This window comes from Malania oleifera, chromosome 2 (assembly GCF_029873635.1).
Source record: "Malania oleifera isolate guangnan ecotype guangnan chromosome 2, ASM2987363v1, whole genome shotgun sequence".
In the NCBI taxonomy this organism is placed as follows: domain Eukaryota; kingdom Viridiplantae; phylum Streptophyta; class Magnoliopsida; order Santalales; family Ximeniaceae; genus Malania; species Malania oleifera.
This window is the reverse complement of record NC_080418.1, coordinates 41,111,424-41,183,512: the sequence shown is the minus strand read 5'-3', so window position 1 is coordinate 41,183,512 and position 72,089 is coordinate 41,111,424. Positions and strand designations below refer to the sequence as shown.

General features: G+C 34.7%; 1 protein-coding gene and 1 pseudogene across 5 annotated transcripts; one reads left to right on the top strand and one right to left on the bottom strand.

Annotated features, from left to right (window-relative positions):
* Nucleotides 1-36,489: 36,489 nt before the first annotated feature.
* LOC131149528 (uncharacterized) lies at nt 36,490-42,122 on the top strand. Of its 5 annotated transcripts, none has more exons than XM_058100055.1 (4): nt 36,490-37,366; nt 37,469-37,510; nt 41,163-41,296; nt 41,382-42,122. In XM_058100055.1, the coding sequence occupies exons 1-3, from the start codon at nt 36,658-36,660 to the stop codon at nt 41,228-41,230; spliced, it is 819 nt and encodes a 272-aa protein (XP_057956038.1). In that variant the 5' UTR covers nt 36,490-36,657; the 3' UTR covers nt 41,231-41,296; nt 41,382-42,122. The 5 variants fall into 5 exon arrangements, with proteins under 5 accessions (XP_057956038.1, XP_057956040.1, XP_057956041.1 ...); XM_058100057.1 differs by having other exon boundaries at nt 39,637-41,296; XM_058100058.1 differs by lacking the exons at nt 41,163-41,296; nt 41,382-42,122 and adding exons at nt 39,641-39,865; nt 39,973-40,218.
* A 136-nt stretch (nt 42,123-42,258) lies between these two features.
* LOC131148148 (fructose-bisphosphate aldolase, cytoplasmic isozyme 2-like) lies at nt 42,259-46,146 on the bottom strand (annotated as a pseudogene).
* Nucleotides 46,147-72,089: the final 25,943 nt, after the last annotated feature.

The window sequence follows — 72,089 nt, the reverse complement described above, 5'->3', positions numbered from 1 at the left end:
GTGAAGTTCGAAGACAAAGACAAGGTGTTGATGTTTCTGAATTCCTACTTGCTTCTTCTACGTATGAAAATTTGGTTACAACTCTAATGTGGGGAAAAAAATTCTTGAATTGGAGGAGATCACAAGTGCTCTTTTATTTTTTTCATCAAATGAAGAAAGCTAACATTGAGAATCTACAAAGTGAAGGACTTGTGATGAAGGGTAACCAGGAACATGGGAGAAGCAAGTTTTGGAGCAGATCGAGTAATAATATATCTCGGTCAAATTCCAAGGAAAGGACATACAATGTTTTAAGTGCGAGAAAAAAGAGCATATAAAACAAGATTGTCTAGAGAAAAATGAAGGAAATGGAGAAAATAAATAGAATTCATCAAAATCTCTGAATGTAGTGAAAGAAGGATGAACATAATGTAAGACACCACAACAGATTGGTGTGGTAGAAGGGATGAATAGAATAATAGCTGAAAGAGCTCACTGTCTTAGGTTGAATGCAGGGCTTGCAAAGATTTTTTGGGCAAAGGCAGTGAATATAGCATGTTTCTTAATTAACAAATTACCAAGCCCAGAACTAGATGGGAAGGTAGCAGAGGAGGTGTAGACAAGCAGCACAATAGACTACTGTGGTTTGAGAGTGTTTAGATGTCCAACCTACGTGCATGTTTCTAGTGAGGAAAGATCAAAACTTCATGTGAAATCTAGACAGTATATCTTTCTAGGATATCAGAAAGGGGTGAAAGGTTTCAAGTTGTGGGATCCAAAGGCAAATATGGTGGTGATCAGTAAAGATGTGGTTTTTGATGAGAAAGTCATGTTGCAGCATACTTAGGAAGAAGAGAAATAGGTGCCAAAAAACTATAGCAGCAATGAGCATATGGTGCAGGTGGAGTTAGAGACTCAAGGTAGAGATGACAATGTTCAGAACGCAAGGAGTTCTAGCTCAGAAGACTAGGAAAATCAAAGTATATCTACAAACATGCTCATACACACTATCAGGCCACCCCCAGGTATGGATTTTATGATTTAGTTTCTTATGCACTCTTTACTAGTTACAGGGATCCTACTACTTTTCAAGAGGCGATGCACAACCAAGAGGAAAGTAGATGGATGGGTGCTATGGTGGAGGAGATGGAGTCTTTGCATAAGAACTAGACATGGTAGTTGGTGGAACTTCCAAAAGGGAAGAGGGCGATAGGATGCGAATGGGTGTATAGGAAGAAAGAAGCAGTATCAGAAAAAGAAGGAAAAAAACTCAAGGCTCATTTGGTAGCAAAGAGTTACTTACAAAGGAAAGGGATTGAATATGATGAGATCTTTTTCCCTATGGTCAGACACACTTCCATCAGGGTAGTGTTGGGATTAGTAGCACATTTTGATATGCATTTCGAGTATATGAATGTAAAGACAACGTTTCTCCATGGTGATTTGGAGGATTTGATTTACATGATACAAACAGAAGGGTTCAGTGAGCCTGCACGGGAACACTTGGTCTGTAAATTAAGAAAATCCTTTTATGGGCTTAAGTAGTCTTCAAGGTAGTGGTACTAGCGATTTGACACCTACATGATCTGGATTGACTATAAGAGATATGAGCATGATTGCTGTGTTTATCTAAAGAGCCTTGATGATGGTTAATTCATATTTCTGTTGCTTTATATGGATGATATGTTGATTGTTGTAAAGAATATGAGTGAGGTCAACAATTTGAAAACCATATTGAGCGAAAAATTTGACATGAAGGATTTGGATGCAGTCAAGAAGATTTTTTAGATAAAGATTCGCAGGGATAAAGTTTCAAGAAGATTGTGGTTATCTTAATGTAGCTATGTTAAGAGGGTGTTGGAGAGGTTCAACATGAATAATGCAAAATCAATTAGAACACCTATGGTGAATCATTTTAGATTCCCTACTACACAGTGCTCGAAATCAGATGATTAAATTCAAGTCATGTCAAAGGTTCCATATCCTAGTGCAGTGGCGTTCTTGATGTATGCTACAATTTGTACAAGACTTGATATGGTACTAGTTGTTAGTGTGGTGAGCAAGTGTATATCAAATCTGGGATGACAACATTGGAATGTAGTCAAGTAGATTTTGATATACTTGAGGGGCACTACAGACTATGAAATCATGTTTAGTAGTCAACAACATGATCCTTCAGTTATTGGATATGTGGATGCAAACTTTGTAGAGGACTTGGATGGCAGGAGGTCTACCATAGGGTATGTATTCACTCTTGTGGGGGGACTTATTTTTTGGAGGTCCATGGTTTAGTCTCTAGTTGCACTATCTACTACTAAGTCAGAGTATATGGCAGTGGCTGAGACTGCCAAGGAAGCTTTGTGGCTTACAAGAATGGTTAAGGAGCTAGGTATTTAGTAAGGCGGAGTTCAACTACATTGTGATAGTTAGAGTGTCATTTATTTGGCAACGAACCAGGTGTATCATGCAAGAACCAAGCACATATAAGGTTTCACACAATCAGGGAATTGGTTTCTTCTAGTGAACTATTACTTGAAAAAGTTCACACTTCTGAGCATGCAGCAGACATGTTGACAAAACTTGTTACTACTGACAAGTTCAACCACTGCTTGGACTTGATTATCGTCTCTAGATGGTAGATGGGAAGCGTCCCAACCTATTTTCCAAGGTGGAGTTCCAAGTTATGTTTTCCTTTCTCTTAAGGGGTGAATATTTACCAAGGTAGAGATTGTTGTAGTATGTGGCTCATATAGGGTTAAACATATGTGCAAAGTAAGTAGACTAAAGAAAATAAGAGAGCTGGTCTGAAGAATAACCGTTGACTATTTTACTAGGTTCATCGATGGTTTCAGGCAGAAGCCAAATTAGAAAGAAAAGCATCAATGGTTTGATGTACGTACATCGGCGGTTTCCTTCAGTGAAGGAAAAGCGTCGACGTTTTTGTTTGGCACTCTTTTTGAAATTTGAACTAGGAAGATCAATTTGTATAGGAGTATTTGAGAAATTTTCTAATCCCTCTGTATGTGTAGGGTTAGCAAAAATACTATAGAGACTTGAAGAATTATTGCAATAAAATAATAAAAGGAAGGGTAGAAAAAACTCAGCAGGGTCTCGTCGACGAGCGCAGAGTGTTCGTCAACGAGCAGTCTTCTTGGGCATGTCGATGGGGGCACGTATCTCGTCGAGGAGAACTTACCAAGAGGGCTGATGTCAAGGCCTAAGATTCATCGACAAGTGTTATGGGTTCGTCGATGGACCTTCTTCTTGGACATGTAGACAAGGTGTCATGGCTCGTCGACGAGGCCACATGGTCAGCCACCTATATATAGCCGAAAATTCATTTTTAGCAAGAGAAATTCATTTTCATATTTTCTTTCTCTCTCTAGTTTGGTCCCCTGCCCTTTTCTCAACAATTTTCACTCCATTTCTCCCCGTTTCAACAATCAGCTCTGACGATGATCCAGGGGAGATTCTTTACAAGTCTGCCAGAGTAGAATGTTGGTCTGGGCAACTTAAGCACCATCCCAATTTCAAGGTAAGTAGATTATTTTGGTATTTATAGTATTGCCAGGTTCATCTGAGTCTAGATTTTGTGTTGTATGAAAATATACTGGTGTTTTGTGGAGTAAAATTAGGGTGTTATGATTTCAGGGTTAAGGTGTTTTTGGAACCCTGCATGCATGGGTTAAGGACCTCAGTGGTTATTTTTCTAGGAACCCACGTAAATTATAGTTTAGAAAATATAAATATGATGATTTTCTAGGAATTTGGTATTTTACTAGGGATTTGTATATATGTAATTACAAGATTTTGAGGTTGGAATTCCGAAGGAGTGAGGGTTGAATTGGAGGCAAGCCTCCCAGTCAGATAAGTAAAGGAAATATGCTATGTTAGGAATTTTATAATTTTTATCAGTAAATTATATGTTTTTCATATTACTATCCAGTATGAAAATTATTTATATATTAGAAAATATAGTTTTCTAGATATGAAATATTTATTTATTTAAGTTGTGTGGCATGATACATTATCATATTAGTACAGAAATTCTATAGTTTTTAGATTACTATGATTTACAGTATTCATGCAGAGATATGTTATATCAGATTATATAAAATTATGAATTACAATGTATATATAGATAGATATATTTCATAGAAAGATATGATACAGAGAGATAAATTTTATCGACAGATATTATATAGACAGATATATTTTATGGACAGATATTTTATAGCATGTACAAATTACCCTAATTTCCAAAATGTTAAAGCCATAATACTATGATATACAGTTTATACGGTTCATATATTACAGATGAGTTAATACAGTTATTACAACTCAAATATTACAGTATTTACAGAATAGTTTTCGATGTTATGGTTATTTTGGAATCATGATGAAACAGTAAGATATATATAGAAAATAGTATATACAGTATCAAACCCTGATGAATCAATTTATGTTCAGTCAACAGAGCATGGTACCGTTACTATTACAGATCAGAGTGCAACCACACATCTTAGATAGTGTGTGGACGGTTTCCATCAACCATGCCTGGAAGGATTGCAGGCTCCCCAAAATTCTGGGTTGAGGTGGCTAGTTTGACGAGGTAGATACCAGTATCGTGCCTAAGAGAGGTTACAGATTGGCCAAGCTGAGAATTGGTAGAGTTACAGTTGACTTACCGGGTAGGCCAACTAGAGTTAAGTCCCGCCTATGGGCCGCACAACCCTGTCATGAGGGGTTAAATCATGATGTATAGTTTTCCAAGGTATTTTCTCAATTATGTATATGTATACAGATTTACAGAATATCAGCAGACATATTACAATACTAGAAGTATGAATAAGTAGAAACTCAAATATTACAGATGTATTTTAAACTATAATAGATATGAAATGTATTGTATATTGTTTTATCAGCTTTCACTATTTTAGTTACTTATCAGTATAGTATTTGTGTAGCTCTGTTGCCACACACTAGTAATAGCATATTTCCTCTTACTGAGCATTGTCTCACCCCAGTGATTTAATATTTTTCAGGTGATCTAGTTAGGCGAGCGGATCAGGCTCGCAGATAGAGAGGGTGATTACACTACCCTGTTTGTAGGGTAAGTGTATACAGGAGATTGTATTTTTGAGTAGATGATACTGGGGTGATGTGTATATATGTATGTATGGTTTGGGAAGAATTACTGAATTCTGGTATTGTAAATGTGGATGTACAGTTTATGTGTTCCACTGCATAGGTGCGTACATGATCAGGGATTCCTTAGTGCTCACTTGGGGCCTGAGATGTTATAGTAGATAATACAAGGGTATAAGAGTAATATTAAGTTTAATTAAATGAAAAAAAAAAACCTGGTAATGAATTTCAGGTCATTACAGTTTGGTATCGGAGCCTAGGTTGCTAGGTTCCGTAAACTCTAGAGTACAAAAAAAAATAATACCCGAATATAGGAATGAAATTTTGAGAAGGATAGAATAAAATATCAGTGAGTTAATGTTGGGAAACTAAGATGAGAATTTGGGGTTCTGTTCTGCAGTCTGGAAGTAGGAAATTTGTGGTGGTTTCTTTGATTTTCCTAGGGTGACGATTTCAGGAAAACCATAGTAGACTATCGTCGATTTCTATTTCCATATCGTAGGGCTAGACCCTAAATTAGTGATAGGAGGTATGGGGTAATTTATGGGTATTTTAGTTAGAGTAGCGTTGTAAGGTTTAGATTCTCAGAATAATTTAGTATTATTGCAAGATGGACACAGGAGGTAGTAGTGCCCACACTAGCAGCGATGATGGAGTAAGGTCATTTGGCATGGGAGGTGGGAACTCAGATTCTGTATTACACAGCGTAGCTCAACAGGTTATGGCTAAAATTGTATGGAGTTCCAGGGAGCAAGGAGGTCCATCTACTAGGCAGGGGTGCACAATAGAAAAATTCATGAAGATGAACCCTCCAACATTTTTAGGAATAGCTAATCCTACAGTTGGAGAGAACTGGATGTAGGAGATAGAAAAGATACTGATCTTGCTCCACTACACCGATGAGCAGAGGGTCCTCTATGCCACGTATAAGTTGGCAGGAGAGGCCAAGAGATGGTGGACGGCCACAAAATTACTAGAGGAGTAGAGACCCGTCCCAGTTCCGATGACCTAGGCCCGATTTAGAGACATATTCTTTGATAGATAGTATCCTGCCATGGTCAGAGAGGCTAAAGTATAGGAATTTTTGAATTTGACCCAGGGATCGTTGACAGTTCAGCAATATGCGGCAAAATTTATTGAGCTGTCATGATTCACTCCATATATTGTACCAGATGAAGTTAAGAAAGCCAGAATGTTCGAGCGGGGTTTGAGATGAAATATATACAAGTAGGTGGCAGTACTAAAGATGCATGATTTCTCTGAGCTAGTTGATAGAGCTATAGTAGAAGAGGAGAGTGAGCAAATAGATGTAGGAGTGCCGAGCCAGAGGAAGAGATCCACGCCACCGAGTTTCTTGGCAGGTCCCAGCTGGGGCCCATAGAGAGGAAACTGATATGGAGGAGGCCAGAAATAGATAATGGGGCATAGCGGTGTTTAGGGTGGGCAGATTATTCCTATTTGTCTTAGATGTGGCCAGAGGCACCTAGGTGAATGTCAATTGGGAAAGAACGTCTGCTATCAGTGCGAGAGATTTGGCTATGTGGCATGATAATGTCGGGGACCACCGATCTATGCACCAGCTCCCAGATCGTATTGGGGTGGACGACAGTAGGCGCCCTGTGGAGGCCAGTAGAGGAACATTGCACCGGCGAGAGTCTATGCATTGACGCCTACTGAGACTTCTAGAGATGTAGTCATAGGTATACTTACTGTTTTACCATATAAAGTTGTTGTTTTGTTTGACACAGGTACCACCCATTCCTTTGTATGCGCGAGGTATGTTAAAGTAGCTGAGGTAAAAGCACAATTGTTAGATGTTGAGTTGTTGGAATCCACACCGACGGGATCTATTGTGAGGTGTAGGAAGGTACTTAGAAATTTTTTAGTCATCATTCCGGGGAAAGTACTACCATCTGATCTCGTGATATTAGATATACAGGGGTTTGATGTAATATTAGGTATGGATTAGCTGGAAGCCAATCACGCCAGCATAGATTGTCATTAAGAGAAGTGATTTTCAAACCCCGAGGTGAGCAAGAATACAAATTTGTGGGTTCACATGTGCATGCCTCGTCATAGCTAGTGTTAGCTATTTAGGCAAGGAGATTGATTTAGGATGGATTCCAAGGAGATGTAACTTACATAAAAGAACTACCGAAGGAAGAATTGAAACAAACTGATATTTTAGTGGTCAGAGAATTTCAAAATATTTTTCCAGAGGAATTACTTGACTTACCACCAGATCAAGAGATTGAATTCACCATGGATCTGTTACCAAGGTCGACACCAATATTTAAAGCACCGTATAGAATGGCTCCAACCAAACTAAAGGAATTAAAAGATCAGTTACAGGGGTTGCTGGATAAAGGGTTTATTAGGCCCAGTGTGTCACCTTGGGGAGCCCTAGTTATGTTTGTGAAAAATAAAGATGGGACCATAAGGATTTACATAGATTATAGAAAGATAAATAAACTAACAGTCAAGAATAAATGTCCTCTTCTTAGAATTGATGATTTATTTGACCAACTCCAAGGGACCCAAGTCTACTCTAAAATTGATCTTCGGTCAAGCTATCACTAGGTAAAAGTCAAGGCAGAGGATGTATCAAAGACAACATTTCGAACTAGGTACGGGCACTACGAGTTCTTGGTAATGCTGTTCGGAATGACAAATGCACTAGCGGTGTTCATGGATTTAATGAATCTAGTGTTCCATCAGTACTTAGACCTATTTGTTGTGGTGTTCATTGATGATATACTAGTCTACTCGAAGAGTTTTGTGGGGCACGAGGGTCATTTGAGACTAGTTTTGCAAGTACTGAGGGAAAAGAAAATGTATGCTAAATTTAAGAAATGTGAGTTTTGGTTGAGGCAGGTTACTTTCCTCAGGCATGTGGTCTCCGGGGACGGTATATCAGTTGTTCGAGTAAAATAGAGGCAGTAGTGAGTAGGGTGAGACTAGTGAATGTTCAGGAGGTTAGAAGCTTCCTAGGTCTGGAAGGGTACTACCGGCATTTCGTGGATGACTTCTTCAGATTATCAGGTCCACTGACATGACTCACGAGAAAGAACGTGAAATTTGATTAGACCGATGAGTGTGAGCAGAGCTTTCAGAAGTTGAAGCGATTGCTGGTCACTGCACCGGTATTGTCTATCCTATCAGGGGAAGACAGTTTTATGATATACAATGACACATCCCAAAAGAAACTCAGGTGCATGTTGATGCAGCATGGGAGAGTCATCGCCTATTCATCTAGACAACTTAAAAAGAATGAAAAGAACTGTTGGCCTAATAAAGCTTACTTATTTTGATGATAACAAATCATGATATGTTTAATGTGGTTCAAGTGAAAGTTTTTCAGGAAAAAGGCAAAGCTTAAAGGAAGTGACAAAGTTCAAGAGGATGATAAAGCTTATGGATTAAAAACAGATCTTGAAGAGCATGAGGATTAAAGATAACTTGATGAAAGCTCAAAGAAAAGATCGAAAACTCAAAGATGATGGAAGAACAAGATTGAAGATCAAAGGATTAAATCTTTAAGGATGTTTTGAATGTAAGTACTTCAAGTTAATTTCAAGTATAAACAGATTTTAAGCTCTTAAGAAGCTCGGAAATATATTTTTAAGAAAACTCTAAAGAATATTTTTAAAATCAATAAAAAGAAAGGTTTTTGAGAAAGAAAATTTTTTGAAAAATAGAAGGGTCAGGCGACTATCCTATTGTGGCAGGTGACTGCCAAATTAAGTGAAGAATTTTTCAAAGAGAAAGTAGAATGCCAGGCGATTGCCTGAACTTGCCAAACGCCTGGGTGGTCATGCCACGTGACTGCCCTGGTTCTGGCAGGCGACTGCTAGTATTCTGTATTGTGAGTTTGTTGTATGACAAGTGACTGCCAAGTCATGGCAGGCAACTGCCACTTGAACGTTGGCTTAAAAACTCTCAACGGGAAGATTTTTTAAATGAAGTTTTTGGACACTATTATTTTGAAAAACTTGGAAACTACTTCAAGAAAACTTTGGGGGCAAGGAATTACTTTTAAACATCTATAAATAGCCCTAAACTTCAAAGATTTTATACACCAAGAAATTTTCAGCGATCAAAGTTCTCAAAAAGGCTCTCAAACTCTCTTGTGTTCAACTACTGAATTGCTACTGATTCAAACTCCGAAGTAAAGCCTTCAAAGTCAGAATCTTTCAAATTTTGGAAGATACTTGGTGATCTATATTGAGTATTGAGTTTCAAATTCTTTTATATTTGAATTACTTTGAAGTATTATTGTGCTGAATGTTGTACTAACCTACTCTGCTGTGAGAGTGTTTTCTTGTACATAAACTCTTCTCTATCTTGGTTCTTATTCATAAACAATTTAGGGTTGTAAAATCATTGGACCAAATGTGGGAATATCGTTAGGAGAGGCGGGCTCTAGCCTAATGGAAGGAGTGATTGTAATTGGTACTGTTCCACCCATCAACGGAACTGAACTAGTGAATCCTTTGGTGGTTTGTCAAAGGCGAGGACGTAGGCTGGGTATAAGTCAAACCTTGTAAAATCTTGTGTCTCTCTTCTTCCTTACTTTTTACTTTTTCAGCAATACTTACAACCTACATGTATGTTTTAAACTGTTAATTCTGAGTGTGTAGTTGTTAAATAGACCGGAGGATAATTTGTTTTTGGCTCGATCAGCATTGATTGCGGAAACCGAAAGGGACTTACGTTGGTTGATCAACGTAAACTTATTAATCTGAAAGTTTGTTTAAAATCTAAATATAAAGAAGAATTGTGAGTTTGGAATAAACACAGGGCTTAGATAAATTCAACGTGCTTTACAATTCATTACAGGGCCACTGATACAAAAATCGAGTTTTTGATTATCTTGATTGGTTGTGGTTAAATTTTTTTATATATTTACTTGTTGTGATTGTTGATATAAAATAAAGAATTAAAATTGAAATAATTTTAAAATTCCAATTCACCCCCCTCCCCTCTTGGGAAGCTATCCTAATTTCAATTGGTATCAGAGCGGGGTTATAGAAAATCTTAATTAGTTGCTATAAAAAGATCTAAATGGCTCAATTAGGCGTAGCTCCCTTTGGAGAGGGAAAATCTTCAACTAGGCCTCGTATTTTTTGTGGACACAACTATACTTTCTGGAAAAAGAGAATGCTAATATTTCTCCAAACCATGAATTGGAAAGTTTGGGAGGTTGTCACGGATGGTGATATAATTCCTACCAAATTAGTAGATGGAAAACAGATCCCTAAGGAAAAGAAGGATATGGAAGACTTAGACCATAAGATGCTACAAGTTAATGCTAGTGCTATGAATGTATTATATTGTGCTTTAGATGCTAATGAATTTAATCGAGTAATGGCTTGCAAATCAACTAAGGAGATATGGGATAAGCTAGAAGTAACATATGAAGGAACAATGGACATTAGGGATAATAGGGTTGATATGTTACAAGCGAATATGAAGGGTTTAAAATGAACCCGAATGAATCCATGTCCAGCATGTATACTAGGTTCACTCATATAATAAATTCCCTAAATGTCTTAGGAAAAACTTACACGACTTACGAGATGATAAGAAAAATTCTAAGAGGCCTTCCCTCTGTGTGGGAACCAAAGGCTACTGCTATCACGGAAGGTAGAAATCTGAAAAACACATCCTTAGATGAGCTTATAGGTTCTCTTCTCACATACGAAATGACAATGAATGAAAAGAGCGGGAAAACCAAAGCCCAAGAAACAATAGCCTTCAAAGCCTCAAGAGAAAACTCTAGTAGTGAAGAGATAGATGAAGATAAAGCAGTCTTTATATCTAAAAAGCTAGCAAAAATTCTAAGAAGGAAAAATAAATTCAAAAGAAAATCCAAATCTGAATCAGATGAAGAAGAAGAAGAAGTTAGCAAGAAATCAAAGAATAAAACTCCTACGTGTTACAATTGCAACAAAGCTGGACATATTAAACCAGAATGTCCACTACTAAAGAAAGAATCTAAGAAGAAACAGAAAAAGGCCATGAAAGCCACTACTTGGGATAGTACAAGTAGTTCGGAGAATGAAATAAGTGACCAAGAGGTTGCCTACACGTGTTTTATGGCATGGGATAATTAAGAAAGCTCCTTAACTAAATCTTCAAATAATTCTTGTAGTGATGGATCAAGTGATGAGGTTCTGCCATCTTATGATGAACTTCAAAATGATTTATTCAAAGTACATAAGATGCTGATCAAAGCAAATAAACAAAATACTTCATTGAAGAATAAAAATGAATGTATAATGAAAGAATTAGAATCCCTTAGAAATGCTAAAAGAGAAAATGAAAGAGAAAAAGATTCAAGGATCAAGAAAATAGAACATAAGTATGAATCAGCAACGAAAGAAATAGAATCCAAAAGTCTTGTTGAAAAAGAAAACAACTTGAAAATCAAGAAACTAGAAAGCAAGAATGAACAAATGATAGAAGACTTTCGATCCCTATCCTCTACGGTATATGAGAAAGATATGTATATTTCTGGATTAGAGGATAGAATAAGAAAATTATCTCTAGAGCTAGAGAAATCATTAAAGAAGGTTGATAACAAGAAAGACATAGAGTTAAATGATCTTAAGAATCAAATCAAAGATAAGGATAAAAAATTTTACAACTTTACAAAAGGAAAGGAAAACCTTGATAAGATGATTGGCTCACAAACAATGTCATTAAACAAAGAAGGCATTGGTTTCAATGGAGTTGAAAATAAAATTAAAAAAAAAAAGTCTTTACATGGGTTATTTCTCAAAAGCCTCCAAAGATAATGCAAGCACATCCTTTAATGCTTACACCAACACCATATGCTATCAATGTAAGAAAAAGGGGCATATAAAGTTTGAATTTCCATTTAAGAGAAAGGGTGTGAAAATTAAACAAGTATGGAGAATTAAGGAATCATCCCTTGTTAAACCAATAGGACCCAAGAAAGTATGGGTAACAAGATGAAAGACTAGTTCATAAGTGAAGGACTCCATGGATTAAGTCATTCCCTTTAAAAAATTGAGAAAGTAACTTAATTCATGATCAAAAAACAAACTAGTTGAAATAGAAAAACTTAAAGATGAGTTTAAGACAAGTTTGAGAATGAATGACTATATGAGAAGCTATATGCTTACATGCCTATATGATATGCTACATGATATGCTTGACTTATATTGAAAATTTATGGCTCATTATGTTGAAAATTTGAGTATGAGATTATTGAGTATAAGCATGAATTTTGACATGAGATTAATTCTTGATCATGCATGCTATTGATGAATTACATGGATAGACTTACTGCTTTTTATATTGATATCCATGAACTATGAGAGATATAATGGTTATATTGGTATCCATGAGCAGTCTATAATGTGATAATGACTTTGGTATCTATAAAGTCTTTGGTATCCATGAATATTTTTGGTATCACATTTTAAAAAATTTAATTGGTATTACATTTTTTTTTTTTCAAAAAAGCTCATTCGGTATCAAAATCTAAAAGATCAATTGGTTTTTTAAGCATAACAAGAATAATTATATCTATGAGCATGGTATGACATTGATGATATGAGCATAATATTGATATTTGATACATAATGCGAATCAATGTTTTGAAATTTAAGATGATGAAAGCAAAATTGATAACAAAACTGAATGTATTGAATTCAGGGGGAGTGTTATATCATATTGCTTATATTATAATTATTTTCCTATTAATCAATTCAAAGAATTTTCAAATGGTATCATGAATTCAATTTTAAATCGGTATCATAAAATCAACAATTGAAATCTTGAATATTGTCTAAAGGAAAAAGTTGTTTGTAATGAAGTTACAACTTATATACTTGAATGTTATAACACACTATACATGCTATATTGAAAAATAACAAATTGACTATGTTCATATGTTTGATATGCATGTTTAATGATATGCTCAACATGTGATTTTACTTGAACTTAATCATTTTTTTTTCCTTTTTGATTGATGTCCAAAGGGTGAGATGTTTGAGAGAAGGGAGTGCAAAAATGTGTGATGCTAATATGATTTGTAAAATGGTTTGAAAAAATATGAATATGTATGGATGGGATGGATCATTTATGGATTATCTTGCATGGATCATATCTTGTATATACCTGTGAAAATGTATCATGTTTGTTGAAAGGGGGAGCAATGAGTATTAATTCTTATTATTTTTGCTCTCGATTTATCATCATCAAAAAGGGGGAGATTGTTGGCCTAATAAGGCTTACAATTCTTATTTTGATGATAACAAATCATGATATGTTTAATGTGGTTCAAGTGAAAGTTTTTTAGGAAAAAGGCAAAGCTTAAAGGAAGTGACAAAGCTCAAGAGGATGATAAAGCATATGGATTAAAAAGAGATCTTGAAGAGCATGATAAAGCTTATGGATTAAAAAGAGATCTTGAAGAGCATGAGGATTAAAGATAACTTGATGAAAGCTCAAAGAAAAGATCGAAAACTCAAAGATGATGGAAGAACAAGATTGAAGATCAAAGGATTAAATTTTTAAGGATGTTTTGAATGCAAGTACTTCAAGTTAATTTCAAGTATAAACTGATTTGAAGCTCTCAAGAAACTCAAAAATATATTTTTAAGAAAACTCTAAAGAATATTTTTAAAATCAATGATTTTGAAAAAGAAAAGTTTTTGAAAAATAGAAGGGCCAGGCAAATGTCCTATTGTGGCAGGCGACTGCCAAATTAAGTGAAGAATTTTTCAAAGAGACAGTAGCATGTCAAGCGACTGCTTGAACATGCCAGGCACCTGGGTGGTCATGCCAAGAGACTGCCTTGGTTTTGAAAGGCAACTGCCAGTGTTCTATGTTGTGAGTTTGTTCTATGACAGACAATTGTCAAGTTGTGGCAGGCGACTACCACTCGAACGTTGGCTTAAAAACTCTCAACGAGAAGATTTTTTAAATGAAGTTTTTGGACACTATTATTTTGAAAAACTTGGAAACTACTTCAAGGAAAATTTGGGGGTAAGGAATTACTTTTAAACATCTATAAATAGCCCTAAACTTCGAAGATTTTATACACAAGAAATTTTAGGGATTAAAGTTCTCAAAAAGGCTCTCAAACTCTCTTGTGTTCAACTACTGAATTGCCACTAATTCAAACTCTGAAGTAAAGCCTTCAAAGTCAGAATATTTCAAATTTTGAAAGATACTTGGTGATCTATATTAAGTATTGAGCTTCAAATTCTTTTATATTTGAATTACTTTGAAGTATTATTGTATTGAATGTTGTTCTAACTTACTCTGCTGTGAGAGTGTTTTCTTGTACACAAACTCTTCTCTATCTTGGTTCTTATTCATAGACGATTCAGGGTTGTAGAATCGTTGGACCAAACGAGGGAATATCGTTTGGAGAGGTGGGCTCTAGCCTAACGGAAGGAGTGAATGTAATTGGTATTGTTCCACCCGTCAAAGGAACTAAACTAGTGAATCCTTTGGTGGTTTGCCAAAGGTGAGGACATAGGCTGGGTATAAGCCGAACCTCGTAAAATCTTATGTCTCTCTTCTTCCTTACTCTTTACTTTTTCAACAATACTTACAACATGCATATATGTTTTAAATTGTTAATTTTGAGTGTATAGTTGTTAAATAAACCGGAGGATAATTTGTTTTTGGCTCGATTAGCATTGATTGCAGAAACCGAAAGGGACTACATTGGTTGATCAACCTAAACTTATTAATCTGAAAGTTTGTTTAAAAGCTAAACACAAAGAAGAATTGTGAGTTTGGAATAAACATAGGGCTAACATCAATTCAGCGTGCTTTACAATTCATTACAGAGCTATTGATACAAAAATCGAGTTTTTGATTATCTTGATTGGTTGTGGTTGAATTTTTTTTATATTTACTTGTTGTGATTGTTGATATAAAATAAAGAATTAAAATTGAAATGATTTTAAAATTTCAATTCACCCCCCCCCCCCTCTTGGGAAGCTATCCTAATTTCAAGAACTGCCTTATGCACGATCCAGAGTTAACTGCAATGGTGTATGCTTTGAGAATCTGGAAGCATTATCTTTATGGTGGGAAATGCGAGATCTTCACCGATCATAAAAGTTTAAAGTATTTCTTTGCCCAAAAAGATTTAAATATGTGGCAGAGAATACGGTTGGAGCTCATCAAGGATTATGATTATACCATTAGCTATCACTCGAGAAAAGCAAACGTGGTGGCTGATGCATCAAGCAAGAAAACAACAGGAGCGGTGGTTTCAGCAGTGGAGATTCAAAACCCTATCCAGATGGATTTGGAGAGGTTAGGTGTGGAGCTGATAGAGGGTGATCACCAGGAATCATTGCCAACTTGGTGGTATAACCTACCTTACAGAATAAAATTAAAACTGCACAGAAGAATGACGCAGAGTTGGCAGAGTTGATAGAGAAAGTGTGGAATGGATATGAAGAGGAGTTCAATATTCCAGAGGATGGAGCTCTAAAGTTCCATACCAAACTATACACTCATGTAGATGTTGAGATCTGGAGAACTATATTGGAGGAGGCTCATAGATCCCTGTACACAGTTCATCCTGGTAGTACTATAATGTATAAGGATCTTCGAGAGACTTTCTGGTGGAGCGGAATGAAGAGGGAGATAGCTGAATTCGTGTAATAGTGTTTAATATGCCAGCAGATAAAGGCTGAGCACCAGAGGCCGGCAGGACAGTTACAACCACTCGAAATCCCTGAGTGGAAGTGAGATCATATATCCATGGATTTCGTCACTGGGTTATCGCTGGCATTGTATGGTCAAAATACTATCTACGTTATTATTGACCGATTGACAAAAATAGCCCACTTTCTACCTATTAAAGTTAGCTACCCTATGTACAAACTGGCAGAGATCTACATTCAGGAGATAGTTCGACTCCATGGAGTGTCAGTATCCATTGTTCACCACAAAAAAAAAAAAAAACAGGCTTTTAGTGACGAAAGTATTAGCGACGATTTCAATTTCGTCATTAAAAGTTTGTATTAGTGACGGTTTTTAAGAACCGTCACTAATAGTGTAAGCATTAGTGACGGTTTTAGCAGTCGTCACTAATACTTTCGTCACTAAAAACTGCGCAGTAAATAATTTTCGCATGAAAATATTCTTGTAAAAATATTGACGATGATTCTAGGGTATTAGTGACAGTTTAAATTCGTCACTAAAATTCACTTATTAGTGACGATTAACAAACCGTCACTACTAAAATTTATTTAAGGGTATTAGTGAAGGTTTTGGAAAATTCGTCACTACTAAGGGTGTATTAGTGACGGTTTTGCCACCATCACTATTGGTCGTCCTATTAAAAAAATAAATAAAAAAAGTATTATTTCATACTATTAGAGAGGGTTTTTATTTTCGTAACTACAGGTTCCTTATTAGTGACGGTTTTCAGAACCATCACTAATAGTCTTTTATATTAAGAAAAAATAATTTTTGAGTACTAGTGATGATTTTGTATTTTCGTCACTAATGGGTTCTTATTAGTGACGGTTTTTAGAGCCGTCACTAAAATTTATTTATTTTAAAAAAATAAAAAAAATCAGAGTAGTAGTGTCGGTTTTGTATTTTCATCACTAATGGGTCCTTAGTAGTGACGGTTTTTAGAACCATCATCAATAGTCTTTTTTATTTAAAAAAAAAAATTTAAGTAGTAGTGATGGTTTTTTATTTTTGTCACTAATGGGTCCTTATTAGTGATAGTTTTCATAACTGTCACCAATAGTCTTTTTATTTTAAAAAAAATTAGAGCAGAGTAGTAGTGACAAATTTTTATTTTCGTCACCACTAGCCCTTTATTAGTGACGGTTTTTAAAACCGTCACTAATTGTCCTTTTAAATAGCTCAAAATCTAAAAATCCCCAAATTTTATAATCCCTCCTCCTTCCTGCCCCTCCCTCCTCCTCCCTCCTCACTCCTCACTCCTGCCCCTCCCTCCTCGCTCCTCAAGCCATCACCCACAGCAGAGAGCGTTTCCGCCTTTCGCCGCCGCCCACAGCGTCTCTACCCACAGCATCTACGCACAGCCGCCTCTCCTCTCTTTTCTTCCACAGTAAGCTGTTGCTGCTTCTTCTTCTTCTTGATTTGGTTTACACTAGGTTGATCGAGTTTATCGTTGCTAAAAAAGATGTGATTTTCCCCTTGATCCAAACTGCCAAGTGACTGGATCTGTTGAATCCAATTCAGCAGTTGGTCTGGTATAGATTTTATGCTATGGTTGTGTCCAATTTTTATGCCATGGTTGTAGAATATTGGACATGATTTTTCACACTGTTAATTCATGTTGGTTCTGGAGATTTTTGTCCACACGTAATTCAAAAAATTGATAAGCTCAAATTTGGAGCACTAACTTTTGGTACTTCAATTTTTTTTTTTTTTAAATTCTTTAAGTTTTATTCACTTTAAAAGTTTACCCATATTGAATTATACACACACAAACATGTGCACATTTGTGGCAATTCAACAATTTTTGGCTCATCCATATTGTGGAATATTTGCGAATTCAGTTTAAAAATGGTATATCATTTTTCTTTCTTTAGATTTCGTAATAGATAGTTGTATGATCACAGAAATTATACAACAGCTAATATTATAAATTGTTATCTGTAGCAACAAAAAATTTTATTTTGATAAAATATATTTATGACTTTATTGCATTTGGAGATGATTAGTGATTAAAAAAAAAAAAAAAATCACTCCTCTTTGATCCCGTCAATTGGTGAAAGGCCAAGACTTTTAACTATCTACTTTTGTTTGGTGTGATGTTGCTTATTCTTAGGACACTGGTCTTATAGTACCAAGAATTGGTATTAGATCTGGTGATCTCTCTTCTATTTTCATCATGGGAAGGATGGGTTTTTAGGGAATTTGGCACTTAGTGAAAATGTTAACGTTGTAGATTTTATCTAATGGTTTACACCTTAATGCCATAAGGCTTGTGCCTTGCCTAGTTATCACATGCTCCTTATGCAAAATTAATTATAGTCTTTTCATGTGTGCATCGAAGCTTAGACTTGTTCAAGAATGGTTACTATACATTCATGCCTCATCGTACATGTGCGACAAATCAATTATTAAAATTCAATTGATTATTAGTCATATTATGTAGACTAATTATCAATTGAACATGTTAATTATTTGTTTCATTTACGATTAGTGATGTTTGTATTTCAACCATTATTGAATTGTCCAATGTGGATAGTTTAGAAAGTTGTATTTACATTCTTGTCATTGTTCATACTTTGGTTATTGTCATTACAAATTTCGATCGCGTCTCTACTTGTGTTCTCTGGGTGCATAGTGGGGTGTGGTGACAATATGTTAGTGATGGAAAACTAGCAGGTGATGTGTACTTCCCCCATCTCGTGTACTTGGAGAGCCATAGGGAGATACTGCTGAAATTTATAATGAGTACGACGAAGGAATTTGAGCGATTGATCGCAATGTAATTGCAACATTCCTGAATGGGATAGGATCCGTACCCTTTAGATGGAAGGTGATTGATTATAGGATTCACAATGCATGTGTCATAAACATTCTGACAATGTAATCAACACCATTTACTTGAACATGTTATAGGGAATTAATGAACATGGACAAGAGTTGGATGAATGCTCGGGGAAGGTTTTTTCCAGAATACGTGAAAGGGGTAAATGATTTCATAAAGTTCGCGCATCCTCGTGCTGACGGTGCTAGTAGAATAAGGTGTCCTTGCAAGAAATGCCAAAACATAATATTCAAACACATTGATTTGGTTCATACACATTTATTAGACTTTGGAATGGAGAGAAGGTACACAACATACGTGTTCCATGATGAAGATTACACAGTTCAGAGCGATGATGATGACGATGAAGATGAGGGGGAAAATGTAGTAGGTGGTGATACACGTTCGGAAGGGTTAATCAAAATGTTAGGTGACTTACAAAGGGGGATAGCAGTGGACATGGAAGACGTCAGTTTGTCGCGTACTAGTGATGAATCTACTTCAGTAGGTACCATACCTTGTGATCCTAGTACGTTAAATCGACTTGGTAAACCATTTTCTAATCTCGTGAGGGATGCACAGGTGCCCCTATATCCAAATTGTACAAAGTTCTCAAAATTAGAGTTCCTGATAAAGTTGCTTCATGTAAGGACAATGCATGGGTTATCTCAGAGTGCATTCAACATGCATTTAAGCCTCATTAAGGCAGCACTGTCTGATGGTGAAACACTTCCAAAGTCCTTTTATGAAACAAAGACATACATGCATGAAATGGGCCTCGGTTACACGGGAATACATGCATGTAGGTATGATTGTGCACTCTTTTATGGTGAACATGAAAATGCGAATGAGTGTCCAGAATATGGTGAACTGAGGTATACAACTAATCAGAAGAAGGGTAAAAAGATCCCCCAAAACGTTTTGCGATATTTTCCATTAACACCACGATTGCAACGATTGTACATGTGTAGAAAGACTGCTGCAAATATGAGATGGCATTAAAAGAAACATCTTCAAGAGGAAAGCACCCTTAGCCATCTAGTGGACTCGGAAGCTTGGGCAGAGTTTGATAAAATGCATCTGTGGTTTGCTAGTGATCCTCGCAACATCAGACTTGGCCTTGCTTCAGATGGGTTCAATCCTTTCAGTAACATGAACAACCCGTATAGCATGTGGCCAGTTATGATGATGTCATACAATATGTCGCCATGGCGATGTATGAAAGAACCCTTCATTTATATGTCTCTGCTATTCTTGGAGAGTTGAATGAACTATGGGAAAAAGGAGTGGAGACATTTGATGTGGAAATTGGGACAACATTTCGGATGCATGTTGTACTTTTGTGGACAATTAATGATTTCCCTGCCTACAACAATCTGTCGGGCTGGAGCACAAAAGGTTACTTAGCATGCCCAGTGTGTAATAAGGATGCTGGGTCCTTATCCTTAAAGCATGGACACAAGTTATGTTATACGTGTCATCGTCATTTTTTACGACCTGGACATCCTTGGAGGACTCGTGGTGTCAGAAGCTTTAATGGAAAACCTGAACGAAGGTTGCAACCAAACCAACTAAGTGGGAAAGAGATATTAAACCAGCTCAGGTTTATTAGAGATATGAAATTTGGGAAATCACCTTACAGTAGAAAAAGGAAACGTGCTGAGTGGGAGTTAAATTAGACAAAGAGAAACATCTTCTTCGAGTTGTCATACTGGAAAGATCTTCCACTACACCATAACCTGGATGTCATGCACATTGAGAAGAACATTTGTGAGAATGTCATTTGTACATTGCTGGATATAAATAGGAAGACAAAGGACAACGCAAATGCTCATCGAGATATGGAAGATATAGGAATACGGCTTGAGTTGCATCTGATTCGTGATGGGGACGAACTTCTCATGCCATCAGCCTATTACACATTTTCAAAATATGAGAAGAATAATTTCTTTGAATGGTTGAAATCAATGAAGTTCCCTGATGGATATGCATCGAACATATCTCAATGCATTAGCACGAAGGAAAGGAAGATGTTAGGAATGAAAAGTCATGACTGTCACGTCCTTTTGCAATGAGTTCTGTCTGTTTTCCTTCGTGGACACTTGATCGAAGATGTTCGCTCGGTTCTAATTGAATTGGGGATCTCTTTTCAACAGTTGTGCTACAAGAAATTAAGCGTAAACGTACTTGAACGGTTAGCGAAGGATATTGTGATCATACTATGCAAGCTGGAGAAAATATTTCCACCAGCATTCTTCAATGTGATGGTCCACCTAGCCGTCCATTTACCAATGGAGGCCATAATTGGAGGACCGGTCCAATAACATTGGATGTATCCTATTGAGAGGTAAATTATAAAGTCCTACAATGTTCTCGTGATTTCCTTACTTCTTTTTTTTTGTGTGTACAAGTCACTAATGTTGTGTAAAATGCATAGATTTTTATCCACTTTGAAGGGGTATGTGTGCAATAAGGCACAACTAGAAGGTTCAATAATTGAGACATACATTGACAATGAATGTCTTGCATTTTGCTTAATGTATCTACATGATATTGAAACAAGGTTCACCCGTGAGGAGCGAAATGCAAATGTTCATGTTATTAATGTCGAAGATGAAGAACCAAGGAGCTCTATATTTCTAGGAAATGTTCAGTCATTCGGTGCATGGGTTTACGATTTCATTGATATAGACAACCTACGAAAGGCACATTTTTACTTCCTCAATAACTGTGATGAAATTATTCCATATATCGAGTACGTGGTTCAAAACTCCTTACTTTGCATTCTATTTACATATGCATATATACTTAGTTGACATTAACATGTACTATTGTTGCATATAGCGAACATAAATCTGAACTTTTGGCTCAAAATGAAAGGAATGTTGATGAAAGACATAAGAAGGAATTTTTCAATTGGTTTGGGTGCCGTGTAAGTAACAACTACTGCATGAGTTGGCTATAATGTACATTTTCAATACTGACGGTTTACTCATCTAAAGTCCTTTGTAATTAATAGATGAAAGTCATGTATTATAATAAAAAACCAATAGCAAGTAAAGATTTGTACTCGTTGGCATGTGGCCCCGATTAACAAGTTAACCGCTACAGCGGTTGCATTGTCAACGGCTTACGATTTCATACGAAGTGCCTCGAACTGCATAGAAGAACCCAAAATTATGGAGTTGCGGTGTTAGGCACAGAAGGAGATAAGGAAATTGACTATTTTGGTGTGTTGGATGACATTCTAGAGCTTCACTATGGAGCTAACAGACTTGTCCACATCTTCAAGTGTACCTAGTGGGACATTAGTAATAAAAAAAGTGGGATAAATATGGATGCCTACTTTACTACTGTCAATTTTAGTAAAACATGATATCAAAACGACCCTTTTGTGCTTGCGACATAGGCAAAACAAGTGTTATACCTTAAGGACACAAAATTAAATGGTGAATGGCATGTGGCCCAAAAATACCTCCTCGAAGTTTGTATGATATTACAGAAGTCGTAGATGGGGAGAATAGTGTTAGCGATGATGCTTTCGAAGAAGATTAGCCATCTGTTAGTGTAGCAACGCAATCTGCTATCAATGTTGCCAAGGAAGGAGCCGATCCTATACCATTAAATAGGGTTGGTGCCACGGAAAAACACGTACGAACTGCTGACATTAGAATTGAACCCTTTGTACACGTTGACTTCATCGACAGTGATGAAATTGATGGGGAAGATGAAACTATGGTTGAGCACTGCAGTGAAAAGGAAGACACTCTAGAAAGTGAGGATGATACTGATATTGAGGATGTATAGGGGGTAAGCATGTTATGTTGTCACCGTGTATTTAACATGTGAAAATAAGTGAAAATATATTTTCTATACATCCATCTAATATTCAATCTTCTTATATTTACTTGTGAATTATTTTGCAGACATGGCACCAAGAGGTCGTCATCGCTTACTTCAAACTAGGCTATCGACGACATCATCCCGCGAGGATGATGGATCATCCTCGAGAGCGACTGAGCACATCGGTGCTAATGCGGAACCATCTAAGCCCTGGAGACCCCAGCCCGACATGGATCCATTAGTTGGGGAACGAGCCTAGGGTGAGTTTCTGACCATAATGAGCAGTGTTGGTAAGGTTACGAGTATTTGATTTAGAATAATATATTTACTGTCATTTCACATGTATGATTATCTTATTGTTCTTTAACTCTTCTTTCAGCATCGACCTCTATAACGCAAACGAGTTCAAGTCGTGGTGCAGCGAAGAATGTTGCGCTAAAGAAGCACCTGGAGAGGACTGGGGGGTGGATTTGTATCAACATTCCTCTAGGCTTTACGGCCCTACTTGACAATTGGTGCACAGCCTGGTCACGGGAGCTTAGCATTATATGTCGCCAATATGCTCCAGTCACTTGCTTCACCTAGCCATAAGTGCCAGAGGCTCAGCGCTTATTTCTATATGAGTGCATCTTGGTAAGTAACCCTAAAACATTTCTTTCACTTTTAATATATTACCCAAAAGATTGTCTAACATTCAATATATATGTCATATGCAAGAAGAGTTTGATATGGACATTTTCACCACAGACCATGTCAAAAAGGCAGTGAACACACATTTGTGCTCTCAGTTTAAAACCTATCGCATCAAAATGTGCAACCATTTTAGGGAGATAGAAGATGAGGCAGAAGCACACCCATACGATAAGATCTCTCTAGAGGATTGGCGGGTGGTGTGTCGCCATTTTCACGACCCTAACTATCAGGTGATGTGTTTATATTAATTACAATAACTACTTTTTCATATTTATGTGAATAATAAAAAGTCATTACATCTATTTTGTAGGATATTTGTGAGAAAAAATGTTGTGAATCGTAGTAAACTAGATACGACGCATTGCGGTGGCTTAAAATTATTCATCAATCATCGAAAGGTAATTGCTACGAAACTATCTGACCATTACCTGACAAGTGTTACTTATATTGACACCGCTGAATTAATATTAAAGAACTTTTATATGATAATGTAGTGTGATCCCATCACTGGTGACCTGGAGTCGAGGCCAGATCTTTATCAGAGAACACATCAAAGGCCATCGGGGGAGTGGTGCCAGGGTGTGCAAAGGAAACATGTAAATCAAACAGAATATTTAGTTCATTATCTTATTCAAAACGTCATTTGTATTCTTATTTCTTCATTTTCATCATTTTCATGACTAAAAATAGGCAAATATGCTTGAGCTAAGGGATGCACCCATTGTAGAGGGCAGTCAGCCGATGATGGATAACAAGATCTACACTCATGTGCTTGGGCAACGAAGGTTGAATGGTCTTGGGAGTGGATACGTCACCCCAACATCATCATCTTCTTTTAGTGCAGCGTCTCGTGCTGAGATTGAACGAGAGCATCGAGCCGTCGAGGCTCGAGTGGAGGAGATGATTATCCGGATGCAAATGGTGGAAGGGGAGAACCAGAAATTGAAAGAAAAGATGTCAAATTGGGAAGCGGAGATGAAAGACATGAAGAATTGGAAGTGCAGATCGAACAAATGATGCGCCAATCCCGTCCAGATGATGCGGATGATTCCTCTCATTAGAAGGTATGTAAAAGGTAGTTTATCATCCCTCTTTTATGGTTGTATGAAACTCTTTGGAGACTCAACTAATTTACTGGAATAATGAATCTGTCATCTTCCTTTCTCTACTTAAATATCAAGATATTATCTCAAATAATAAGTTAAAACTCTCAAAATTTGAACCATGATAATTTAATCAAGAGAGACCAAAATAAATGAATTCTTTTAACATATAATAATTGCTAGGAATTAGTATTGGACCCAATCTTCATCATCACTAAAGCCAGGAGCCCCCATTCAAAGCCACTTTGGTATCAATTTATTCAACAATACATGGATTTAGTTCACTTATCTGCTTTTACGGAGTCCTGCATTTAAGCCAGATCAAACTTCTCTCATGTGTATCACCAACACTTGGAGTAGTTTCTTCCTCTCTAGCCTAGGTGAAGAAGACCATAACAAAAAGGACAATAAACAGAACTACCAGGAACAATATCATCATTATCTGACCCTTTGCACTAGCCTTCTTTATGACCATGGCTACCTTTTTCTGCAAGAGCCCAAAGGAAAAAGACATCCTCCTATTGTTAGCTAATAACTCCATTTAACACACCAAAAAAACTCACTACTTTGTTTTTTCTGCTAGAGTTAAGACTTCAAAAATATTTGTCTCACCTGAACAAAAATATCTTGACTTCTACTTCCACATGAAATGTTCAGTTATAATAACTTATTTTTCCACTTAACTTATTTGGCATCAATGCATATACAAAATGTGATGCCTCCGAATAAAGCAGATTATACCTTTCTTTCATCTTTATATGTAATCACTGTGAAGGTGTTGTGTCTTATAAATGGTGATAATACACATCGTGTTGATATTACTTTCTATTATTAATTAATAAATAGTGAAAATTTTGGTAATCACTTAAAGTTCATTCTACTTTCTGCTATAATAGAAAATACTCAAAATTGATTTGGGTTTGGAGAGTAATGCATTTTCTTATGTCATGGTGTCAAACACCCCTATAGATGTTGGCCTTATGAAGGGGTGTTTTTTGGTCTGTACTGTTGATGTCGCCTTCTGGTTGCAGCTATTTGTGATGCATGATTATTGTTGTGTTGCTGCCATTAACAATTATTATATCAGTTGCATTTAAAGGTTTTATTCGTTTACTAGCATTTAAAGTTTTATAGGTATTGGTTCCTACTTGAAAAAAAATTACAATTTTAAGCTTTTGGAAATTAATTTTTGGGATTTAAAATGCATTTGACAACCCCTGCAAAAGCTGAACTATTATTGCCAAGAATTAAAAAAGTCAAGAAGAGTATTTATTATTTGTCTAAGGGTATGTTTGTTTTGTATGATTGATTTATATGATTGATCGGATAGACTATAATTGGACTGAATGGATTTTAAACTTGTGATAGTTATTTTATCTTGTATATATTGGAGGAACATGATAAGCACATTATCCTAGCTAATGAATTTGGAGTTATTTTTCTTAGATTACTGTTATTTTGTAATTCCCTAGTACAAAAAATAAAAAAATAAAAAATAAAAAAAAACAAAACAAAACAAAACAAAAACAAAAACAAAAACAAAAACTTAAGAGTCACATCCCTTAGATTTGTTGCCCTCAATGTGTGTCAAGCTCCCTTAGCCAAATCTAGCCACTTAAAAATTCTACAGCAAATGCATCCTAAAGTATTAAAGCATCAATATCAAACTTGAAAAAAAAAAATGTTATATTAAACGCACCTTACAATCATCCAATCATGACAATTATTTGGGCTCAAGTTCAACAAGAGTACTATGTTGGATTCATACAATGTTAATGGGTGGTCACAGACCACCATGTGTCATTTTGAGGTGGTCAAATTGGGACCACCAGTTAGGTTGCTAACATGGTGGTTTGAGACCACCCAGTATTTTCCTATGAATGGCTATGTTTGACAATAGTGGCAAGTGCCTTGAGCACCCATTATAGTGCTTTCATTACTTTGCTAGGAAATGTTTGCCAACATGTATACCACTATACCTAGACCTTACAAAACACTTCACATAAAGCTCACTTTTCAAAAAAAAAAGTGAGAAATGGGTCTATAGCACTTTTTCTTCACGTCACTACCAAACCCACTTTGTTTTACAACTGATTTTTTTCTTGTATGTTACTCAGACTGTATTTTCAATTTTCTAAAGATTTGAACTCTGCAACAATTTGATTTCTTCTCTTTTTATTCTTTTTTTTCCCCTTTTACTCTTGCATGTTTTCTGTATTGCATGATTATCATTTGTTCCATATTCCCTAAAAGATCCTATGATTTAGAATATGCTTATTATTCTGCTGTAACATCTAATTTAGGATGCACTTGAGTTTAATTCCAATCCATGTCTATATTATGAAAATCTAGAACATGGGTATCTGACCATATTTAGCTAAGAATGAGCAAACCTTAGAGTAAATGGTTTAAGAAAATTTGCAGCTGAAGATGAGGTGATTTCTTGCCTCACTTTATAGTTAATTATCTCTTGCCTCAGTTTTCCTGTCTGATACTCTAGTAACTTCCCTTAGTTTGTTGTTTAAGATAGTAAAATAGATTTACTATGAAAAGGGATAACTACAAAGAAAGGTAGATAGGGCATCCTCCCTCAAAGGGAAAGAAAACTACAGAAGTACTGCCTTCAAGTCTCTTTGAGTATCAGAGAGCCAAAACCCAATCCCGAGGGAATGAACCCAGAAAGAAGCAAAAAAAAATCTTGCGCAGTTCAAAAAAATATTCCCTCTTTTACCCTTCCTAAAACCCCCCAAAATTCACCAATTCAAAATGACACATATTAGGCGAAGCTACCTAATCCTCACCATGACAAGGGAAAAAATGTTGCACATATACCTGGCCACCTAACAACGAATAATATTCTGAACATTAGTCTCGTTTGTGTTGTGGCACAGCATTCAAACCTTTGGATTGAGAGCTTTATAAGGTCTCCTTTGTTGTTGCAAGCCATTCGTATTAATCCTGTTAAGAACAAGAGTCCAAATGGAAGCCCAAATCTGATGCTCAACTTCGAAGAGTGGCATATTAATGTATGAGGTGGTGTGTCAGAAATGAGTCTATAAAATCCAATGGGTCACCAGGAGCCATATTTTTCTCTTTTTTTTAAATATATATTTTTTGATAAATATACCACTTTTTCTTCACATCACTGCCAAACCCACTTTGATTCTTCTTCTTGGGAAAAGCAAACTGGACTTTCTCTGATCAACTTGCATTTTTTGAAACACAAAAAACAAAAACAGTAGATTATATATATATAACACAAAAATGACTTTCCCTGTGGCCACATTCATTGCATTGGTAAAGTTATTGGGCTGTTGTTTTACACAAAAACAAAAGAATATAAATAAATAAATAAACAAGAAATACTTACAAGTAATGAAAATTTTGAAAACTCCTATGATTGGAAATCCATGAATCTGAGAAAAAGAACCAAATCCATAATATTGTCAAAATCCCGTATCCAACAAGTTTTTTTTTTTTAAATCAAAGTTAGAAATAGAATATTTACTCAATTCACTTTCTTTGATGATAATTGACAAGAGAATGAGCGAATCAAGTTGTTTTTCTTCTTATTGAGTCTCTTAATTTTAAATCCTTTTTTCTGTGTGGGTGGTTAAACAAAACTTGGGAATCAGTTGCATGTAGTATTAGATTGAGCTTGTCTTATATAGGAAAATTATATATTATGTCATAAGGTTCGAATTTCAATTGAATAGATTATTTAACTTCTAGACTACATGTTTAGATTGATATATCTTGCGAACTGCATGCTAGTAGTGGACATTATGACTGCATGCTTGATTGGAACACCAGCTGCATGACTACTACAGTGATGTGTATTGCTTGCTAGTAGATACTTTTAGGTTGTTGCATGTCTTAATATTAATGGCATTTGTATGATGCAAAAATATTGTGAATTGCATGCTTTTGTGACTTGCAGGTTTGGGAAATGTTCTATTTATAGACGGCATGTTACCAAAAATTTGTTAAAAATTTTAGGGCAAGGAAAGAAAGATTCAAAAGAGACCAATTTTGGACTATGTGATATAATTTTTCTTTGATTTCTGGCTTGCTTGGTGGTTATGCCAATTTTGGTTGGAGTCTGTTATTTATGTTTGAAGGTTTAAGTTTAATTTATGTGCAACAAAAAATTAATTGTTAATTGCCAAAAAAGGAGATTAAAAGTAATATAGGGCCCATCAGAATGGATGGAACACTAGAGGAAGTGGCATTGTTTCCCATGCAAGTCTGTAGAAACTTATTTCCCATTTTGCTTGTTTGTTCCTTCCTCCCACTCATTTTAGAGTAGCTAATGGCAATAGGGTTTGATTTTGGGAGGATGCTTAGCGTGGTTACAGTCGTTGGAGTAGATGATGCTTCATCTTCTTAAGATTTCCACTATTCACAATGCACATATCATTTCTTTCTTTTCTTTGAAGAGGAGCTCTCTTTCTTGGGATTTTTATTTTATAGTGAATCTCATACCAACTGTGCCTACTCTATGAAATATGTTGTTTATGGGATAATCCACTATATTTTGATATATGTGTTTTATGGGATGCATGAACACGTTACATTATTTAATATTTATTATATGAAGCTCCTGTGCACTCGCAAAATTCATTACTAGTTGGATTATTGTAAACTGTTTATTGTAAACATCTCTATGGAAAATGTCATATTTACAGGAGAAATACTGCCATTTTTTTTCAAAAAGAGTATACTAATTTTTTTAACTTTCTTAATTTATAGGGTTTGCAACTATGACAACATCAGGACGATATCATACACTATGGATGTAGTTTTTTACTTTTTTTTGTTCTCTGAACAGATGAAATGTATTTGAATTTGAATTTGTATAATGTATTTTTATTTAAATTTGAATTTGTATAATATATTTGTATTTGAATTTGAATTTGTATAATATATTTGTATTTAAATTTGAATTAGAATTTTGAATAATTTATGAATTTTATTGCAATTATGGTTTAATGTTATGTATAAGAAAATGTAATTTAATTGTAAATTTTTATAGGAATTAATAATTGGAAAAAAAATTAACTTCACTACTAATTGTCCAATTTAAGTATTAGTGACGGTTTCAAAATCGTCACTAATAGCCTTTTTAAAAAGTTTTAGTGAAAGTTCTCAAATTGTCACTAATACTATGACTTTAGTGACGGTTTTAAAATCGTCACTAAATCCATAATATTAGTGACGACTCTGTAGAGCAATAGTGACGGTTCTAAAACAGTCACTAATAATAGGGCATTAGTGATAGTTTTATAACCGTCACTAATAATAGAGCAATAGTGACGGTTTGTAAACCATCACTAATAATAGAGCATTAGTGATGATTTTAAAATCGTCACTAATAATAGAGCAATAGTGACGATTTTAAAACCGTCACTAATAATAGAACAATAGTGACGATTTTAAAACTGTCACTAATACTATGACTTTAGTGACGATTTTTGGTCGATCCGGTGTAGAATCTATAGTGACGGGCTTAGGTTTTTAGTGACGGTTTTAATCCGTCACTAATACTCTATTATTAGTGACGGTTTGAAAAATTCATCACTAATAAGTATTAGTAATGACAGATATAATGACTAATTGAAAACCGCCACTAATAACCTTATTTTTTGTAGTGGTTTCAGATAATGACCCACATTTTACATCATGGTTTTGGAAGAGCTTGCAGGAGGCTTTGAGGTCTCAGTTATCATTCAGCATGGCATATCATCCTCACACTGATGGGCAGACAAAAAGAATAATCCAGATACTTGAGGATATACTACGAGCACACATGCTAAATTTTGGGGGTAGCTGGACCCAATATATGCCGCTGGTTGAGTTTGCTTATAATAACACCTATCAAGGCAGCATTGGCATGGCACCTTACGAGGCTTTTTATGGTAGGATGTGTCATTCACTTTTGTATTCAGATGAAATAGGTGAGAGGCGAGCTTTGGGACCAAAGTTGGTGCAATAGGCATACGATAAAGTCCGATTAATTAAAGATAGAATCAGTGCAGCTCAAAGTTGGCAGAAAAGTTATGCTGATTCACGCAACTAACAATTGGAATTTGATGTTCAAGATCAGGTTTTTTTGAAACTAGCACCATTGAAGGGAGTTGTGAGACTTGGGAGGAAGGGTAAGTTGAGCTCTAGGTTTATTGGCCCATTCGAGATATTAGAGAGAGTGGGTCTAGTAGCCTACAGGCTAGCTTTACCACCAGCATTATCCATAATACACGACGTATTTCATGTCTCCATGTTAAGGAAATACGTCTCAGACCCTTCCTATGTGATCAGTTATGCAGAGATAAAGCTCAGAGATTCATTGTCATATGAGGAGACACTAGTGCAGATCTTAGACAAAAAGGAATAGGTATTGTGCACTAAGAATTTCATTAGTAAAAGTTTTGTGGAGAAATCATGTCATAGAAGAAGCTTTGTGGGAACTTGAGAAAGAGATTGAACATAAATACCCACACCTGTTTAGTGGGATACAATAATAGTCAGTATTGTTCAGATAATGACAGTTTTATTTTATTCAATATAGAGTGATGAATGTATAGTTGTATTTTAGATTATAGGATAAGATAGTGTTTTGGTTATGGGAGAATTTTCTTTTATGAGTATATTTGTAATCTCTCAGAACTGTTTATGTAAACATGGTATTCCTCTACCACAAGTAAAGGTAATCAATAAAATAAGTAACCCATTTTCCTTAAAGGATGGTGTTCAATATAGATAGCAAATTTCAAGGACAAAATTTTATAAGGAGAGGAGAATGTAGAGACCCAAAGAATTATTGCAATTAAATAATAAAAGGAATGAGAGAAAAGGAAATTTCAAAGGGGAACTTAGCAGGGTCTCGTTGACGAGCACAAAGCATTCATCGAAGAGATGTCTTCTTGGACACGTCAACGGGGGCACATGTCTCGTTGACGAGAACTTACCAAGAGGGTTGATTTCAAGGCTTGAGATTCATCGACGAGGGTTCTGTGTTCATCAACGAACCTCCTACTTGGACTCGTCGACGAGGTGTCATGGCTCGTCGATGAGGCCATATGGTCAGCCACCTATATATAGCCGAAAATTCATTTTCAGCAAGAGAAATTCATTTTCTTGTTTTCTTTCACTCTCTAGTTCGGTCCCCTCCCCTTCTCTCTACAGTTTTTGCTCCATTTCTCTCTGTTTCAAAGATCAGAAGCTATCACGATGATTTTGGGGAAATTCTCTACAAGTCTGCCGGACTAGATTGTCGGTTTGGGTAACTTGGGCACCATCCCAATTTTAGGGTAATTAAATTATTTTGATATTTCTAGTATTACCAGGTTCATCTGAGCCTAGATTTTGTATTTTATGAAAATATAATGGTGTTTTGTGGAGTAATATTAGGGTGTTATGATCTCAAGGTTAGGGTGTTTTTGGAACCCTGCAAGCATGGGTTGAGGACCTTAGTGGTTATTTTTCGAGGAACCTAAGTAAATTATAGTTTAGGAAATGTGAATATGATGATTTTCTGGGAATTCGGTGTTTTAGTGCGAAATTTGTATATATGTAATTACAGGATTTTGAGGTTGGAACACTGAGGGCATAAGGATTGAATTGGATGCAAGCCTCCCAGTCAGATAGGTAAGGGAAATATGCTATGTTAGGAATTTTAGAATGTTTATCAATAAATTATATGTTTTTCAAATTATTATCCAATATGCAAATTATTTGTATATTAGAAGATACAGTTTTCAGGATATGAAATATTTATTTATTTAAGTTGTGTGGCATGAGACATTATCAGATTAGTAAATAAATTCTATAATTTTCATATTACTATGATTTACAGTATTCATGCAGAGATATGTTATGTCAAATTATACAAAATTATGAATCACAGTGTATATACAGACAAATATATTTTACAGCCAAATATCATACAAACAAATATATTTTACAGACAGATATTATACAAGTAAATATATTTTATAGGCAGATATTTTATAGCATGTACAGATTATCATGATTTCCAAAATGTTAAAGTCATAACACTATTATAAACAATTTATACAGTTCATTTATTACAAATTAGTTATTACAGTTCTTACAGTCCAGATATTATAGTATTTTCAGAATATTTTTCGGTGTTATGGTTATTTTGGAATCATGATGAAATAGTAAGATATATATATATAGAAAATAGTATATACAGTGTCAGACCCTAATGAATCAATTTATATTCAGTCAGCAGAGCGCGGTACCGTTGTTATTACAGATCATAGTGCAACCACACATCTTAGATAATGTGTGGAAGGTTTCCGTCAACTGTGCCGGGAGGGATTGCAGGCACCCCTTAAGTCTGAGTTGAGATGGCCGGTTTGATGAGGTAGATACCAGTACTGCCCCTAGTAGGCTAACCAAAGTTAAGTCCTACCTACGGGCCACACAACCCTATCATGAGGGGTTAAATCATGACGTACAATTTTCTAGAGTATTTTCATAGTTATGTATATGTATACAAATTTACAGAATATCACCAGACATATTACAATACTAGAAGTATAAGTAGAAACTCAGATATTACGAATGTATTTTAAACTATAATAGATATGAAATGTACTGTATATTGTTTTATCAGCTTTCACTATTTCAGTTACTTATCAGTATAGTGTTTACGTAACTCTATTGTCACACACTAGTAATAACATATTTCCTCTTACTGAGTGTTGTCTCACCCCAGTGATTCAATATTTTTTAGGTGATCCAGTTAGGCGAGCGGATCAGGCTCGCAGATAGAGAGGGTGATTACACTACCCTATTTGTAGAGTAAGTGTATATAGGAAATTGTATTTTTGAGTAGATGATACATGAGTGATGTGTATATATGTATGTATGGTTTGGAAAGAATTACTGAATTCTTGTATTGTAAATGTGGATGTACAGTTTATGTGTTCCACTTCGTAGGTGAGTACATGATCAGGGATTCCTCAGTGCTCACTTGGGGCCTGAGATGTTATAGTAGATAATACAAAGGTATCGTAGTAATTTTAAGTTTAATTAAATAAAAAAATGGTAATGAATTTTTGGTCGTTACAAATACAGTATTGTAACCCTGATTTTTATTGATAATGAATTTCAGCTACCGCTTGCTCTCATGGACGTAAGCATTCTACCGAACCATGTTAAATCCTTGTGTGTCTTTTTATTGCTTTTATTATCTATGTGTTTCTGTATTGTTCATCGTAATTGTTGCACTTTACGATCGTCACCACACACATTCATTCGCACAACACACCTATTTAATAAATTAAATTTAAAAAAAATGGTCAACATAATATCTTAAAAACTAATTAAGCGACTCGAAGATCTAATTAATCCTCAAATTAATTGGTCTTTCTAATCTAATCACTTTAAATCAACTTATTGACATCATCATAACAAAAAAAGATATATTATTATTTAAACTTTTTAAAAATATACAAAAAAGAAAGATTACTAATAAATCATAAAAATACCTAATAATTATAATACTACGAAATGCTTATTTGATGTAATTCCCATGAAAAAAAAAAATAATGGCTAAACACATTTTGAAACAAATAAAATATAGTTCAATAATTTTAAATACAAGAACTTACCAAACATAGTGTTAAAAAAAAAGAAAAAAAATATTTAAAATTTATTATTTATAAATTAAAACTATAAAATGGGATATTAGTTCTTCTGTGTATAAAATATGAATGCTAAATGGATAAAAAAAACTAAAATTTATATTAATTAGTCGACTATTATTTGAGACAATTCGCCTGACTTTTCTTAATTTTGTTCAAGTTCTTATGTTTTTAAATATGATATTCAATCAAACCTAAAAAGCAAGTTGTTGACCTTTTGAGTCTCATCTCGTTTTGATAATAACAAAACACAAATATCTCATTTGTGCATTTAGTACTTAAGCGGGCTTATACTTTAAGCATGCACACATGGAAAAGGAAAAATGGAAGCCGTAAGGAACATAAAGCTCACATATCTTGGCCCATTCCATAGAAAATTCAAGAGCAAATGAGTGAAGACATAGTCTTACTCCAATTGTATTGTTTTAGATTATATTTGTATACACATGATCACATGATATAGTTGGAAGCTCAAAATGGCATATAGACTGACCTTAGGATGCATATTTTTCATGACATATTCATATGCATTAGCCTAGGTTGAATCGGGCTGATTAACAGGCAGCTCGTCGTCGATTCCCTTGGTCTTATTGACCAATGACTGAAGACCACTCGTCGCCGAACACTTTGCTTTTATCGATGAGAAAATACCGAGACCTCAAAAATCTCAGTTAGTGCCTTGTCGACGAATCCCCTGGTCGAATCGAAAAATGCATGAAGGTCACTCGGTGATGATTGTTTCCACTCGTCGACAAGTCTATGGCACAGATTGACGCTCCAGCGCTGAAATGGTCATATTTTTATCATTAAATATATTTTAAATGATCCAACAACCAGAAATCATTTAGGTGCCGAGATTACTTATAAATATCAACCTAAAACCCTAGTTGAACAACCTTTGAACCTTTTGCCAACGTTCTATCACATTCAGACATCTTTTGGTCATTCTCTCAGTTTATCAAAGAGCTTTCACGTATACATCTTGCAAACATCTTTTGGATTGAGATTTGTTAAAGCAAGTATTTGATTTGTGTTTTCAATGTATTTCTTCTCTCGTACTTTTTTATTTAATATTTTATTGAGAGAGCAAAAACCTTAGTTTCCCATATATTTATTTGAAAAATCTTTTGGGAAAAGTTCATTCTAGGACTTTAAATCTTTGAAGCATTCTTGATATTATTTGTATTCAAAGATTTTATATTCTTTTATTCGTGCCAAAAGTTATTTAAGAAAACCTTAGATCTCCAACACATACTATTTGAAAAATCAATTTTTGGAAACATATTGCATTGGGTGTAGATTTTTGAGAAAACTCATCATACACATTTTTATATACAAAGATAATATATTTTTCATTACTCAAATCATATTGAGATCAACACATATTCTCTCTTGAGCTTCAAGTTATATTGTGTGAGGGTGCTTAGGGCTTATTGTGCACATTAGCTTGTTAAGAAGCAAATGAGTGTATCCAAAAATTGTATTCATCTATTTATATTTGCGGTTCGGTGTGTGAGCCGTGGAGAGGAAGCTATGCCTCATGGAAGTAGCGGATTATTAGAAGGAAACTGTACCTCTTGTAAGCAGCGGATTAGGAGGAAATTGTGTCTCTTATAAGCAGCGGAATAAGAGGAAGTTGTGCTTCTTGTAAGCAGCAGGTTTGTAACGGGAAGCTCCTTCTAGGTTTAAGGAGCAGATTAGTGGAATCCTTGAGTTTTTTTGCCCAAGGTGAGGACGTAGGCCAAGTTTGGCCAAACCTCATTAAAAATTCGGTGTCTGCGCTATCTCTTTATCTCTTTTTATATTTCCGCACTTATATTCATATTATATCTGTTATACATATTTTAAATATTGGTATATATGAATATCCAAAATACGTGAAAATATTTGGGTAATACTGAATTAATTGAAATATCCACTGATTGAATCAATTAAGTTATATAATATTGGAATCGGTGTATATCCAAATTTGTGCCTGTATGGTTGGATTTTTAAATTAAGGATTAAGAAATCGAAATATTTTCAAATACCCAATTTACTCCCCATTTTGGGATTACACATAAATTAACACAAGTCACAATTTAACAAACCATCTTATTCAAATAAATTTTTTAAAATTATATTTTTATTTGTTAAAGATATATTTAGTTATTTAATTTTCATGAAATGTATATAACAAATATTTTATTATGATATAATTATTTAAATATTTTTTTGAATTATTTGTATTATTTATTCAATTTTCATATTTTTAAATTTTTTTAAAATAGTAATTTAACTATGTTGTCATGTTTATGCCAACTCATTGACTCCATTTAGTTTTTTGGCATTCAATTCACTCATAAATTTAATTTTTAAAATATATTATAATTAATTGATAAACTTTTCTAACTTAATTTATTAAATTAATATTATTTTCTTAATTCATCTTATTAAAATATTTATTTATTTTATTAAATTTAAATAGTTTAGGCACATTCCCCAATTAGGGTTGAAAAGAACCAGTCAGTAGATATAAAGTTAGGCAGATACTAAATATTCTTGACAGATTAAAAGCAGATTCCTTGACATTTTACCACCTGTTTTCTTCCTAGAAATCTCATTTTTACAAGCCGCTATCAAAGACAACACACTTTCTCCTTTCTTTTCAACTTTGGATCCAAACCAAACCAAAAGAAAAAGGAAAATGAAGACATACAGGAAACTCCATCTTCCTATCAACCTTATATTCACCATCTTCTTCACCATTTCTACAGCCCAACAGACGCTGCCAAACTTCTGTGGCAAAACAAGAACTCAAATGTCTTCTTCTACTCTTAACTCAATTGAATCATCAGTGTTGAAACGCATGATCCTCTGTAAATCACAGAAACCGTACCTTCGAACCTCGATTGGTCTTTTCCCAGTATCATCCATTAACTTTACCAGTAAACTCGTAACCATCTCTCATTCCTCTTGTTCTTCTTCAAATCACTTTGTGCCTCCTCCATTTCTATCAGCTGGTTTTCCCACCCAAAAACCCAACTCAATGCTTCTCTTCAACTGCTCAAACCAAAGACATTGGATTTTACCATTTGCCAGAAACTGCACTGGCAAGCATAGCTGTAGAGCTAATCCTGAAGTTTTGGTAGGATCCAATTCCTGCGTGATTGTTGATGATCCAGAGAACCTGGATAAGGGTTTTGATCCTAAAGCTCTGAGTTGTTCACACTACAGCAGAGTATTCAGAAGTTCTTCGGATGATGATGATGATGACAGCAGAGAAGATTTTGAGTTGGGAACAAGGATTTCCTTCGAGATTCCAGACCATATGCCAGAGATCTGTAATGAGTGCAGAAAGACCAATGGTCATTGTGGGGCCGCGTTGAGGTGCATTTGTGACCCAAAAGAGTGTAGTAAGCGCCCTTTTTTATTTTCTCAAATTTTGAATTTGTGGCTTTGATGTGTTTCTAGCAGTTCATCATGTTGACTAGCTGGCTTTTATGGTGTTATTGCAGACGACAAGGTATTCTCCACGGCTGGATCCATAAACCCTTTTGGTAATATCCTCTGTTCTTTGTTTTACTTCGTTGTTATTTTGGTTGTATTTTCTTGATGCAAGGAATTCAGAATTTTGGAGTTGTGTTGGATCAAAATTCAATTATGGGCATATATGTGAAACACTTATTTATTGTGAACTGTGTAATAAGGAAATACCCTATTTAAACGTGATCTGCTATTTTGAATTATAATGAGTTAGAATGTATCTGAAACCGTTGTGAACCTTTAATGTGTAGATACTTTAATGGTTATTATCGTTTATTATGATGGGTGAAAATGGAAATATAAATATATGTTCAACGGTTATATATATAGTAATTATTGTTCCCGAATCATATGGACGGTTCTATAATTTCACTTTTATCATCACATTGTCAAAAGAGAATACAAAGAATGCAGAAGGAATTTTCTGAACATTACATGTTGATCAGAAAGACCATCCGTACGGCTCAACACATCTTGGAATGTTATGGAAATAGGTATACTTCCGCATTCAGTTTAATGTTTTTGATGATATGACATAACTGATTATGTCATAATGATGATTCTCATCAATTAAAGAAATACTCTTTAAGTTCTTACAAGTGGTATTAGAGCAGTTTCATGTTGAATCATTGGGAAATAGTTTCTCAATTTTGGCTTGATTTGAATAAATTTTTGTTTTTTTTTTTTTGTTTTTAATCTGGAAATTCGAATCCAAATAATAATAATAATAATAATAATTTTTTTTAGAAATTTTGTTCTTTGCGGAATCGTGAGATATTTAGTTGCACTTTAAATTTAGTTATTATATTTTTGAGATAAAGATTTGGTTTGAATTTTTATTTTATATTTTAATAAATTCAAATCAAATTAAAATTATAGCCCAATAGTTTTTTAAAGAGAGGATGGTAAGGATAGAAGTTATAAAATAAATTCAAATATGGGTATTTTTATGGACATATATATTGAAACGAAGTTGATTAAAACAGCAAGTCGCCAAAGTGACAACTCCTGTGGCAATCAATTTTGCTTTAAAATATAAACGGCTTGTGTGCGTGTAACGTATGTAAAAATTGATCGGCCCAAAGAAAGATAATTTTTTTGACAGAATTGCACGTGCACCTGTGGTAATAAATGTATGATAATTTTTCGGTCTATTTAACATGTGAATAATAATTCAGCCCAAAGGAAAATTTATTATTCGACGTATTCAAGTTGTCACTTTTTCTAACCAAACTAAACACACTGCATTGTTGGACTATCAAACCATGTTTTTTTTTTTTTTGTATTTACGATGGGAATTTTCTTCATTACTTTATTTTTTGTAATATTGTAATGTTTATACATTTATTTTTATGTGTTGTTGAACTTCTAATTTTGTGAAGTACTTACAAAATAAAATATATCACTTACAAATTAATATATTTGTCCAAAGATAAAATATTAACGAAGTACACAATATCTTGAGATGAGAATTTCCTGTTTTTGAATTTAATTTTTGTTCAAGATTTATGTGAGCTTGTTTTAATTTTTATGGATGTTTGTTATTCTCTATTCAGCTATGACTCCTACTAATATTACATCCAACATCAATTCGATTCCTATGCTCAATGGCTCAAACTTTAAGTCATGAAAAGAAAACCTTTTTATTGTTCTCAGAGTCATGGATATTGACCTTGCGTTAATGGTTGCTCCTTCCCCCCTTATTACAGACAAAACTACCTCTGATAAGAAAATGGGTTTTGAAAGGTGGGAGAAATCAAATCGCATGTGTATGATGATCATGAAGAGAGCCATTCCAAAAGCATTTAGGGGCACTATGTCAGATAAAATAACTATAATTAAGGATTTCCTTACCGATATTGAAAAAATGTTTGTCAAGAATGAAAAGTATGAAATTAGTACACTCTTGACAAGCCTAATTTCAATGAGGTATAAGGGTAAAGGCAACATTAGGGAGTACATTTTAGAGTTGTCTCATCTTCCTTTTGAGTTGAAAGCACTTAAGCTTGAACTCTCTGAGGACTTGTTAGTGCATTTGGTGTTATTATTCCTTCTGGCACAGTCTAGCCAGTTTAAGGTGAGCTATAACTGTCAGAAAGAAACATGGTCTCTGAATGAGCTCATCTCACACTGTGTATAGGAAGAGTAAAGACTTAAGCAAGATAAGGCAGAGTGTGCTCACCTAGCCTTGACCTTCAAGGAAAAAGGGAAGAAGAGGAAAAAGGATAAGACTGCTGCAGATACATCACCTCAAAAGAAACAGCAAAAGAAACTTACCAAACAGGAAGGTACGTGTTGTTTCTTCTGTGGAGCTGAAGGACATAGGAAGAAGCAATGCACCAATTATCACGCCTGGCGTGCTAAGAAAGGTATGCTTTTTAATTTGGTTTGTTCTTAGGTTAATTTAATTTCGGTACCTAAACACACTAGGTGGATAGATTCTGGTGCAACCACTCACATCAATGTGTCTATGTAGGGTTGCCTGAATTGCCAAAAGCCAAATGATGCTGAAAGATACATCTATGTGGGCGATGGCAGGACCGTTCAAGTTGTGGCAATATGACTATTTAGATTATTGTTAAAAACTAGATTTTATTTGGATCTTGTTGAAACATTTATAGTACCATCTTTTAGATGGAACTTGATTTCTATTTTTGTTTTGGACAAGTCTAGTTATTGTTATTCATTTGGGAATGAAAATTTAGTTTGTTTCATGATTCAACATTGGTTGGTTCTGATTCTTTATCAGGTTGTGATAATCTTTATATGATAGATACAATTGTTTCATTTAATGAATCCCTACATTTAAGTACATGTGGTACCAAGAGAAAATTAACCGGGGAGAATTCAACTATGTTATGACACAAGAAATTAGGTCATATCTCCAAACGGTGAATAGAGAGACTTGTGTCAGATGAAATTCTAGACCCCTTAGATTTCACAGATTTTAATATTTGTGTAAATTGTATTAAAGGAAAACAAACCAATATGGAACAGAAGATCGAGTTGTTGCTAAGAGTGAAACAACCTGCTAAAGGGTCATGTAGGATGGTGCCTCCAGAGATAGCAGAGTTGGGGAAACAACTTGATGAGTTGGAAGTGGGATGTGTTTGCCCTTCTAAAGTATCGTTGGGAGCATTAGTGTTGTTTCAGAGAAAACATAAAGAGCATCTACGGAAGGTGTTCAACAAGTTGAGGGGAAACAATTTGTATGTGAAGAAAAGGGAGTTTCTCTTTGCTCAGCGGAGCAACAAATTCTTTGGTCATGTGGTGAACAAGATCATATTCGGAGGGGTATGGAGAAGGTAAAGATGATTCAAGAATGGAAGATCCCCACAACAGTGAAGGAGTTGCTTTCCTTTCTTGGTCTTACTAGCTATTACAGTAAGTTCGTTAAGGGGTATTCACGGAGAATGACTTCAACCTAGAAAGGTATTATTGGCCGCACATGTGAGATGATGTGGTTGATTATACCAGGACTTGTCTCACTTGCCAACAAGACAAGAGGGAGTGGAGGAAGTATGGTACGTTCATAACCGCACCAAAGTACTATTCGACAAAGGAGATGACACAATTGTTCTTTGTGATTTTTGTAAAACATTGGGGTGTTCCCCTAAGTTATTATTTGTGACCGAGACTTAATGTTCACTGACAACTTCTTGACAGAATTTTTCAGGATATTTAGGTCACATCTTAACATCCCTTCGAGTTCTCACCAACAAACAGACGGATAGATGAAGAAATTCAAAGAGCTACTAGAAGAGTGCTTGAGCCATTTTGTCAACGACAACCAAAATTAGGTACAACTACTTGATGTAGCTTCATTCTATGGCAATGCTCAAAGGAGCTCAATAACCAAAAAGAGCCCTTTTGAGCTTGTTACAGGTCAGCAGCTGTTGTTACCTTACACAGTGGGTGAGTCGTACAAACGAAAAGTTCCAAGGTGTACATCTTCACCAGAGAATGGAGACCAAATGTAGAGTTTTCCCAAGCCTATCTGGAGAAAGCTTCTAAGTAGATGAAGAAGTGGGCAGATCAAAGGAGAAGAATGCAGTTTCATATCAACTGTCTCAAGCCGTTCAATGCTGACACCAATGATCTGAGCAGAAGTCAGTCCAACAGAGCAAAGTTGAAGATAGTGCAACCTAACGAATGTGAAGTTGAAGAGATCCTTGTAGACAGAAAGTTCACATCCTCAAGGAAGAAGCGGCAGAAGTTCCTAGTGAAGTGGAAATGCGTTGATGACAAAGAAATCAGCTAGATTTCTACACAAGATATTCAACCGTTCGTGAACAAACTTGAAGTGTACCTACCGCTAAAAGTCTACGGGACGTCAACCGCATAAGCGGGGGAGTGTCACGAGCTAAGCTTGTTCAGGGAATTATGCTTGTCTGTGACCACTTGTCTCGTGGGATGGGTTTCCATAATGTAAATACTAATGTACAATTATTTTCTACTAGTGTCAGGATGATAATTATATAAAAACCTCTTTAAGGTAGGGTGAGTGTTCATCAGTCATTGTAAAACTCACTAACTATTGTCAACGTGTTTAGCCTACTTGCCTACCTCGCTAAACACACATTTTCAACGGATGTTTTGTTAATGAATTGCGTAGTTTCAATGTTTACTACTTGCGTGTTACTACTTTCATTATTGCTTACTGTTTCCGTTGCCATTTGATTGAATGCTAATGAAAGTATTTCATAAATGAATGTTGATAAACGATAGGCTGACTAGTTAAATAAGAGTGCTTTAGTTAGCGTCACACAACCCTTTCACAATAGTGTAAAAATAGCCGGACCATGACATTAGGTAAGACCATCAAGGCCTGGGTTGCAGTCTCATCATTAGTCACAGGGAGCTCAACAGTGCCCCTATCAACTTTGATTCCTGGGAGCACCCCACCTTCCCTGAGGATTTCAACTAAAGGTCTACTAGAGAGTTTTCTGATAAAGGGTTTCTGCAAATAGAATTATGCCCGCCTTCCCTGAGGATTTCAACAAAAGGTCTGCTAGAGGAAGTTTTCTAATAGAGGGTTTCCGCTAATAGAATTATGCTCGCCTGTTAGACTCGATATTCTCAACATTAATGCTAGCTAGACGCTTTCCAATTGTGCCAGTTGATTCTTCTGCTGCGAGAATTCCCTTTCCAGGGGTAGCAAGGTAGGCAGCATTAGCAATGAGTTCATCTACACAATGAAAACGATCATTGAGGTTCCATTTGTTTCAAGCGTAAGAAACTAAGGAAATGCATGAATTTTTTGTTAAATGAGGCTCAAATTGCAACCACGGTAGAAAAAATTTCCTTGGATATGCTAGTTAGCAATATTAAATGCAGCATAATTTTGATAGAAATTCATGGAAAAAGAATAAGTAACTGCAGTATATTCAGTTGGATTCCCATTCAGCACACACTGCAAGATAGAAAAAGAAAGCAAACAGGATCTTCAGTATTCACACAAAAATCACAGATGAGATGTGTTGCTGACTTGCTGTTGCAGCAATAGGTATGCACGATCATTAGTGTTTGAAACTGGTTATACTCGTAGGCTATTGTCGTTAAAAGTCATTCAGTAGTAGGATGTGGATAAGGGTCAGACTACATTTATAACGAGTGACTTCTCAGAAATCAAAGTAGCAATGTCATGAGATGGTCCTAGCTGCCCCCTCAAGAAAGTCAAAAGAAAGAAAGGAAAGGGAAGATAAAGGTTGAAGGGGACAGACAAGAGAAGGAAAGCGCACTTTCCTTTCCCTCTTGCTGTTTTGTTGAACAAAGGAAACTGAAAGGAAAGAAAATATTAATAAACTAGAAAGTTTATTCAATTAGATTAATGGACAAATCTATGTCCTCTTAAAAGGAGGGATGAGAAACCTTTTTCCTTCCACCATACCAATCAAATGAAAAAGGACTTTCTCCTATTATTTACGGCCTATTTGGAACTTCAAAAGTATGAAAAAAATGAAGGAAAAACAGAAAGAATTCCACTTTTTCATTTTTTTTTTTTTGAAAAACCGTAATCCAAACTCGTCCTTACTTTCTTTCTTTTTCCTTCCTTTCTCTTTCTTACCAAACATGCCTAAACTGAATTCGCAAAATAGATTATCCAAAATATCCAAATTCATTAAAATTCGGAATCCGCTTTTATCTGATAAGAATGTTTATCATTTGCCCAGCTTTATATCTTTTGACCTTTTTTTTTTTTTTAATCCATATTGGTTACCATGCAGATTTTGCTCCCTCAAGGACCTTTTTGTTTAATTTATTTTTTTGATAGTAGCCTTTGATTCGGTTTGGATCAAGAATTCTAGTTAAGGGAAAAAAAAGGGAAAGAAAATAAGAAAAAAAAAACTCATTTTTTATTATATTTTCTTTCTATATTAAATATTTTTAAAAATAAAAATTTATTTTAATTTGATTAAATATTCAAAAAAATAAAATGTAAATAATGTTTAGAATCATAATTTTATTATTTTGGAATAATTTTTGTTTTATTTCTTGCTTCCCTGACAAGCAAATATGAGAAGTAAATTTCTTTATTTATTTTTTTTGTTTCTTTTCCTAATGTTTTTAAAGTTCCAGATGGGACGAGAAATATTTGTAGATAACCACCACTTCAAAAATGTAATAAACCTATTGGAAGAAATCAAATTTCACATGCAAGGATGAAAAGTTCATCCTATTTATTACTATTATTTTTTTAATATTTTAATTTAGAAGTATTGACAATTCCATTTGTGAGTTTATCTCACATTAGAAATTTGAGTAAATGATAGTTGTTTATATATATAATTGAGTCCAAAATACAATAGGCTTAAATTTTTTTGATCAAGTTGATGTTCATTTATGTGTATCAAGCTCATCCATGGACTCTTCCGATACTAAAAAGTGGTATCAGAGCAGACAGTTTGTAGCTCTGGTTGAGCGACATCATAAAAATCGCGACGTGAAGCTAATTTTCCTCATTTGCTAACAGTTGGAAAATCAATGTATGATCGATGCCAATAAGGATCATCTAGGTCTGGGATAGATCCGAGTAGGGTTAAGACATGGGAGGTAGGATTGATTCAGAGGCACGTGGAGTGCAATTTGAGGCACATAAGACACTAGTGGTAAGATCCACTTGAGCAACTATTGAAAAATTGAGGTTACTCCCATAAGGGAGACGGTTTCCATTCAAGGGGGAGAGCAATTGGAACTCACAAGTGAGAGGGAAATTATTGAGAATTCCACTTATGAGTTTGTCCCACATTGAAAAATTTAAGTGAATGATGGGTGTTTATAAACATGTTTGAATTCAAGACTCAATAGGTTTAAACTTTTAGGTCAAGTTGGTGTTCACCCATATGTATCAAACCCGCCCATGGACTCCTCCTATGCCAACAAGGGAGAGGGAGTAGGGGAAGGTGGGAAAACTAAAAACTCGAGTCAATATCTTAGCAAACATCTTATAAATATTTAAATAGATGTTACATGTTATCAGATGTGAAATTTTTCTAAATATAAACAGTTTTTATTTTAAGCATACAAGATAAGTGTCAGTGTCCGACTCATATCAGGCAGACACTCGTGTCGCGATGAGGAGCCTTAGACTTTTATTTCAAATTTTGAAAGATTTTTATATTTAAAAAAAGATGTATTATCTGAATTAAGCAAACTTATAACTCCTTTTGATGACTAACCAAAAACAATTTGCATTGGTCAATATAGTTTCCAAAATCACGATCAGTTCAATTTTTATGTCAAGCAAAAAATTCAGCTTATTTAGCATTTTGGGGATCGAGTTGGATTAATTACAGTGCTTATCCCTTCTAGTATTCAAATGAAAAAAAAAAAAAATATTCTTTATCCACATCGACCTTATAAGATAATAAAAATTAATTGAACTCTTAACTCACTTTGTTTACAATTTAAGCTTCCTTTGAATAAAGGGCTTTACTCAACAAAAGAAATGAAAAAAAAAAAAAATTCAGTATTTTTTTTTTATTTCTTTCCCTGTATTAAATACTAATAAAAATAAAATTTTATCGTAATATCCTCAAAATGAAGATCAAAAAAATATTTTATTTTTTTTTCATTTTTATATAGTGAAAAAATAGATCACGAAAATAAGTTTGTTTTTGTCATTAATTTTTTTTTAATGTTGATTTCAGTTGTTTGTGAAAAAATTAAAAATTAAATTTATAATTTTTTGACAATTTGTTTTCATAATATTTTAGTATCCAAAATTAAATATTTTTAGATTAAATCATTTATTTTATCCATAATTTTTAATTAAAATTAAAATCAAATTATCATATTAGTTTATAATTAAACAAAAAAATGTCAATAAAATTTTAAAAATAAAACAAAAAATTAATTTCTTTTATGGGAAACAACGATTCAACGCAACCCCCACAGATACAGAGAGAGCATGCATCTTGAACTACAGGGATACAACAGAGCAGATGAACTCGAAGAAGAAGGTTCGTGGGTAACTACGAAATTGAAAAAATCAACGGAAACAACAAGTGAAGAACACCCCTTGGAATCCAAATCAGTCAAAGAAGACAGAGACCCACACGAAAATCTTGCAATGAAGAATTAAATAGGGTTCCAAGAGGAACGTACAGTAGGATACATAACCGTGATATTTCCCCGCGTAAGAAGACATAATCGATAGCGACGGCGATGGAAACAGGGGCCGCACCTGAGGGTACTGTAAACCCAAGGAAGCACGGGCACAGAGAGAGCAGAGAGTGACAGCGAGAGAGAGAGAGGGAGTGGCAGCTGGAAACACGGGTGCTGTCCCAGTGTCGTGGGCCTATTGGACCGCCACTGAGAGACTTCGGATAAGGCTGTGCTGACCGGGCTGACCCGTCGACATGGGCTCGCCTGTTGTTGGGGTGGGTGCCCTGCCCAGCCCAGACCAATTCATTAAATTGGCTTCTACCCAGCATGGCAGGCCTGAGCCCTTGTGCTTGTGGGTGGGCCTGGGCGGGCTGATATGCTTTGTAAACCGTTCTGCTCAAATTTAGGTGCTTAGTTTAGTCCCCATGGACGACTTCTTTTGTTGGACGGATTTCCAGCTCGTACTTACTCTAGATTTATATAAATGAGCAATTTCCACATATTTTGGAGACTTCTTTACTAAATAAGCCTAATTTATGATAGAAGACTTATATTATAAGAAAATAACTTAATTTTTATGATAGAAAACTATATTATAGATTAATGACTTTGTGCTTAAGTCATTCAAGTTAGAGAAAAGTTGAAAAATTGAGAGAAAATATTGAGGACTTCAAATTGTTTCATTTGTATTGTTATTCTTCCATTTGTACTGTATTTTATATTGTAAAATCATAAGAAAATATAAAACATAACAATAAAGGACCCAAATCAGGAAAAGGAGAACAAAAAGTAGACTGAATCTTAGCCTTGTGTCAGAGGCAGTCAACCGGCCCAAGTAGAGGCCAGAGGCAGTCGACCGGCTTTTGAAGGCAGTCGACTGGTCTGGTAAGTTTTGTCTGCGACGATCTACTTCTTGTCTCTAACAGCTAGTAAATGGTCAGCCGACCTAAAAGCCAAAAAGGCTCCAGCAGATGAAAAACGACTTGTTTTCATCCAAACTCTATATATATGCTCTCCTAAGCCTTACGAACATTAAAGTACCGACTTGTACTAAATAGTCAGGTGCTTTTTCTTTTATTGTTGACTTTTTGAGTCTAATCCCTATTTTGATGCTGACAAAACACTTAGAACTAATATGTGTGTCTAGTACTTGAACAGGTTATAATTCAGAACACACACATAGAAGAGAGTCACGGAAACCAGAAGGAACTCAAAACTCACATACATCTGGCGCATTCCATGAATTGAAGAGTAAAAGACAAGAAGACATTTGAATTGATTGTAATTGCATTTCACTTTTGTAGTTGGTCTGTAATAATGCATGGCATGCATGACGTGGATGAGAGATTAGATTGACCATAGACTGACAATAGGGAACTCAACACTTGTACCAAAAACCTTTTTTTCTTAACAACTAAAATCATACAAGGCTTTTGGAATTGCATTAGGGTCCAAAACAGGGCCAAAATTTATTTTACAAAAACTTATATAAAGAGCTCAAATTGACCATAGACTAGCGTTGGGTTTTTTAGGCTTAATTAAAAAGCTTTGATCGACTGACCTTGCACAATTTAATCACCTCGGTCAACCGAATACCCTTCAGGCCAGAAGTCAAATAGTTGACCAAACCTTGAGCGACTGACCTAAATTGAATGTATCTTTCACGGTTAACCGACTTTTAAACTTGACTTTTTCTACCTGCCCCGGCCAACCAAACTTTCAGTTCAAAAATACCCTCGGTCCACCAAATCTCACAAACCGGAAGATCCTTAAGGCCAAGCGACCGAACCTACGAAGGTTTGGAATATCACCTTGGCTTGGTCGACCGTCTTAAAGTCGACCAACCCTTTAAGACGGTCGACCGAACCTCTCGGGTTCAGATTATTTTAAGCACTTAAAATGTGTTTAATTTTTATTAAAAATTTTTAAAAATTCCTAATATGTCTTTAACGGTTAAATTTTCCCCTGAGTCTATATATACCCCCTTATAACTTAAAATTAAACATGAGATTAGAGAAAAAATCCTCCTAAAATATTTTTTGATTCTTATTCATTTTTAATACTCTCTTAAACTTTTATTTGAAAATTTTCTTTTGAAGAGCATATATCTTTTGGGCATTCATTTCTTTTTAGGCATAATACTCTCACTCCTCTTCATTTGTTGAAAATCGTTTTGAGAGTATTAGCTAGAGGTTCCCCCATATATTTTATTTGATAAATATTTTTAGGGTGAACTGATTATAGCTTGAAGATCTTAGCATACTTATTGCAAGATTCCAAAAAACTCATATTCTTATTTGCAAAATTCTTTTTGAGCATACCCTAGCTTTCTTAGGCAATAATTTTGAATGTCATTGTTGGAGGAAAGCTATTGGGATTTCAAGATCTTTGAAAGAGCATATATTTTCATAAAACATTTTTTTTTTATCAAAGATCATTATCTTCACTATCTCTCACATTATTTAATATCTATACCTTTGAGAGATATATCACATACTCACATTGAGCTTTAATTGCATATCATTCGTGATTGCATTCTTAGTGTGTTATTGTGTACACATCTGTTTATTATAGAAGCATCTCTTTGTACAAAATTATTTGAATATCTTTTGTATTCCCGACGTGTGATCATCGGAAGAGGATTGCATTGGCCTGTAACGTGCACCGGATAGTTCAAACCCGGTTAGGAGGACCTATTGCACCGTAAGACATAGTTGTAAAGGTTGGGGTTAGCCCTGTGAATGTGACTTGGGATATTCCCTCACCCAATAAGGAGAGGTGATTGTAATCAGTGCCGCTCCACCCATAAGTGGGTATTAGTGGTGAATCCTCTTACTTGTTAGCTTGGGGCGGGGACGTAGGCAGTATTCACTGAACCCCGATAACAAATATCGTGTTGTGTTAGACGTCGTAGCCCAGGAATAAGTACATGTGCCCCACAGCGGATATGTTGTATAGAGTCAGAGGGGGGGTGAATGACTCTTTTTCACGTATTTAAAAATTTTCTCTACAAAACAAAATATTTGGCAAGATTCAAGCAATTGTATCACAATATATGGAATTTAAATCATGCACAAGATAAACAATAAAGAGTAGGGAGAGAGAAGCTTAACACTGGGATTTAACGTAGTTTGGCCCCCAACCTACGTCCACGCCCTAGTACCAAGCTAAGGATTCCACAATCCACTATACACAATCTCCTTCACCGGTGGAGAAGCCTTACAACTTAGGAACAAATCCCTACCGTGCTCACCAAGAGCTTTCACTTTGGTTCACCAAGAACCTTCACTCAATGTGTTAACTTTTAGAGTCCGATCCCTATTTTGAGGCTGAAAAAGCACATGTTTCTTATGTATGTATTTAGCATGTGAATAGGTCCATTAATTTAACACACACATAAGGAAACGATGATGGAAGCTTGCAGGACTTAAAACCTATACGATCAAACGCATTCTATGAAGTTAAAAGAGCGAAAAGACGAAGAAGACATTTATTTCTTATTGTAATTGCATTTTTTTTATTATTTGATCTGTAGTAATGCATGCATTTGCATGATATAGTTATTTGCTCAGAAAGGATCATAGATTGAACATAGGGAGTCACTGGACCGTAGAGTGATCTTAGGGTTTGGTCGATCAATGTCGGATTTTTGGGGTTAACTCTCAATGACCATAGATTGACTTTAGGTCCCTAAATATCAAATGAAAAGTCCCCTATAACATAGAAATTACACTTATTTGAACTGGGGTGACTTCAAATGAAAATCATGACTTAAATGCACACTTTAAGTGTGTTCGGTCAACCGAATTCGAACCTACATAAAAGCCTCAGTCGATTGAACATACCAGGATCAACAGGTTGACTATTTGGTTTACCATTTTAAAATGAGCTTGCACTGCTTGGTTGACCAAGCTGACACGTGGGTGATTCCCAACAACTTGGTCAACCGAACCACTAACTAAAAACTAACCTGGTCGACCAAACCTCAGAATTTGGTCAACCAAACTTGCCTTGGTCGACCGAACCTCAGAGGGGTTCAAAATCACCTTAATACGGTTGACCAAAACCTCAGTTCAAAAATGTCACGGTTGACCGAACTTAGTGATATGTTTGACTAAACCTCAAATATGGTTGGCCAAAACTCTCGAGTTGGAATTTTTTAAAAGCGCTAAAACGTCATTAACTTTTAACTAAACTTTTCCAAAATACCGAGCATGTCCCCAATAGTCATAATTTTTAGAAAATCTATAAATATCCTCTCATAACGACAGATTAGTAACTTTGATTAACCCAAATTTTCTCTCTAATCCATTGTTAATCAAAGTTCCCACAAAATATTTTTTATTGTTAAAATCATTCTTTTGGGGTCAAATCTTTTATACAAATTTCTCCAACTCTCTTTCATGCATTTATTTCAAAATCATTTTTGAGGAGAGTATTTTCTTTAGGGAATTTTATTTGTTTTTACTCTCACATAGCTTTTATCTTTGAAAAACATTTTTGAGAGTATTTTCTTAGGTTTTCTCCTGGTTATTTCTTTGATAAATATTTTTGGGAGAAAATTATTTACAGTACAAATATCTTCTTGAACTTAAATTCCTAGATTCTTCAAATATTCTTTATTTGCAAAAATATTTTTAAGAGAATAATAATATTCATTTTTCATATATATTTTATTTGTGCAAAATTATTTATATACGCACCCTTTACTCTACTGAGCTTAACTCATATCATATTAGAGTGCATGTATTTGAACTTTTAATGTTGTACATCTCTACTTATTTTTAGAAGCATTTTTATATGTACAAAAATGGTTTATTGTACCGGTTGGGTTCATCTCATTAATTAAACTAGGGAGTCTCAGCTCTGTAAGTGAGACCGATTTGGTTCAGCCTGAAAATTAAACTGGGGAGTCTCAGCCCCATAAGTGAGACTGGTTTGGTTCAATCCAAAAATTGAACTGAGGTTTTCCTCGCCCCATAAGGAGGGGATTTAAACGACTTCTGCTCCACCCATTTAAGTGAGCAGGGATAATGTCATCCTTGAGGGAGTATGCCCAAGGAGGGGACATAGGCTGGTTTGGCTGAACCTCGAAAACAAATATCATGTGTTCCTCTCTTCTTATCTCATTTACTTTCCACATTGTAATTTTCATGTGTATGCTTGTCTATTTACAGTTATAATTATTTGCATGCACACATTCATTTAAATGAGATATGCTGCACGTGTATGTTCGCACTCATAGTTTTATTATTTATATACACGTTATTATGAATGAGATATGATTTTTGGTGAATCGGCGAAATGGTTAAAGTAGCCAAAAAATTTTTAAAACCCAATTCACCCCCCTCTTGGGATCACACCAATTCCAACACAATGGTTCACAAAGAACCAATTACAACGAAGATGATTTACAAAGAAACGCTCCTCAAATGAGCTAATATGAAATACAATCAAATCCTCACTTTTATCTCTTAAGAAATGATTCACACAAGATCAATTAGCAAGAGAGGATTAAGCACTTTTGTATGAAAGACTAATATGCAAGGTGCAAAGTGCTAGGTTTTGCAAATCAAAGATATAATTAACTAAGATGATAATAAAACCCTCAAAACCTTGTTAATACAAGTCTAATAGCTTGTATTTATAGCCTAAGTGCCAAAGGAGCTGTTAACTTGTCGTTGGGGGGAAAAAATTATATTTTATTTGGTGAACTAGCCATTTTCTGCCCGTTAGAGCAAATCTTCTCGTTGGACTCATCGACTGGTCCCCTGCTCTCGTCGACTAGTCACACACTGCCACTCATCGATGAATGCCCTGTTCTCGTAGATAAGTTTCCTAAATCAGAAAACATCATCAACTTAAAAGTTGTGAGATTTTTTCTTAGCTTTCCAGGAACACCAATATCGTCCTTTTTAGACTTTTCTAACAAAAGTTATTCTCCCAATACAAAAAGGTGTTCAGGAAAGGTGATCGGTGCATAATTGAGGTTTTAAACCCAACCAAAAAAGCCTTTTGAACACTTAAAACATTCTTGGACAAAATTACTTGAAACATATTGATTCTAATGAAGTTAAAAACTTGTCCAAGTGAGTTTCCCCTTAAATATAAGATATATTGTTTATGAAAACACGTTTGAAAGCTCATTTGATATCTTATATACTTAGAATGTCCTTTTACAAAAGTATGTTTGACTTTCTTTGAACCTTAGGACATTAACCACGCTTTGACAAAACCAGGACCAAGTATTTAATAGATTGTAAAACCAAGATGATGAAAACTTGTCCCATTGAAAACCACATTTGAGTTTAGGATTGTTTTAACAAACTCTTTGGTTTTAACTTTGAAAACTATGAATTGGATTTGTAACTTTTAGTCCAATCCTATAAACTCATGTATCCTAGTATGCATGTGCATTGCTCAATTTTTGGTTAGAGATCATGCAAAAAAAAAACGAAAGAGTTACAAAATGTTCCTACCGCACACACAACCCTTATTACAAATAATTCTACAATTAAGCTTCCGATTGTGCATGGGTCCTTCTGAGTACGTGTCCATTTGATCTTTCATTCTTAACGTCTACTTGGTCCGATCTTTGCCTTCAATCTAGTACTTTATGTATGAGTACCGGTGCTAAGCATGATCTGCAAAGATAGGAAAACACTAGGAACAATATATAGGTTAATATCATCAAAACACTTTAAACAATGGTGGTGAAGCCACTAATGCTAACATGTTGCGCTCTCTCTTCCTTATACTCTTTATTTTATGAAATTTATTTTCCGTACTTAAATTCCTACAGATGTATGCTTATATTTAAAATTATTTTAAATGTGTGCATGAATTAAATCCTGTGAATGATTGGGAAATACTGAGCTTACTATATCTTCTTTGAATATCTGCTCAGTTAAATTGTGTTGGTTTTGCAATTGCTTAGACAGATCCTAGGTTGTGAAATACTGAGTTGAGATTTGGATCAAACTTAGGAGAAATTTTTTTAGTACCCAATTCACTCCCCCCCCCCCCCTCTTGGGAATACACCAATTCCAACATTTATTCTCTCCTATTCTCTCTTTTCACTCTTTATTGCCAATTTTTGAAAGAAAACTCTTGAACTTTCATTTGTTTATTTCTTGAGAGTTCATTTTATGACTTTAACTTGTAAATCTTCCTTAAGAGGAATTTTCTTTTGTAAGCTTAGTTGGTTGTCTTGTCTCTTTAGAAAACAATGATTGTATTGTGGTTGCCTTATCTTCGCAGAAAACAAAGAGGGGGGGGGGGGTGTGTATTAGTTTCCTTGGTCTTCGTTAAAATAAGGAGAGTTAGCGGAACCTCAAGGTGGTTTGCTTTGGGAGAGTGGATGTAGGTTGGTTGTTAAACCACTATAAAAATATTTTTCAAATCTCTCTTCCCTTCTCTTTGATTAAATTTTCTTTTATATTTGTTTGAATTGCTCACTTGTTTTAATTGCTTTAAATTATGTATCAAACACTTCAATATTTTTTTTCATTAAACTCAATTCACCCCTCTCCTATTCGGTTGCCACTTAGGCCAACAATTGGTATCAGAGTAAGTTGACCCCTACCATTAATTGGGATATAGCATCAATGGAAACTCTCATTTATGAATTTGTTACCAAAGCAAGACTCTTAGCTCATTGATGCGGGTGCATCGGCGGAGACGATGGCTTGCTAGACTAATAGTTACCATTGTTGGGTGATATAAGTCAATAATGACTTAGAAAAAACAACAATTGGTATCAAAGTTAGCACTCTTCTTATAAATGTTTTTTTCTTAGATTTAACCGTCCTAGAATGGATCCATGGCAACACACTTTTTCATTTGGATTGAGGGATATTCCACCATTAGACTACCATTTTTAATGAAAACGATTATGATTTTTGGAAAACAAGGATATGAGTATATTCTTTCAAACTCTTGATTTTGAAATATGGGATATTATCCAAAATGGATATACCCTTCCAACAATGATGGAAAATAGTGTGAGAAAGCCTAAACCTAAAAGTATGTGAAATAAAAATGAAAGGATTTTGCACAAAATGAATGCCAAAGTAATGAACACCTTATTTTGTGTCTTAAATTGTAATAAATTTGATAAAATATCTACTTATCATACGGCTAAGAAAATATAGGAAACAAACATTCATGTTTGTTTTTCCTTTTCTCTGTTTTACAAGACTCTTAGAGTTTTTCCTTTATTTCCCTTTCAAAAAATAAAGGTGGCAACTCCAATTTTCAATTATTCATGTCTTGTAATTAGAGTTTTTTTATTTTCTTTTTGTTGTGAAAAACGAATGCACAGGGGAATAAATCGATCTCACAATGCAGCACTCAATGGTAAAATATACAAAACAACAATCACGCAGATTATAATGAAAGCAATAAAGCAATGACACAAAGAATTACATGGTTTGTCAATGCCTACATCCATGGGAGCAAACGGCAGTTTTTTTTCACTATTTTCTTGTCCAAAGACATGAATATTACATAGTTACAACATAAATCATGTATATATAAAGTTCCCGGAGGTTTTTCCTTCAAAACCCAACCTCTCCAATGTCCCAATGCAAAATTTGAAAACAAACACAGAGTTCCTGAACTAAATCATTGACAGTTTGCAAAGGTATCGTCGACAGTTTAATACCAAGAGCAAATAGTCGAAACAACAACACTAGAACCGTTGATTGTTTCTTGTCATCCTAACAAAACCTTTGATGGTTTGCTTCTGCAAATCACAGCTGTTGTTTTCTACAACGTTTTCTCATTGTACATGCGTTCCACTCAATATATAAGCCACATATTACAACAATCTCCACCTCGGCGAATATACGCCCCTTAGGAGAAAACTAAAAACATAAACTCGATGCTCCACCTTGACCTTGAGACATTAGATTGGGACCACCTCCCATTTAGCAACTAGAGACAAAAACCAAGTCCAAGCAACGCTTGAACTTGTCTGTGGCAGTTTCAGCTTCTGAAAAAAACCCCAACTCAGTTGTAGATATAACAATGAGAGATTAAACCCAAGACTTCCAACAACTAGGCTTTTCCACAATAGTAAACACATATCTTGCTATAAACCTTCTATCATCAAAGCGTCCTACATAATTCGCATCCACAAATCTCACAACTAACGGATCACTCTGTTACCTTCTGAAATACTCCATTGCACTAGCATAGGGAACCTTTGACATGTCTCGAACGTCACCGTTCGTCCTTGGGTATCGAGCAGTAGACAATTTACATTGATTCTCCAAAAAACCATCCTAAGACAACAAACAAAATCTCTCTGCAGTTCTGTCCACAAAACCACCCAAAGATAATCTCAGTCTCCTTGTAGCTTTGTCCTTGCTAATCACCAAACCAAGACTTTTCTTGGTTGTACACAAAATCTTTGTTTCAAAACCTTTTCTCAAAAGAGTTCCAAACTGATTAGCCTTAATCAAAACCTTCCCAACAAATAACATGTTATCCACAAAGAACAGAAACATCATCCACTTGCATCCTATCACCCTCTTCTCTCCTAGAGTTTCCACCAACTCCCACATCTGGTTCATATGCATTGCATTATGAACAATGTCATCTCTGCCCTAAATCTATAACTCCACCTGCATCACATGTTTATTGCTACTACAGTTTTCTGGCATCTATTTCTCTTTATCTACCTGAGTACGCTGCACCAAAGCTTTCTCACCAAAATCCATGTCTCCATTGATCACCACTTTGTTTGCCATTGGATCACCCAGCTTGAGCCCACCTTTCTTATACCTCATAAAGATGTACCATCCGTACATTACACTAAGCTTAGATTTCACCTCATTAGAAACGTGCACGGCTGGACATCCAAACACTTTCACACCCAAGTGGTCTACCGCATAACTTGTCTAAACCTTTTATGCAGCTCTCCCATCTAGTGATACCTTTGGTGACCGCTTAAATAAGAAAAACGCCATACTCATTGACTCTACCAAGAAGTTCCTTGCAAGCTTTGCATACAACTCAACATGCTGCTCACAAAACTCCTTAAACAGAACCAACGTACTTAATCCCAATGTTTGACCTGAGAATCTTTCTCTTGGTCTAGTTTTCCACCGTAGCCACAAGTTAAACCTAGAAAACATCTTTGACTTGTGCCACATGAAGTAGACCAAGACCTTTTGTGATAAACTCATTAAATACATATGTCCACGCCCGTGATGCTATTCTCATCGATCCCCAAACATCTGAATAAATTTAGTTATGAATACCCTCTGTATTGTGTGTGGTTGTTTTACACAAAACAATATTACCTGACTCATAATCTGCAGGTGCAGCTCCACCTACAACTCTAATATACCCCGCAGTACATAGATGTTTCTCGCAAACTTCTATCCCTTCATCACCATCAAGTCGCCTTCACACACCTTCATTATCCCACTTTAAAACTTTTAACTATACCCGTTACAATCTAAAGTGCCCAATGAAATTACATTCTTCCATATATCAGGTACATACCTTACATCGCATTAAGTTCTCACAACACCACCATACATTTTAATTCTGAAATTTCTTATTCCAATAATTTTGCATGATACATCATTTCCTATTAGAACATAACCAGAATTAATTGACCTGTAAATGTTAAACCAATTTCTATTTTGTGTCATGTGATATGAACATCCGAAATCTTAGATCCGAGAATCCGTGAGGCATTCTAACTCCGATGAAACATATAGCATATCACCATCACTACTCCCTGAGTTTCTTTCCACTACATTTGCAGATTTTGATGAATCATCTTGATTTTCAGCATTCCCCATTTTCCACTCCGGACACTCCAATTTTACATGCCTAATTTTCCTGCACTTAAAACACCTTATGTCCTTCTTTTTCCTGGACTACAACCAAGATCTGCTCCTAAACTTGCTTCTCCCACGTTCTTGGTTACTCTTCACAACAAGCCCTTCACGATGTGAAATTTCATTACTGGCCATCTTTCTTTGATGAAAACCCAGTAATGCACTTGTTACCTTTTCCAAATTTAGGGTTTCTTTGCCCCATGTTAGAGTAGAAACCAAATTTTCATACATGTGAGACGCATGTAGGGAATTCAATAGCATCAAGGTCTTGTCTTCCTCCTTGAACTTCACATCAACACACATCAAATCACTTACAACTTGATTGAATGCATTGATGTGTTCGTTCAAATTTGAACCCTCAACTATATTAAGTCAATACAATCTTTGCTTAAGAAACAATTTGTTCGATAAAGACTTAGATACTGGCTTTCCAGAATCTGTCAATTTGCTGTCGGAGAATCCTCATTCATGACGTAATACAACACGTCATCGGTGAAACAAAGTTAGAAAGTCGACACTGCCTTCGCTTCCAATTCATTCCAACTTATTTCATCCATGTTTTCTGATTGAACTCTGTATAAAGCCTTCACTGTACCTTGTTGAACTAACAAGTCCTTCATCATTCTCTACCATAAACCAAAGTTTTCCATTCCATCGAACTTAACAACATTGAACTTTGCAGAAGAAGTTCCAGAGACCATTACAACAATGCTCTGATACCAATTTATTGTGAAAAGCGAATACACAAAGGAATAAATTGATCTCACAATGCAACACTCAACAGTGAAATATATAGAATGACAATCACGCAAATTATAATAAAAATAATAATAAAAAATGACACGAAGAATTACATGGTTCGGCAATGCCTACATCCATAGGAGCAAACATTAGTGTTTTTCACTATCTTCTTGTTCAAAAACATGAATATTACATAGTTACAACGTAAACCATGTATATATAAAGTTCCCGGAGGTTTTCCCTCCAAACCCCAACCTCTCCAATTTCTCAATTCCAAATTAGAAAACAAACTCCGAGTTACCGAGCCAAACTATTGATGGTTTAAATTTGCAAAGATACCATTGATGGTTTAATGCCGAGGACAAACAGTCGAAGCAACAACACCAAAACCATCGACTGTTTCTTGTCATCCTGACAAAACCATCGACGGTTTGCTCCTGCAAACTTGCTGCAAACTACAGCTACTATTTTCTACCAATTTTTTCTCATTATACATGCATTCTACTCGATATATAAGTCACATATTACAAAACTTTTGATTTTCTTGTTTGACAATCTCCAAGCAACTCCCATTCATTGGCACCCTCAGATGGAATCCGATGTCGACACATATCACTTCTCTACTTTCGTGCTCTTAACTTTTTTTTCTCTCTCTCTCTCTCATAAAACGCATGCTATTTGTTGCCTTCCATCTTATCTATTTTATGCTAAGTTTATAGTATTTAGTTTCTTAACTCCATTGATGGAATTGCAATAGAGCTTCTAGCTTACAAATTACACATCACTGGTCCATTAGTTCTTTCTATGGACATCCCTCGCCAGCTACAATTCTATCACTAAATTCACCTTTCTCTTTTATGCCACCAAAAAATACATAATCTTCTTTAAAAAAGAAAAGAGAAAAAGGAAAACAAATGGCAGGATTCCATATGGGAAAGCTCAGTACTAATATCTTATTACTAGTATAGTGGATTAGTCTTGGTAACTAGGCAAGAATATTTTCAATGCCCAAAGCTATGAGTGGCAGACTTGACAAACCATGCTTAATTGGTGGGGTTTGTCAGATTGTGAGTGGGGAGAAATCAGCGGTGGGTCATCTTCCTCCTTTTGAAATTTCTAGCTACCTACTTGAGTATTGGAAATACATAGATGATTAGTCTTGTGATGATATGTATTAGTGAAGTGATTTGAATTTGAAGCTAACTAAATCCAAAAGCTACCTATCAAGGAGTAAAATATATATATATATATATATAGGAAACAAACATGAAGAGGAAGTTTGAAAAGATTAACCTCAGACCTCCTAATTTCCCCCCAACTAGGAAACAAAATGTGCATGAAAGGATACGCAGCAATCATTTTTTATATCAATCTACTCTAACTACTAGTTATATAGCACAAACTAAACGCAAAAACAATAAAGCTTTAACCGATGAATAGATGATATATTATCAAAAGATAAAGTGATATTAAATTTTTATTATTATATTAATATGGTTTGAGTTATTCTAGGTTAACCTAATAATGTTTCTAGCTCTTACAAAAAAAAAAAAAAAATTGACATCAAATTTTCAAAGAGCGAAGTGATCGTGAAATTTAAATAGTAGTTTCCACATGAGAAGTTATCCATTTCAAGAAACTGACCCACAAATGTATGAGAGCTACTTAATTAGTTCCATGATTCATTATATATGTAAAACTTAGTATTGTTTATCCTCTTAATCCGATAATTTCTTCTCAAACAACATTTAGAATTCATCTATCGCAGAGGTCCATACTAGGCCAAGTCAATATAACAGGAGGTAACCCATCTAATATTTCAAATCCTTCGTAGATTCAAACTTGAGACCTCTACCACGGAAAGCCAAATATTAACCATCGAAATATCTACTAGGCGACTACATCTATCTATACATGCATAAAGGGGGTGGGGTTATTCTACTTTAGTGTCGAGCTTTTAGCCCTTGCATATATATTGGTCAAATATATAAAGATAATTTTATATGTAAAATATTTATATATAATAAGTGATTAGCATATAGCTAATTGAAGTAACGCATAATTATTTTATAACTAGTTAACAATTATGTCATAGTTATTATTCTTTGGTGTCCATTTTGTAATATTCTAAAATATTCTTTAAATCATTAAATTTGTTTGCCTATATTATGTCCAACAACTTACAATAATTTATATTGTATTGATAAGTAAATGTTGGAGATTTAGGAAATGCATTTAATTAAGAAAAAAAATTAATAATTAATTATATAAAAAATATCAATGAAAATGTATTGGACACGCATTATGCGAGTCCAAATACTAGTATATATAATGGTCATTTCACTACTTTCATGTATAATTTTAATTTTCTTTTTTTTTTAACATCCTTGTAAAGGAGAAATTATATAGAGGACCTCCCCTTCCGCGTGTCCAATCAAATATAAAAGCTAATAGGAAGATAAGAAAAAATACTATTATCCTATAATAGTTATATTTAATACATAAACATATATGCATAACTAATTAATAATTAATTAATAACTACATGCACATACATGTCACGTGTTTGCTTTATATTTTTTAATATCTTAAAATACTACCGATTGATGTAGAAAATAATTAATTAAATAAAAAGACAAAAATAGAAAAATAAAGAATCATTTAATTTTTTGACCAAATTCCACATAATAACTTTTATCTTGAGCATTTAAAACCACCAAAGGTCCAAATGACTGTATAATCCAAAATGACATTTACTTAAGTTCAAAACATGAACAAAAAAAGTGAATGACACTTTAATTATCAGAATGCAAGTTCCCAAAAAAACACACTTCCCTGTGAAATCTTTCACCAGTAATCAATGGCACAAAACCAGGTACCGGCTCTGGTATTCACATAATAATTGCCAATTAAGAAGTTTAATTGAATCGAAGAATCCTGCATTGATCAAAGTACTATAATGATGATTGTCCAAATAGTCAAAATTTCCTACTCTTTCCCTCCATTTTTTCTCCACAAGCAAACAAACAAAAGCCATTCTTAATTAATTGATTAGATCTTTAACTTAATTTCAAACCTCTAATGTAATCTACCCATATAGCTTTCCTTATCCAATTAGAAAAATTAATTAATTGTTTTTCAATTGCAGATGGTAATTAGCTGAGCACTGGATGCGTGAGAAGGAAGGATATTAATATTAATGTGCACTGTGCAGTGCTGGAGAGTGAACTGAGTATCCAACTTGGTGGCTTTCCTTTTACATTTTCTTTTTTAACTGTCTCAAAAGAGGTGACAAGTGAGAATAAAGAGACCCAAGGCAGTAGGGCATATGCATATAACTTGCTTAGGTTATATATGGAGACAAACAAGAATTCCATGGCCCATTGTCTGCTGCCTCCCACCACGCCAAACCAAAAACAGCCTCAAGACTCGAGGCATGCAGGCATCACAGAGAGCACAGTGAGTTAATTTTTTTGAGAAGTGTAGAAACCTCACACTCACTCTGCAACGTACGCTTTTTAAAGCCCGGCATAATTTTCTCTTGTCTTCTTTTACTGTGCAACAATTATTCACGTACTGTGCATGTATTGGTGGATATATCACACACACACACACACACACATATATATATATATATATATATACATATAAAGAGAGAGAGAGAGAGAGAGAGAGAGAGAGATCTTTGTTGGCATGGTGCATTCGTAAGATTGTAGCTACTAATTGAAGCTCCATATATTTTCATCCTCCTTAGATACTGTTTTTCAGGGAGCTAGTCTCGTGCATTTGGCTTCTCTCTTGCATTTGGCTTTTTTTTTTAGGTGCATGTGTGTTTTAGCACGGGTTGATAAGCATTATTTTCATTCATTGGAAGGTGATATGTTATTTTTTAAAAATTGGTATAAATTTAAATTCAAATTCTAAAACACATACTCCTAACAAGTCATGCATGAATATGAGATTTAGAATGAGATTTAGAAAGAGAGTGAGAGAGGTTAATTGCTAGAAAGATGCACAAGTTACTCTAGCTATTTAGGCTTTGGAAAGAGAAATAGGAGTCAAGTAAATTTATCTTTGATTTATGAAAAATTAATTACAAAATAAAATATCTAAAATAAGAAAAAAAGCATAAAATATTTGATAAAATTTTTTTAAGGTTAGGAAAATGCGTAGAATAAATTTTAAAAAAATTTAAAGAAAAAAAAAACCGTATGATTAATTTTTCAAAAACAACATAATGGATCAGTCTTGAATATTTAGTTAATCTCTCTTCCTTTTTATTGTATAAATTCGTCGTGAGTATATATATGTATATGCTCTCATATAACTTCTCCATTAATTGGCTAACTCCTCCCCGTGATGAGTCCCCAGGAATGATTTACAGTATTAGTAATATCCTTTGATTTTGTCTAAAAGGCAATTGTTGAAATTGGTGTGATCTCGAGAGGGGGGAGGGGGTGAATTGAGTTTTAAAAACTTTTTGCCTAATTTGAACAAAGCACCGATTCACCACATATCATATCACATTTTCACGTGTGTATGTAAATTAATAAAATGATAAATGCAGATATGCATGTGGAATATATTTCATTTTAAATAGAGGTGTGCATGCAAAGCATACACATGTGAAAATTTAAGTGCAAAAATATAAATGAGACAGAGAGAGTGTGACACAAGATTTTTTATGGAGATTCAGTCAAACCAGTCAATGTCCTTGCCATGAGCATACCCCCCCAATGATTCCATTATCCATGCTCACTTAAATGGGCGGAGCAGAAGTCGTTTACAACCTTTCCTTACGGGGTAAGGTAAACCCCAAGTCACATTACAGGGCTGACCCCAACCTACACATCTTTCCTTACGGGGCGAGGAATACCCCAACTCAATTACCTGACTTAACCGAACTAGTCTCCCTTACGGGGCGGAGACTCCCCAGTTCAATTACGGGTTGAAGTCAACCGATCTTCCTTACGAGACAGAGACTCCCCAGTTCAATTAACGAGCTGAACCCAACCGGTCTGCTAAAAACATTTTTGTACAAATGATGCTTCTAAAAATACAAGCTAACATGTAGATATTGAAACTCTAAAAATATGCACTCTAATATGATATGAAAATGAGCTCAGTAGAGTAAGGGTGTATTTTTCAAAATAATTTTTGCAACCTTTGTATATGATATATGATAAAAATTTCAAAGGTTTAAACCCTATAAAAAATTTTTCCAAAAATATTTATCAAGAAAATAATCGGGAGAAACCAAAGTTATACTCTCAAAAATAATTTTCAAAAAATAAATAATAAGTGAGAGTATAAGCATGTAAAAGAAAAAAAAAGCCCAAAATACACTCTCTTCCAAAATGATTTTGATATAAATGAAGGGAAAGAAAGTTGGAGAGTTTTGTTTAAAAAAATTTTGCCCCAAACTTTTGCAATAAAAATGATTTGGGGGAACTCTGATTAACAAATGATTAAAGAGAACATTATAGCTAATGAAAGTTGCTAATCTAGGCTTATGAAAGGGTATTTATAGATTTTCAAGAAATACGACTGTTGGGGACATGCTCGGTATTTTTCAAATTATTTAATTAAAAATTAATTACGTTTAAGCCCTTAAACAATTCGGAACCCAAGAGGTTCGGTCAGCTGATCTTTAGCGTTGGTCAACCGAACACTCACAGCCAATTTGTTTTTAGAAATAGGTTCGGTTGGTTGTGGGCGATGTCCGGTTGGTTGAGCCAAGGCGATTTGCCAAACCTTTGTAGGCTCGATCGTCCAAACCTAAGGCCGATCTTCTGGTTCATAAGGGTCAATCGGCCAAGGTGTTTTTGAACCATAAGGTCGGTCGGCTGGGGACAGTAGAAAATTCAAAATTTTAGGTTTGGTTGACCATCGAAGGTATGTTTATTTTAGGTCGGTCACCTAAGGCATGGTCAACATTTTGACTTTTGGGCTACAGTGTGGTTGGTCTACCGAGGTGTTTATAACCTTAGTGGGTCGGTCGACCGAGGCTAGTTAAAACTAAATTTTGACCCTAATTTTTTACCTTAATTTATTTTGTAAACCTTTGTGTGATTTAGGCAATTTTGAAAAATGTTTTATGTGAATGATTAGATCCCTAAGGTCAATCTAAGGTCATTTAAGCAATCAATTCATATCATGCAGATGCATGCATTATTACAGACCAAAAATGAAAATTAAATGTAATACAAATAGAATAAATGTCTTTTTCTTCTTTCGCTCTTCAAGTCTTCATGGAACAGCCAAGATGATGTGAGCTCTAAGTCTTTTTTGTCTTCCATCTTCCTCTTTTGTGTGTGCATTCCGAATTATGAACCTATTCAAAATATTAGGCGCACACATGAGACACTTGTGTTTATCAACATCAAAACAAAGATCGGACTCAAAAATCCAACAATCTCTCCATTTTTAATGATGACAAACACATAAGAGAAAAATGGTTACAACCTAAAAAGGCTCCCCCTAACAATATGCATAGAAAACATAAACAGTAAAGCTCAAGCATATTCACGAAAGAAGACATTACAAATGATCATGCATTTAATTTTAGCATTAATGCACAGACTCACATATTTGCCCCTATGTTATTTGCCCTAAAAAAAACTTCCCTTTTTGGTCATTAACATTTTGGACTTAAAATTCTTCCCCTTTTGGCATCAGCAAAAAGGGTTAAGCTAAATAGAGAACAATTTTATCATTTAAAACAGGCTTAGAAAACTCCCCCTTTAAAAAAATGATTTTTCTTCAAAAAAATCTCCCCTTTTTAGTATAGATTATGGGCATAGAATTTATACACGAAAAAATATAGCTAGCCATATGAAATTAAAATGACATTTAAATGTGATCAGATCATAAATATCCTCAAACCATTGCAATTTTAATCACTTTATAAGACCCATAAAATATTTGAATTTAAAACATACGACATATGAAAGCAATGATAGGTTTGAGCATAGAAGTGGTCTAACTAGTTCGCATATATTTTCATGTAAGATCCATGGACTAGTTATACAACACCCTTAAAAATTTGAAAATTCATGACATACAATTTTTAACACAGAATAACACATGTCAGGAAGGTATTTAAGAACATAAGCAAGAGAAAGCATATGTCTCATTTTAAATTCATTTCTTGCCATAAATATATATATATATATATATATATATATATATATATATATATATATATCCCCTCATGATTTTCGATAAATACTGGGGGCAATACTTGTTGAAAAAGATTTTTCAACTTTAACATAAAAGTTCGAGCAAGCAATGTTTTTCTAGTTAATCAAATAAGCACAAAGTATTTCAATAAATACCCAGAAAAACCAACTATATAGATCCTAAAAATATTATAATAATTTTAAAAACAAGGATCATATGGCAGAACAAAAAGTTGTGACTAAGTAGTATATTTCAAATCAAGATATTCAATAAAATCATCTCGTTTAAGCACAAGCCACAATGAATTCAAAGACATCTATATAAGCTAAAAAGTTGGTGAACATAACAAGCTAGGAATGTATTTTTAGATGCTCCCCCTATCAATTTGAATATGTGCTTAGAAACTATTAATTACTTATACTGATATTAATTGAGAATATTCATTTAAAGATTAAACAATATAAGTATTATTTTCATTCTAAAATGAATTTTACTAGATATAAGTTAAACCATTTGAATTTCACCAGTAAATCCATTCCTAGAACATACATGTACCGGAAGTCTGATATTATGTCATGTGCAAGGTGTTCATGTGCCCCCAAGAACAAATCATATCAAATATTAATTCAATAGGTGAAGGATATGATGTTCGTGGATTTCAGACTTAAAAAGTAGAAACAATAATAATGCAAGTCCAGATTTAAAAAGTAGAAACAATAATAATGCAAGTCCAGACGTAAAAAGTAGAAACAATAATAATGCAAGTCCATGGGGCAATAAAGTTATTTTTCTTAAAAGTGAGGCTTAAGCTCCCCTGTATATTTGCGTGCACACATACTTGTAATTTAATTCAATGATGATAGACATTTAAAAATATTTCTCATATGTCCATCCTTTTAAAGGATTTAAACATGCAACAAATATTAGTCATTCAACATATATGTATGACATATTGCATTTCATTTTACTACATGATAGTCAATCAAGGCTATACTTCAAAGGTAATGCAATAGGGGATTAATTAAGAGGATGACACAACTCAAAATACGCAATGAGTCTGTACAATACGAAACCTCCCCCTAAGTCGTGCAATTGCTCATAGTTACATGGACTTTGAATATTATAACATGATGATTGACCATTTGGGTCCTTCATGAAGTTCATATCCCAAGGTTAGGACCGAATGGTGTCCATGAACTAAGTTTCTCCTAAGTCGATAAAATGTGTACATGTTTTCAGTTCAGCGCAAACAAATAGGATTTAACATGTATTAATCTATTTAATTATATAGCAACCTAGGAAATAACATGAAGACTGTGAATGTTTTTCCATTAAGAACATACCATTTATAATTCAACATGCACCAGTTAACTAATTAATTATTTTGCATGCATTATAAAAATAATCATAAAGTTTACCTAGCATGCATTTTATCATTATTTATTATAGTACATGGCTTTATTTTTGGGAAAAGTATGTTCTACCAAAATTTCGGCAGCATGCCATCTATAAATTGAACATTTTCCCATTTTTCCATGTACTTGAAACTTGATAGATTCACGCAAACAATTCAAAATAATCTGTATCATGTTGATACCATTCATTTCGAGCATGTGAGAACCTATAATATCTACCAGCATGCAAATCTCAATATATTGCATCAGTCATGCAGTTGGCATTCCAGTTCAAGCTTGCAATTCAATAGTTCAAGTAGCAGTTCAAATCAAATATAAACTATCCATCAAAAGATGTGATCATTTTGCAAGTAATGGATAGTGGCATTCAGCTCAAAGTAGAATATGCAAAAACAAATCATCCATAAAATATAATTAATTTTCAAGTAGAGGATGAATTGTTAGCATTTAAAGCAATGATTATGATTAACTATCCATCAAGAACTTTTTAAAGATTTCACAATTTATGGATAGTGATTACCAGTTCAAGAACAAATCATCCAATATGAAATAATATATTTTTGAAATTAAGCATATTGCAATAAAGAGCTTATTGGATGAGATTTTAAATTTTTTGCTCCCCCTTAGTTATGCAACCAAAGACTTATATATTCAATTAACAATATTTGGCATAACATAATATGCATGGGGATCAGCTTTGAAAATGTTTAGGCGTTTAAGTTCCAATATGAGTTTAGGGTTATACAATATATACAATATTAATTTCCTAAAACTCAATGCCATGTGATGGACAAATTTCTTTATATTAAAGATTTTTAGATTTAGGCACAAATGTAGCATTAGAAATTATTTCCACTAATATAACTCATAAAAAAATTCTAACATTTTATGAGTATTAATGAAATTCCATTTTTTAATCATCTCATAAGGTAGCATGCAATAATCACAGGATTCACATGATAAAAATAAACATGAAACATATAACATGTGAATCAAACATTAAATAAAGTGGAAGGAGAAAGATATATACCTTTCCATTTTACTCATTCTTAATCGTTTAAGCTCAGAGTGGCTTTCTCTTCTCTCTCTCTTTTTTTTTTAATACCTTTAATGGTTCCCAAATATTCCTTAGTATGACTACTAGACATAATCTTTTAAAGACATTAGTAGTTAAGACACAATATAAAGGTATGCATGGCACTCAAATGATATGCATTAAAACACTTGTCATGCTAATTCAATTCATTTTCAGATTTTGGAAAACATGCATTTTGAAATAATTTTTAATGGGATATGAAAAACTTTGACAGACCCTTTCTAAATCCTCCAAACAATTGATTTTACAAAAGAATTGTCAAATCTCAAATAATAAAATCTATACGATGAAAACAGTGGAGGAATTGCAAAGGGTTTACCCTCAAAATAGGGACACACCGAAAAATGAGCCGTTACAATTTCTACGCAAATGCGGTTAAACTTATTGTAACCAGACTCTGATACCAATTATTGGAATTGGTGTGATCCCAAGAGATGGGTGAAGCAGACTTTAAAATTTTTTTGACTAATTTAAACTAAGCGCTGATTCATCACATATCATATCTCATTTTCACGTGTATATGTAAATTAATAAAATGATAAATTTAGATATACATGTGGAATACATCTTATTTAAAATAGAGGTGTGCATGCAAATAATTGTCATGATAAATGAAAGCATACACATGCAGAAATTTAAGTGCAAAAATATAAATGAGATAGAGAGAGCGAGTAACATAAGATTTGTTATCGAGGTTCGGCCAAACCAACCTACGTCCCCTGTAAGAACCTGACCCAAGATATGTAGATTGACTAAATAGCGAAAGGGTAAAAGGTAAATTTTGCAGGCTTCATCGATGAAGCCATTGTTCTTGTCGACGAAGGCCCTCATACTCTTTGTCGCCGAAATTTAAAGCCTCATCGACAAAAAGATACGGAATGTATTGTAAAATATCGAAATAGGGTTCATCGCCGAAGGAGTTGGTTCGTCAACGAAATGTATGGATGATGTCGCCGTCTCGTCGACGAGGTTCGTCGGGTCAAAGGGGCTATAAATATCCTACATCATTGCTTAGGTGCTAAGAAACCTCAAATTCTCTCTCTCTCTCTCTCTCTCTCTCTCTCTCTCTCTCTCTCTCTCTCTCTCTTCGATTCTTCACTGTTCGTCACCTAATTCGACGATCTGACGTTACTACGTGGATTAGGGGAGGAATCTCATCGAGTATAGTGGATCGGAATTTCATTTCGAGGATTTTCAGGTTTTGACCCAAAAACAAGGTAAGGGTTTGATTTCAGTCTCATTTCTGAATATGTGTATTAGTAAGAATTATAGTGAAGTATAGTTCTTGGATGTTTAGGTTTTGGTGTCTCAGTTCGTAGTTTTGGAGCCGTAAAGTTCGTATTTTGGTATTTGGGGAAAGGTAAGGGAATTATGTTTATATTAGTTTATTTTTGAAATCGGGATCGGTAAACTTGTAGTTTACAATCGTATGTATGTTTTGGCTACTTATTTGGGAAAATCTATCAGGTGAAAATGCGGGATTTTTCGGTTATAGTTTTTGAGAAAATTGGGGGTTTGGGTATCATCTCTATTTTATTAGAAAAATTGTATATTGTATTAAAACTGTAGTATTGAAATGATCGTACCCATATTTGTATTAAACTGTATTCTTGAACTAAAAACAATATTATTCATAGTATACCAAATAAGTGTGGAATGAACTATTGTATGTAAAATGTTCCAGGTTTTGTAAAAACAGTTAAGGGCGGCTAATTACTGTACGCTGATGAGTATAGGGACATGAGTTCTAAAATTGTTCTAGATTTTGTAAATCAGCTAGGGGCAGCTAATTACCGTACGCTGAATCAGCTAGAGGCGGCTAATTACCATACGCTAATGCCATGTCTTGGCTAATTACTGTGGGCGAGAGTGTCCGGCTCTATATCCGAGAGTGTGAAATATCGCATGTTCTTTTTGGCTGGTCACCGATGGGTGTGAGCTACACCGTGTTAGCAACGATATCACTGTGAGGCTTTGGTTATTGCAGGGTATCAGGTGCTTGAGTGTGACTACACTAACCGTATGTTTGGTATCATATGCACTGGAACGGATTTGTGAAAAATATTGGAATTGTATTTAACTGTATTGTATTGTGTTATGTTTTACGTTGAAACAACACTTGTATGCCACACACTGATATAACTTGCTTTCTTCCTTACTGAGAGGTGTTTCACCCCGAATATACAAATATTTTTCAGGTCCTTTGGGTAGCCGAAACTAGCATCCTAGCATCCGGAAGCAAGGGTGTTGATTAGCTGCATTTAGTATTTGTGTAAGTACGAGTTTTGTAACCGGGTTGTCATGATTAGGTTTTGTAGACACCCACAATATGTACTGAAATTTTGAGAACATATATTCTAGTTCTGTATAGACTCTGGTATGGTTTGATGAATGTATAGAAAGAATATTTTCCGCAGTGTATTTGATGAGTATGGATATATATATATATATATATATATATATATATATATGTAAATGAGTATAGGATTTGCGTGTACCCCACAGGGTCGGACCCTCATTCAGTATGGTATCATGTATGTTTAATTGATACCGAGATAGGTTAGACTACTATATTCACACTTGGGACCCATTTGTGGGTTTGGGGCGTGACGTCCCCACCTTAGGCACACCCCCAAGGATTCCACTATCCTTGCTCATATAAAAGGGTGGAGTAGAAGCCATTTACAACCTTGCCTTACGGGGCAAGGTAAACCCCAGGTCACATTACAGAGTTGACCCCAAACTACACACCTCTCCTTACGGGACGAGAAATATCCCAACTCAATTACTAGGCTGAGCCAAACTGGTCTCCCTTACGGAGTGGAGACTCCTTGGTTCAATTACGGGTTGAACCCAACCGGTCTTCCTTAGGAGGCGAAAACTCCCCAATTCAATTAATGGACTAAACCCAGTCGGTCTATTAAAAATATTTTTGTACAAATGACGCTTCTGAAAATACTAGCTGACATGTAGACATTGAAGCTCTAAAAATATGCACTCTAATATGACATGAAAATGAGCTCAATAGAGTAAGGGTGTATTTTTCAAAATAATTTTTGTAAACTTTGTATAAGATATAAATGATAAATACTTCAAAGGTTTAAACCCTATAAAAAATTTCTCTGAAAATATTTATTTAGAAAATAATTGGGAGAAGCTAAAGCTATACTCTCAAAATGATTTTCAAAAAATAAATAATAAGTGAGAGTATAAGCATGTAAAAATAAATTCCCAAAATAAATATACTCTCTTCCAAAATGATTTTGATATAAATGAATGGAAAGAGAGTTGGAGAGTTTTGTTTAAAAAAATTTTGCCCCAAAGAAGAGATTTTGCAATAAAAATGATTTGGGGAACTTTTATTAACAAAAGATTAATAGAGAGAAAATTATAGCTAATCAAAGCTGCCAATCTAGGCTTATGAATGGGTATTTATAGATTTTCAGGAAAATATGATCATTGGGGACACACTGGGTATTGTCCAAATTGTTTAATTAAAGGTTAATTACGTTTAAGCCCTTAAACAATTCAAAACCCGAGAGGTTCGGATGGCTGAACTTCAGCGTCGGTTGACCGAACACTCACAGCCAATTTATTTTTAGAAATAGGTTCGGTTGGCTATGGGTGATGACCAGTTAGCTGAGCCAAGACGATTTGCCAAACCTTTGTAGGTTCGGTCGCCTAGACCTAAGGCTGGTCTGCCAATTCATAAGGGTCGGCCGAGGTGTTTTTGAACCATAAGGTCGGTCGGTCGGGGACAATAGAAAAGTCAAAATTTTAGGTTCAATTGACCGTGGAAGGTATGTTCATTTTAGGTCGATTGCTTAAGGCATGGTCAACATTTTGACTTTTGGCCTACAATATGGTCAATCTACCAAAGTGTTTATAACCTTAGTGGGTCGATCAACCGACGCTAGTTAAAATTGAATTTTGACCCTAATTTTTTAGTTTAATTTATTTTGAAAACCTTTGTGTGATTTAGACAATTTTGAAAAAGATTTTATGTGAACAGTTAGGTCCCTAAGGTTAATCTAAGGTCGTCTGAGCAATTAATCTATATCATGCAGATGCATGCATTATTACAGATCAAAGATGAAAATTAAATACAATACAAATTGAATAAATGTTTTCTTCTTCTTTTACTTTTCAAGTCTTAATGGAACAGCCAGGATGATGTGAGCTCTAAGTCCTTTCTGACTTCCATCTTCCTCTTTTGTGTGTGCATTTCAAATTATGAACCTGTTCAAAATACTAGGCACACACATGATACACTTATGTTTGTCAACATCAAAATAGAGATCGGACTCAAAAAACTAATAACAAGAAATTGATCTAGAGCCTATTTAGTTGTTATCAAAAAATAAGTTTGCTATTTCATTTTCATATTCTAAATAATTATAATTAATAAAATATAAGTTTTTTAATTCTCTAAGATTTGAATAAAAAAGGGTTGGGAAACAATAAAATTTTGACATTGTTCATATGCGGAAAATAGTTATTTTTCATTTGCAGTTTTTTAAGTAGGTACAAAATATATCACATTCTTTGCTAGTTTTTAAAATTTGCATGTCAAAGTTGGAAATCATCTTTATGTTATTTTCTATATTTCAAATTTTCTTTATAAATTTTAAAATTCTTTAAATTTCCTTTATACATTTTTGTAATCATTTGATAATCTAGAAACGAATAATGA

Excerpts from the sequence above, each read along its gene's own strand:
- LOC131149528 (XM_058100055.1), top strand. The coding sequence starts at position 36,658 with ATGAAGACATACAGGAAACTCCATCTTCCTATCAACCTTATATTCACC. Across the intron at positions 37,367-37,468 it reads TTGTGACCCAAAAGAGTGTA|ACGACAAGGTATTCTCCACG; the intron begins GTAAGCGCCCTT and ends GTGTTATTGCAG. Across the intron at positions 37,511-41,162 it reads TGGATCCATAAACCCTTTTG|AATTTTTCAGGATATTTAGG; the intron begins GTAATATCCTCT and ends ACTTCTTGACAG.